At 45.6% G+C, this 71,656-nt stretch overlaps 3 protein-coding genes, 1 long non-coding RNA gene and 1 pseudogene across 5 annotated transcripts; 1 reads left to right on the top strand and 4 right to left on the bottom strand.

Annotated features, from left to right (window-relative positions):
• The first annotated feature begins 39,135 nt into the window (after positions 1-39,135).
• LOC123116998 (uncharacterized) lies at positions 39,136-42,549 on the top strand. 2 transcript variants are annotated; one of them, XR_006457253.1, is made up of 5 exons: positions 39,136-39,447; positions 39,570-39,641; positions 39,970-40,119; positions 40,803-41,529; positions 42,233-42,549. It is a non-coding gene; the product is annotated as an uncharacterized lncRNA (long non-coding RNA). The 2 variants fall into 2 exon arrangements; XR_006457252.1 differs by having other exon boundaries at positions 39,570-39,764.
• Positions 42,550-46,257: 3,708 nt separating this feature from the next.
• LOC123116996 (UDP-glycosyltransferase 83A1) lies at positions 46,258-48,164 on the bottom strand. The gene is made up of 2 exons (XM_044537855.1): positions 47,549-48,164; positions 46,258-47,453 (listed from the first exon to the last, which is right to left on the bottom strand). Exons 1-2 carry the CDS (start codon positions 48,030-48,032, stop codon positions 46,567-46,569), a joined length of 1,371 nt encoding a protein of 456 aa, XP_044393790.1. The 5' UTR covers positions 48,033-48,164; the 3' UTR covers positions 46,258-46,566.
• Positions 48,165-48,949: 785 nt separating this feature from the next.
• Positions 48,950-51,105, bottom strand: LOC123116995 (UDP-glycosyltransferase 83A1). Its single transcript, XM_044537854.1, has 3 exons — positions 50,439-51,105; positions 49,700-50,244; positions 48,950-49,570 (listed from the first exon to the last, which is right to left on the bottom strand). The coding sequence occupies exons 1-3, from the start codon at positions 50,914-50,916 to the stop codon at positions 49,223-49,225; spliced, it is 1,371 nt and encodes a 456-aa protein (XP_044393789.1). The 5' UTR covers positions 50,917-51,105; the 3' UTR covers positions 48,950-49,222.
• A 3,993-nt stretch (positions 51,106-55,098) lies between these two features.
• On the bottom strand, positions 55,099-58,201 carry LOC123116994 (GDSL esterase/lipase At3g48460-like; annotated as a pseudogene).
• Positions 58,202-61,408: 3,207 nt separating this feature from the next.
• On the bottom strand, positions 61,409-64,600 carry LOC123116993 (UDP-glycosyltransferase 83A1-like). The gene is made up of 3 exons (XM_044537853.1): positions 64,117-64,600; positions 61,842-62,383; positions 61,409-61,753 (listed from the first exon to the last, which is right to left on the bottom strand). Exons 1-3 carry the CDS (start codon positions 64,598-64,600, stop codon positions 61,409-61,411), a joined length of 1,371 nt encoding a protein of 456 aa, XP_044393788.1.
• Positions 64,601-71,656: the final 7,056 nt, after the last annotated feature.

Below are 71,656 nucleotides of genomic sequence, written 5' to 3'. Positions count from 1 at the left end.
AATACATCATCCAAAATCATCAATTGTTACCACAATGCCACACCCAAATTTGTTCTTTTCACAGACGAAACGCTGCTCCGTTTTGCATGAAAATTGTCAAGCATGCTTGCGACACTAACACAAACATCTATGAAAATTTCAGATTTTTTTTAAAATTCTACTGTTTTTGAGCCAAAACGCCTCCCCGCATAGTAGACCGTGTTAGGTAAAATCATGAGCGAGTGAATCTCTGTTGTACATTTCATTATAGACCATGCATACATATTATTTGCTCGTACAATTAGGGCGGATCATGTGATAGTTTTCACTATTGGAATTGCCGAGTAGAATTTCTTGGGAACTCAGTAAAGCCAAATAAACTCAGCCATGCGTTTGCCGAGTTCCATCCTTGGTAGAGGGACTGTTGGCCAAATAAGCCGCGGTCATGGGTCGGACACCTCGGGCGCATGTGTGGGTGCGCGCTGGGCCTGTCGGGTCCGCGGTGTAGGTCTGCGTGTGTGCGTGCATGTGGTGCCCGGGGTGCCCGTGTGGGTGGACACCATACGTGTGTGTGTAGGCCATGCTCTTGGCGACCTGGGCGGGGTGACCGCGCAGGTCTGTTGCGGGCTTAACGTGGCAAGCGCGAGCAGGAGTGCGTCGTGGGCGCGCGGAGCGGGCCGGACCAGGCGGGGTCATGGCCGAGCGCTGGCCCGGGTATAAGATCGCCACGGTGATCGTTGTAACATGTGTGGGACGAGTTTGTTGCTTGGGAAAATACCATTCTTGCGGTTGCGTTCGTGCGCCCAAAACTCTCACCGTGTCCACCGTGTTCTTCTTCTTCCTCCCCCTTCTTCTCGGTTCATGCCAAAGCGGGAGAGTGAGGTGCACATATAGAGAGAGTGGTGAGCTAGGGCAAGGCTAGGATTCCAACAATTGGCATCAGAGCCCGGTTTCGGAGGTGAACGCCAGCAGCCATGGCACTCGTACCGCACGATGGCGGTGGTGGCTCGTTCTCGCTGCCGGTCCCACCGCTGACCATGACGAACTACACCTCCTGGGCGATCAAAGTGAAAGCTTTTCTTGGTGCCTAGGGGCTGTGGTGGTGGTCGTTCCGGCGGAGGGCACGACGATCGACGCCGACAAGAGCAAGACGGCGCGGGCGATGCTTCTCGGGGTGCTGTCGGGGGAAGTGTTGCTGCCGGTGTCGACGAAGCCCACCGCGAAGGAGGTATGGGACTCCCTCAAGGTGCGCTTCGTCGTCGCTGATCGGGTGCGGGCGGCCCGGCTCACGTCGCTCCGCGGCGAGTTCGAGCGGCTACGGATGGCGGATGACGACGACTTGGACAGCCTACGCGGGAAGCTTGGTACCATGATGACGCGCTATGCAGGTCTGGGGGTGGTGCTCGACTACGCTGCACTCGTGAAGAAGATGTTGGACACGGTCCCGGACCGCCTCTACCCCGCTATCGCCGGAATTGAACAATTTTGCAATGCAGAAGAGATGGCGTACGAGGAGGCTTTGGGGTGGCTCAAAGCATTCGACGAACGGACCCGGCGTCACAGGCATGACAGGGGTAGGCGCGACAGTGAGGAGCTCATGCTGACTGCGGCGCAGTGGGCAGCTCGGCAGCGTCGGCATGGCGGAGGCGGCCTTGACCACGACGATGACGACGCGGGCAGTACGACACATTGGGCGGCGGAGGCAAGCGGTGCGGACGCTGCTACAGTTGCAGCGAGCGCGGCCATTTCAAGCGCGAGTGCCCCAAGCTGTGAAAGGCGCAGGCGGCGGAGCGCGCGCTCCTGGTGGAGATCGGCGACGACCTCGAGCTTGGAATCCTCTGAGTTGCAGCTTAGGGGGTGAGTGTTGGCCAAATAAGCCGCGGCCACGGGTTAGATGCGTCGGGCGTGTGTGTGGGTGCGCGTTGGGCGCGTCGGGTCTGCGATGTAGGTGTTTGTGTGTGTGCACGTGCGTGTGGTGCACGGGGGTGCCCGTGTGGGTGGACTCCGTACGTGTGTGTGCGTGTGTGTGCGTAGGCCATGCTATTGGCGACCTGGGCGGGGTGATCATGCAGGTCTATTGCGGGCTCAGCATGGCGAGCGCGAGCGGGAGCGTGTCGTGGGCACGCGGAGCAGGCCGGACAAGGCGGAGTAGTGGGTAGACGTGCGGGTCGTGGCCCAGCATTGGCCCGGGTATAAGATCGCCACGGTGATCGTTGTAACATGTGTGGGCGAGTTTGTTGCTTGGGAAAAATACCGTTCGTGCGGTGGCATTCGTGCGCCAGAAACTCTCGCCGTGTCCATCGTGTTCTTCTTCTTCCTCCTCCTTCTAGGTTATTGCCAAGCGGGAGAGTGAGGTGCACAGAGAGAGAGAGAGAGGTGAGCTAGGGCAAGGCTAGGGTTCCAACAGGGACTAACTAAATTTCTACTCCTTAACTGGCAACATTTTAAGGACGTATAATTAGCTTCAGATTCAGATTATAAACAAAATAATGTTGAAAGAAACATCAAATCACCATAATTTTGGAAGGTAGCCTTTTACACGGAAATATCACATATATTTGTTGAAATGAATGATCATTAAACTACATAAGATTTCTGTCCTAAGAATATCTAAGACATGAATCTAAAGAGCAACAGTAACTGAAGAATAACAAGCACCTGAACATCCTCGATGGTGAGACTTCAGTTGAGGTTGGGATGTGCAGCCGGGAACTTCCAGAAGTCAAACATCCAAAACTGATCCGTAGAAGGACATGCATAAGCAAATAAGAGTAATCTAAAAATATAAGGCAAACATATATCCCCAAGCCATCTGCACATGATCCCGCCCGCAGTTCTTCCACTGTCCCTAATCTAATTCCCATCTCCAATAATCAGAGGAATATGAATAATACCATGGACAAAGATTGATTTAATGAAAATGAAGCACGAGCGCAAACATTGATCTATTATCAAAAAATAATATGTACTCCCTCTGTAAAGAAATATAAGAGTGTTCAGACCACTGTGATCTAAACACTCTTATATTTCTTTACAGAGGGAATTACGAATGGGTTAGGTTCACCCATAGGATAGTCAACCATCAACTACCAACTATGTCACAAAAGTTGTGTGTGCATCAACCATCAACTATGAAAATGCATGATTGATCCTAAATTCCACGCCGCATGAGCTCCAACCTGCTTGTGTAGTTGGTTCATACATGCCTCTATATGATTTTTCCATGCATTATCACATAACTTATGTCACTTTGACACTCCCAAAAAAGAAGAAATATTCAAAAAAAGGAAGAGGTGGGCACCTGTTCGTGTGCGTCCTGCCATTAGAGGCAACAATTCTTCTTCTCTTCCTCCATTAGTGGCAATATATATAGTAGGTGGCTCAGATCCGATTGACGTGCTTCTGTTTGTTCCCTCCTTTTCGAAAAGCACACTCGCTTTGGTCAGTCAAACAAAACATATATATCTTTAGGAGAAAAAACAAAAGATAGATCACATCAAATAAATAGGCAACCATATTTAAGTGGCCAAAATATGCAAGTTTTGAAAGAATTGGCAGTAAAAAAAGCCTCTCCCGCTGCTCTATTCTATGACAGCAAGGAAAGAGCAAGCATATGAATATGCATACACACATGCATGATGCATCCATTTCCTTGCGCTACATACGCATTGCCACTGTTGCTCGCCCATGCAGTGGAGGGCGTAGAACAACGGCAAGGAAATCAATCCAACCGCTCTGCTCACCACACAAGACCACATAAACCTCGATGATTGGAACTCGGTGTGTGACAGATGCGACGAGATGCTCCTGCTTAGTTCCAATCATCTAGTCCATATATCTCTGGATGTGTGACAAAAGGGCGCGGGAGGCATGGAAGGAGGCTGACGATGGCGGCATCAATGACGTGGAGAAAGAGTTAGGTAGGGTTTCGCCGCGGCGGGCGGGGTAGAATAGCGAGGCAGCGGTGGATGTTGGTACTGGGAGGAGTCCAGCTGGCGTTGTGGTGGCGACAACGTCGCAAGAGAGAGGAGAGGAGGGAGACGTGAGCGAGCGAGGAGGATGAAGGTGTGTGCGCGCATATTCTAGGCGTTGGACCAAAAAAACTGGACAACAAAAAAAACGATGGAGATGGAACGCGCGGGAGAGAAAGGCTGAGGAAGGTTTGACCTGCCGCCGCCGGAGCCGACAGGCAGCATGTAGTTCGCCACCATAAGGCCTTGATCTGCAGCCCCAAGGCAAAGCTTGTATTGATCCCACAGGCAGTACACTATTGAGTAAACTACATCGACGACCATAAACTAGAAGGAAACACAGTTGGAAACAAGGTCAGATTGTGTCCTCGAATTTACAACCCATTAACTTTGTAGAGACGCACATTGCTCATTGCTGGCCATTGACTGGCCAATTGACGTGATTCACAACAAAAATGGCCATTGACTGGCCGATTGACATAATTCACAACAAATATGAGGGAAATATATCGTATGTATATGTATATCAATCTATTTAGTGCATGGATGCATGACTGATCCATTGACGTGATTCACAACAAATATGAGGGAAATATAAATCTCTGGCGTATGGGAACTAACGACCCTGGAGTTATTTGAGGGAGGGACTACGCCTAGTTATCAGGTACCTTCCTAATCAACCTCCTTGAAATCCTCTCTCTCTCCCAAAACCAAGGCATCCTTCCTTTTTAAGGTTAGTCATAGTGGGGAGTAACTTAGACTAGTAACATGCATATGTTACTAGTTTATATGTTACTACTTTCATAGTGGGGAGTAATATATATGTGGTATCATACAAGCCAACATTTATTAAGATGTAGACTCATTTTGCATTGGGATGTGTTATGTTACAGTAACATATTATGTTACTCCAACCATCTCTCTCCTCATTAAATACATGCCATGTAAGCAAACTTTTCTTGGGGTGTGTTATGTTACTTGCTAAGTTACTCTCACTATGAGCAGCCTAATTGCCATCGCTTCACCTTTTCTTCCATTATTACTTCCTCCCACTGTTCTCGATCCACTGGCTCCCTCGCGCCTCACGCGGATCAACCTCCCATTCAACGTCTCCCCGCGCTCCCCGCTCGATCATCGCTGGCCAAGCCATACGTGATCCCCTCCCCTCTATAAATGGCTGCCCTTTTTCTCTTGCCTCACCTTGATCCTCCTCTGTCGACTTAGCTTCTGCACTTCCTCTTTTCTCCTTAATCCAACACCACATCGACTAAATCCAGCAGCCGGCTATATCAGGCTATATCACACGATATTAGGAGAGAGAGAATAAAGTGACGAGTATTTGTGGTGGTGCTGCTAGTACTCGTCCACAATGTTACCTCTGGGCATTGACGAGTCTGTTAGCTCTTGGCATACTTGTGGTGGTTGTTACTTGTACTCGTCCACTATGTCAAGGTTGTTGGTTGTGGTGGCTCCTGTCTTTCATGATCTAACCTTATTCTAGAAATCTTTGCATGGCCTCACTCAAACTGATAGTTATCTTGTTACCCTTTTGTATTGCAGATGGTTGCACTGGAGATGCGGTCAGCATATCGCCGGACAAGCAACCCCACAAAATACGAAAGGAAATAGGGAGGTACGTCTTGTCGAGTATAATAGGCCATCCAGCATATATGTGTTTTATTTGCAAAAGATTAGTTATAATGAGATGCAAATATTTGAGTATATATATTCACAGGGAAAACCCCTTTGAAATCAAACTTTGCTAATTCAAAGAGAAATGTTACGTAAGAGAACTGTGCCCTTTTAGGACAAGCATAATAATTACATGTCAAACATTACAACTTACATTTCGCTCGTGTGATTCCCCTGGTTTTTGATAGCTACATGTAATTTTCTAGATGATAGTTGCATGTAATTTTCTGTTGTTGCTTCTATTATAAAAGTGGGGTTGCTAAATTCTATGAATGGTTACACTCATTTTTTTGTAGTTAGTGTCTCTGTCCTAGCATAAATATTCATATAATTTTGCAAGTCGGTTTTCACTTCTTTTACAGCAGATTCTTTTGCTTCCAGCTTTTACAATAGAAATTAGTATGATCTTTGTTACTTATAACATTATAAATCAATTAAATAGGATGAGCCTTATCAAATGCACCATAAATAAGGGAAACATACACTCCGCTCAGTGAATGAACTAGGTTAGTTCTTTGCATTGACACCTAGAACACACATTTTATCTTCAGGTTTGTAGCTTGGTGTAAGTAATAACAGAAAATGATTTAATCAATCAAGCCTCGCTGACCTTGAACTTAGTTGCATGAAGCTATGTATGGTAGAATCATAAAAATGAAATTTACATATGTAAACTGCATGTACATCTCCGAATGATAAAGGATGGATCTTTTGTTCCTTGCAGTCGGAAGGCTTTCTTGTTAATTATGATAATGCTCTTCATAGGACAACTGCTTACATCGCTTCATCTGAGAAGTCTAGAACCAAAAACCATCATGAGACAGTCAACAAATAAAGAAATAGGAAACTTGAATCCGTCATGTTCATTAATTTGACAAAATAAAGCACTGACATGAATCTTGAAACTGACCTGAGTATTGACACTAATGTTTCTCATGTAGCACCATCACTAGTCTTACTCGGATTTGATCATTTTAGATTGGCGGGGACTAACTTTTGGTTTGTAACTGGAATCCTAGTTCGTTCATCTCAGGCACTTGCTCGCCTGCGTTTCAATGCACCGGCTTTTCCATACTTTTTTTTACTTCAAGTTGTTCGGTAGTGGACAATGTTGCACAACTTTCATCATTATGTGCACCCCTGATTCTCCACTTGTTGTTGGCATGCTATGCCGATAACAACATATAGTGGAGGAGTGCCTCCATGATCCTGTCACTAGATGCATAGTAATTACATTAATTTTTTATACAAAAATGTATCTATATATTGAATCAGGAATCTGATGTACCAACAATCATCAACACATCTAGTTAACCCACGAAAGTAGCAGTTTGCATATTATGAATAGCAAATGGACAAAATGAAACATGGATTGATTGGCAATGAATGTTGAGTAGATGACTAAGCTACATGTGTGAATTTAAGCTATCTCGTAAAGACCATGTGCTAATTAAACATCAGTTATATGTGTGAATTTTGAGGAGATGATTAAGTTACATGTGTGAATTTGGAGCGCGTAAAGTCACAACCATCAATTGTACGCCCTAGATCAAAGAAAAGCAAGCGTTTTTTTGTGGGGATCATTAAGAAAAGCAAACATTAGTTGTTGGTGTCCTATGGAAAATTAAGAAAAGCTAACCTTGGAAATCTCAAAGAAATAGAAAAAGAGAGAGACATAATTAACTTGCTTAACCCAGCCTTCACATGCATGGTTGTGGAGCGATTCTAGTGTTGTTGTGGCGTTATGCTGCCGAAATTTCTGAAGAAACTTCTCATGACTTGTCAAAATTTTGGGCTTATTTGTAAGAAAACAAAGCTTTTAGGGTGTTGGATGCAAAATGTTAGGGCCTTGGCTGCAAAAATATGTTATTTGTGGGGATGCACAAAGGAAAATGCAATTTGTATGTGTATGAGCCCAGCGCACCAGGAAATCAAATCGAACCAAAGAGGGGAAAAGAATGTACCCAAAGAAGACAACTCCGTGTTCACGAAGTCCACCTCCATTTACGGATCTACTTCTCTCGTTGCTTGAGGTGTTCGGTTGTTGTTGTTGGCCCGTTGGTGATTAGAAGTGCTCCTCCAAGTGGTTTGCGTCTGTTCTCTCTCCCCCTCCATTCGTTGTTCTTTATCTAGATCTCCGCGGACGCGATTCAAAGATTCAGGCATTCCAAAAAAACATGCCAAATCCAAGTCTCTTGATCAGTCACCGCTTCAAGGATTATAGTGGAATCCTTTTTTTGTCCGTGGAATTGGCCATGCCATGCCTTTGGGCAATTCTTCCAACTCCAGTGCATGCAATCTATTGAGCCAAGCATACCTGAAAACCCCCGAGCTTTGTTCATCTCCAATAGCCTTGCGACGTCTTCAGCATTGGAAGTTCTCAAGTATTCCGGGTCAAACACTTGCACAATTCCGACTGCGAAGCGCTTGACACACATGATGACTTGGCTCTCACTCATGGCCAAGTGATCATCAACTAGATCAGCGGGGATACCGTATGCCAACATACGCAAAGCAGTTGTCGCCTTCTGAAAGGTGCTATGCACGAGCTTTCCGGCGGCATTCCTCCTCTGCTGAAAAAACCAGTCATGGCTCGCTAGTTTCTCTGCAATGCGCCTGAAAAAGTCGGTGCTCATCCTAAACCGGCGACGAAAGTATGACTCGGGGTATGTGGGATTCTCCACAAAATAGTGCCTCATCAATCTGTTATGGACATCAATCCTATCCCTCCAAATTTTCTGCCGACCCATAACCGAACCACCGTGCTTCGGTTTTTTATTGATGTGCATAACTAGGATCATTGCAAGATTCTCCTCCTCTTCCATATCAAATTCTTCTTCGAAAGAATCATATGACGAACTCATCTAAAATGTTCGAAACTAGGCTATAAACAACATGCACCAAATTTCATGCAAAAATATGGAAGTTGGAAGCAATACATACCTTGCGGGCCTTTTGTCGAACACCTTGCGGGCGACAAGCGGCGGTGGGTGGCCGGGCGCTGTTCGTCGGAGACTGCCACGCGCGACGGAAGGCGCTGACTAGAGAGAGGGGGGGGGGAGGAAGTCGCGGTCGCACGGGAAGAGACCGGGGAAGCGCCGGAACGGTCGCCGGAAAAATGGGATGGCGCGGGCGGCGGCGGCGCGGCTGGATGGGTAGGTGGAGTTGCGCGCGAGCGCTCGAGAGTCCAGCGCGGGGAAGCGGGCGCAGCAAATAAGCGGCGCGTGATAGCGTTTCCTCCCGCAAATAAGCACCGGGAACGATAGCGCGCGCGCGCTAAAACTACTACTTTTTCCGTGTGGCATGTTTATAGCGCGGCTGTTGGAGATGCTCTTAGTCGAGCGGAAATTATAGACTTTATTGAAGAAATATTACGTGATCGTAAGGCTATTGTTGTGTTAGAAATTTCACAAGCTTGAGCAGGTTTTGATCTGACGACCCTCCCTCTGCGATGCTCCTACGCACCGCGTCCTTCCACGTAGCCGCCCTTGCCTCAGTGGAGGAGGAACGGCGGCTGCGGGCGACGGCAGTCATCGGGGAACGGCAGCGACGGCTGACGACGGGGGTGCGGGGGAGAGAGTGAGTGAGAGGGAGAGTGAGGGGGTCTCGGTCACGCGGGGACGATAAGGTAGGGTTAGTAGTAGTGCGTGTCGAAGAAAAGCGCTACTACTACGGAGCATTGCAGTAGCGCGGTTTCTGGATACGCTCTGCTACTAAGTGGGGCTAGCCATTATGCCTCAGTTTAAATTTAGCAGCAGCACTTTTCGCTAAAACGTGTTGCTACTAAAAGAATAGCAGTAGCGCGTCTTACTGATACGCGCTACTACTAAGTAGCAGTAGCGCCTCGTTTTACCCAGCGCTACTGCAGGGTACTATGAACCTTGTTCCTCTAGCAGGGCACTATAAGCGGAGGACATATCCAGTGCACCGGCGTAATTCATGCACCCAATGTACCAATGCTGGATGAGTCATTGGATAGAAAACCGAGGGAGATGAGCTGGCCAGAAAGATGGATAGTTGGTACAGTTGACAAATAGTCCTTCTATTGTTCAAAAAAAACTAAACCTCACATTCTCACTCTTTCATCAGTAAAGTTGTTTGCTTTTTTGTCCAAATAAAACCTGGTCGTATATTTCGAATTCGAAGTCCGATTTTGGAACTATTTTGACCAACATCTTGGTTTTAATGAGATCCTTGAGCATGCATCAAGTTTTGAGTAGAGTTTAAAAGGCAAAAAAAGTATAGAAAAGATATTCAACATTGATCTTGTTTCAAAGGTCTTGTCAAGACAAATATGGCAATCAAAACCGATTAAAAATCGGACATTTGATTTAAAATATATCACTCGTTTTGTGCTTGAGGGCAAAAAGAAAAGCTGGACTTACATTTTTACCAATAGGAGTGAGAGATGTGGAGTGCGGGTTGATTTTTATAAAGTGAAGGGTTGTCTCAGCAAAAGTGGTATAGTTTGACTTGTGACCAAATCTGGGCCATTCTTTTCTCGTCTGTTGTCCCAGAAGCTACCTGTGCATTAGTTGCACAGATTAGCTCGGTGCATACAATATGTTCTCACTGTATAAGTGAGCATGAGCTCCAGAGTCCAGAGAGCCGTCCTCTGCTGCATCAGCAAAGCCATTCTTGAGGGAGAGCGCCCAGCCCAGCCGCCGAGGGAGAGCGCTTCTTCTTTGTTGGAGCAAGATCCCGAGCCGCAGCCGTCGTCTTCTCCTTGGAGGGAGATCGTCCTTGATGGAACTCTTCGGCAGTGGTAATTCCACACTTCTCCAATGCTTTGCACATCTTGCTGCTTGTTTCTTGTTTTTCCATCGATCCTTTAATTCTGATGAAGAAACACGAATCTAATCTTCGAGGTGTGAATCACTTTTTGTATTACTGCAGGGAGCTTCGTCCCCGTCCGCACACAGTTGATGTGCCTGGCAGAGCCGGTCCAAAGCACTTTTGGGCCCGAGGCGATGTAAAAAAATTGTTTTTCATACTAAAATTTTATACTTATTTTAAATTAAGTGTTCCATATTACAGTTGTAATTAATATTTTTTATTACTTAGTCACATAAAATGTTTTCAAATAACAGTTATATTATTCATTGGTATGCAGTTATAATGTATATCATTGAAATTTTAATTATACAAAATGAAAATTTTATGATGTACCAAAAATTTTCTTTATTGTTAAAAGATCTTTCATATTTATTTTTCTAATATTGCATAAACGATGTAGTGTATACACACTTGCATATATATATATATATGTGTGGTCATATATCTTTTAATACTATATTGAATAGAGATTTCTAAATCATAGACACACTAACAAATATTTTTATATTTTTTTCTATGCCCTAGGCAGTCATTTCATGGAAACTTCTAGGGCATAGAAAATGTGGCTTGCAAGTTGGGTTTTGTAATTCGAAGAACAAAAAATGTTGTAAAAAAATTGTTTTTTCATACTAAACTTTTATACTTATTTTAAACTAAGTGTACCATATTACAGTTGTAATTAATATTTTTTATTACTTAGCCACATAAAATGTTTTCAAATAACATTTATATTATTCATTGGTATGTAGTTATAATGTATATCATTGAAACTTTCAATTATACAAAATAAAATTTTATGATGTACCAAATTTTTTTGCAACAATCATCCAAAAACATTGAAGAAGAAATTTTATGATCAAAGCTTGAACATGGCTTTATAACAAAACTGAGACTGGGTATTGCATTTTTGAATTTTTGAAAGAATCCCTGATTTTTTTAAAGTCATCCAACAATTCCAAAGAGCATCAATGCAAGCATCCAGAATACACTATTTCTGGACATTTCAAACCCAGCCAAAAAAATTAGGATGTTACTCTTATTGCTTAGACAACCATCTAGACATGCACATATTTACCTAACAAAACAGTGATGAATGTAAATGACTACACACCTGGAAACATATGGGATATTGTGACAAAAGTAAACGATCTTTTCAGCCTTTAGAGACCCGTCATGACCCCTGTATGCATGCATGCACATCCTTGTATTGTGCTGCATTCACAAATATATTTATTCAGTTTAACAGTAGAATTAGTTTACCATTCGGAAATATATAAGCTCATTCTGGTTCAGTTCGAGCTCGTCATGAAATACATTTGTGGAGTGTGTGATGCTAACACCAGAAATACACTGAGTAAAACATCTCTGTGCAAAACTGTTAGACCTGACATAGGTTCAGACTTCAGAGTGATCTTTTGCTACCACATTGTTGCCTTACTGGCACTAAATTATATTTTTTGGCTCTAATTACCTGACGTGTCACCATCTGTTGCATTAATAGCATTGGGATTTGCACTAATTACTGCATTATATTGTTATTAAGAAACTTTTTCTTATGGTTCTGTTTGTGTAACCATTTAGAAAGATTGAAGACGAAATTTATGATCAAAGTTTGAACTTGACCTTATTTACATGCAGACTGGGTCTTGTCTTTTTGAACTTGTGAAACAACTTCTGGTTGTTTCTAAAGTGTGAAAGGAATTTTTTGTAAGTCATACCAACAATTCCGAAGAGTGTCAATGCAAGCTTCGAGAATCCGCTATTTCCGGACACTACAAATCCAGCCTTTATTGGGGGGGAAAACTTCAAATCCAGCCAAAAACGAGGACTTTCAGAGATATATTCAGTTTAACAGTAAAATCACGTTACCATTCAGAAATATAGAAGCTTGTTTTGGTTCAGTTCAACCACGTTGTGAAATACATCCGTAGAGGTCCGTAAGGATTAGGAGCGTGTGATGACAACACTCATACACTGAATAAACACCTCCGCGGCAAACTGTTAGAACCTGACATATGTTCAGACTTCAGAGTGACACATGAATACACTCGTGCTTTTTTGTCGCTGACACAACACAAGTCATGAGTTTAGCACTCTGTCTGAATTGTGAGATAAAGAATGATTTTTCCCTTAACTTGATTTAGTTTAATCTCACCTAGGAACATATCGATTATTCTGACTTTTGTCCTGGCAAATAAAATTATTGGAATTGTACTAGCTCTAAACATTTTGGTCAAGAATTTCCCTAACGAATCAAGAGAATTTGCTGAACCAAATTGATGCTTCTTCTATTTAACAAACCTCACTGCCCTGCTCTAGTCTAGTTCTTAATACCCTAGTCACATGGTAGATTGCTCTAGTGCACGCTTACTTCTTCAAATAGTAGCATCTCTCTATTCTTATCCATCACCCGATCAGAGTGGACTGAACCCTTCTAACTTAATTTGACAGAAGGGACCCTTCGGTCGAGGTGACCGAGGACTTCCTTTGGCAGATGGGAGACCCTTTGTCAAGGTTATCGAGGAGAGCTTTGATGCAAGGGCATGGCGATGGAAGCAATGTGACAAGGTAGTAACGTTGTCTCATTTTGTTGTTGTACAGAAGTATTCCTTATGTTGGATAAATATACTATCAAGAATCATTCATGGATGGTTTACCTTTACCTACTTTTCCCATGTGACTAGTAGAACCTAATTGGGTTGTGGAGTCCTTTTGTTTTGTGCAGCATCTGTGTTTATCAAAATGGAGGAGCCTGCTGCTGCCATCCATGATGCAAGAGCTGCAAAAGAGGTGTCGGGTTTGTTCCCCTTTTGTTGCTTACTTCTACCCGTTCTGTTCCATGCACCATACTGGGGTCTAGAGACAATTTTTTTTAATTCTAGGTATAAAGGGATGGATCAAGTATGTGACAATTATATTGATTGTAATCATGCTGCTCTTTAACTGACCTATCCTTGTGTGTATTTTTTTAGATCATCCCAGCATCCGCAAAGGGCACAAAACTCATGGGATGGCTAATGCTATGCTCGGCAAGTGGGAGGAAGCTGCTCATAACCTGAACGCCGCATCAAACATCCACTACGCTGATGATGCCAATGTTGTGCTCAAGAAGGTAGGATATTGCTACAGAGATTGTGTTCTCCATGTATGTTACGCAATGCACATGCTCATGTTGATCCTGATGTTGGTGATCATGTGGGTATAGCCTGAAATCTGGGGGTCGTAGGTGGTGAGTTATGGAAGGTGTGGGTTAGTTTGAATGAATGTCCAGAACACGTAAAAGTTTGATTATGAAAATCTGGGGCATTAGATCATTTCTGATCACTAGAGGCCACTATATGCCTAGAGATGATTGGGCTATTTTTCTGTTAAGACATGAAAGTATTATGCTTGTTCGGATCAAGCTATTTTGTATCCCTGTATTTGCTGGTTTATGGTTACGCGTAGGGTTGTTCAAGGCTGGTTTTATTCTCCATATCAGGTTGCAGATAATACTCAAGCTTTTATCATTCTGTTGTGTTGGAATCTGAAAAGGCTGTAATAAAAGGCACGAACTTGGTATCTTATCATGCAAAATCCATCTGGCACTAGCCCGCGACGATTTCCGCAAATTAAGTTGTGCAAAATAGGAATTAGTAACACAAATGATTGTTGATTTTCATTATTTTCCGTATATGGGATTCCTGATTGTGTGCTCGACTGGTTGATGAACGACATATCATTGTTTGATTTCTATAATCCGGACCCAAAACATTCTATTTCTTACATCCAACCGCAAGGGTTTGATACAAGCGGATACTTGTGTTGTTAAAATTAGAACTCTATGACACTTGATTCATGGTTAAGCATTTTACTTTGATTCTTGGCAACAATCTTTTGGTCAGTTCACATTTCCTCCAGTGTCATTTGTCATGTTGTTCTGCACAATTACTCATCATGGTAGAAAAGGAATTTATCACTTGATAAATTAAAAGATGATAGGCTACATTGGTTGGTTAGTTTACAGTTTCAGTTAATCGAAACGGCTATACAATTTTCCATTAATATGGACAAGTTTATGGTCACTCCTCATGATGCTCTTAGCATAATCATCAGTCAGGGATTTCGGGCTACAATATCTTGTGTTTCCTCTTATCAGATTCTTATTTATTTCATCATTAAAGTGTAGGTTTTTTGTATTACAGTGCTGTAGTTGGCTATTTGCACATGTAATGCTGTGCGTGAAGCTCCACATATTCGGCATTCACGGCCAAGCCATGAGCCGGCTCATCATCATGGAGCCTGATGGTAAGTTTGATCACATTGGTGTCAGTCATGAACTCTCGCTTGCTTAGCTGGTTCTCTTTGTCAGGGTAATTTCAGTTCTACACCATGTTTGATGCTGGTAGTGTCTAATGCTACTACTATTCGTGTTCTTGGTTCCAGACCTCATGGTATGCTCTTCCCGGTGGCTTCCACGATCGACCTCGACTCATGAAGAACATCCAAGGTACTATATAAACCAAATTATGCTGGCTTCACTGAATATTTGTACTAGTATCAGTTAGTCATGATCAATTCATCATTAACACAAATATGAAAGCACGCTAGAAAGATGAACATGCTATCCAATGTCTGTTCTTGTATCAATGTGCATGTATGTGTGGTCTCTTGAGTGACTGCATAGTCATTGGATATTAGACAATATGCATGACACTCCTCAGCTATAGAGATAAATTGATCTGATTTGAGTAATGTAATATTTGAGCTCACTTGTCAGTAGTATCCTCCTCGATTCATTAGGAGTCCACACATGATGGGAATATTACATTAGGCATTGTTGGTTGTCTCCAAGTAGGACTTGAGAGATGTTTTATGGTTAAATGAATCTTTAGTTGATCAACAAGTGACTGAATCAAACCTCATGTACTTCTTTTTTTGCCGGATGATTCCCATGGTAATGGTATATCAAGTGCCTGAACATTTCGAAGGTCGTGAGTTTACTGAATGTACGTAGTAAAAGAACATGCAGTCTTAGAATTAAGAAAAACTCGATCCAGTCCCCTGATAAATGTTTTTTTGAGGCCCTCTCTAGGAGCTTGTCAACAGGAATGGTGCTGCCATTAGCTATTGCGTTCATATGTAGCTTACTCTTCTCTAAACTCAAATACTCAGCAAAATAAATGTTGCTTTGCATAATTGTCCTTTACAGCTCCTTATCATCATTTTGTTACTCCCTTCGGATTGGAAGGAGTACATTATTACTTGTCCATTCATTAATTTTCTTCCTGTCCACCCAGGGACCTGACTTAATGGTGAGGATGGAGCTGGAGAGGTTACTAGAGATCGTTGACCCACAATGGCCATCGCTGGAAGTTTAATCTTTGAGAGGGCGGAGCAATCCCAAACGAGAAGAGTACCGGTGTGAACATAGGTAAGCCGCAGGTGGCTCTCCTTTGCTCCCTCTCATGCTCTGTGTGGTCACTTGAAGTGAATAAAGGTCATATACATTGCTGTGTACCTGAAAGATATTTCAATTGGTGTGGCTTTCTTTTATGAATAAATAACATACATGATTATTTAATCCTCTTGGTTATCAACTTTTATTGTTTTATGCTGACCATCGATCCTATGATTTAGTGTTCGGATTTTCGGTAGTGGTCTTTTGCCCACCACAATGATTGTGATGATCTTTCTTTTCAATGAAATTGGTCTGTTGTAGTACTGTGCTGCTTAGCATCATGTTTGGTCTTTGGTTGTGTTTTATCCATTTTGGTTTTAGTCATAGGTATGCTATATGTGATCCTGAGAGTCCGTACGGTGCAGTTCATAAATTATACTCCCTTCGATCCAAATTAATTTGAACTAAACCACGACACTTATTTTGGATCGGAGGGAGTACTACATAGTAGATTAGCTTTTTTTGTTTTTCATATACTTGCTCTTAGATTTAGCACCACCATGGTTCTGGTTTAGGTTCTCACTGTCAAGAATATGATATTGCACTTAGTTTTATCTCCTGGTTGCTAGAATTAGATGAAGAACTGTGGGTATTGGAATGAACTTGGTTGCTTCTAGGACGGGCATGGGGAAGATCATTTTTTTTATCTTGTGGAGGGCGGGTCGAAAATATTTGAGTGGTTTACTTTGTATGTGTTCCCCTGATAATTGAATATTATTTTATCGTCCTGCCTTTGCTCCTCTAGGAGCTTGTCAACAGAAATTATGCTCCTGTAGCAGTACGTGCAAGCCATTAGCTATATTTGTGTTCAGAGCTCTTGGTGTTGTCCAAATTTAAAATAGCCAGTGAAATTAATGCTGCTTGGCATAAATTGTCCCATATGGGTTGCTCCCTATCATCATTTTGTTACTGTAGTATTGGTCGTTAATCTTGTTTCTGTCCACCCAGGGACCTGACTTCGTGGTGAGGATGATGGAGGAAAAACTTGTGGGGATACTAGAGATGGTGGGCCAATAGCCGCCATCGCTGGAAGTTTGATATTTTGGAGGGCTGAGCGCTCCCAAACGATAAGACTGCTGGCGTGAGCACAACATGGAACCGGTGAGGTCATTCCCTCCTCCTTCCTCCTCGGCCCCCTTCTCTCTACTTTGAGCTCGTGGCCATCGTGCCACAGCTATACCATGCTCTGATTCATGGCCTGCATAGCTATACCATACTCTCATTCGTGGCCAATGAGCCATTCCTGTTTTCGGGTTAGGGTTTTGTACTTCTTGAGCTCATTTAGCTCAATTGGCTACTGTTCAAAGTTAATTGGCTTTGTGCTAAGTGTTAATTGTTGCTTGCTATGGCTTCTGGATACAGCAATTGTACCCCATTATTCTTTTCTAGGTCAATTCTCTAAAAAAATCCCAATTTCTAGCGTTATTGTTCCTCCGATAGGTTTAACAACTAGATGTGATGGTCATGGTTATTTGTGTTGATGCCAGAATTTGGGAATTGCAACTGTTTACCTAGGATTGCTAAATAATCCTTGATAATGTCTACATAGACTAGATGAAGATATTTGGTACTTATACCAAGGAATGAGTAATGTAGGTGTTGTGCAATTTGTTATTTCTTGGACGATGATGAATGGGTTCCAGAACATAGCTGTGTTTTTTAGAATCTGGTTTGGTCATTATTATGATTGCATAAACTGAGTGAGGCATAGTGTTTATCTACCGTGAATCTTTCTCGCTTATATATTGTGTCTCTATGTTGTGTTCATTAGAGAGAGACCTGACTCTATGGTTCTTTTTGAATATCACAGGAGATGATAGTGAACGGGGGGAAACCTGGAAGTCACAGGCTGAGGGTGGGAAGTGCCTCATGCGCTTAGCTCGTTTTGTAATCAACACAAGTGGTGCGTCGGTCCAGGTGAGTCCATGGTCTCCTCTCTCTCCCCCCCCCCCCCCCCCCCCCCCTGTGCCCCTGAGATGGTCCTGCATCGAGCCACTGATTTAGAGTTTGGTTGTGTGGTCATGTTGTTTGTGGTGGTCGCCTCCCTGCTGGTTCGACATGATTCATAATTTGTTTGGGTTGCTCTTGGAGCCAATATTAATGTTGTTCTGAAGATATGGTTTATTTATTGGTTCCTTTTAGCATATCATCATTCTTTTGTTGCAAAAAAGTTGCACTAAAAATCTGTGCATACAAGCATTTGATTTTGTTAGTTTGTCTCTACAATTGGGTTTTGAGTATACTAGCAGCAACATAGTGCAACAGATTTTACTAACAGTCTACAAGGATATGTATGTCACCCTGCTGTTAGTAGCATTTCCCGCTTTTGAGTATCATTACCGTTTCTGTAACATGGCATTGTTATGTACTCCCTCCGTCCCATAATATAAGAGCGTTTATACACCACACTAGTGTCAAGAACGCTTTTATATTATGTGACAGGGAGCTTTTTTTTTTTTTTTAGAAAAGAGGGATGACCCCCGGCCTCTGCATCCGGGAGATGCATACGGCCATATTATTGATTATTCTCGAGAACCTTACAAAGTATTACAACAATAAGTCTGAATCCACCATCTTGGCAACACATGCCACTACTCCTACCCAAAATGATGAAGGGGTGCTAGCTAGGCCACTACCCGAATCACTCACCTAAGCCTAACATCAAAAGCCGGAAACCGAAACATATTCGGAATCCCCAGCCGAGCCACATACTGGGTCTGGGGCACAATCCGGTCAGACGCACTCGTGTGTCGTCGCCACCATCTTCCGCAGGTCCATCTTCAGATCATATCGAGGTTTCTACCTTATCTGGCCACTCAGCCATCGGCGTCACCATGACGCCAGACAGCAACCTCCTCCTGCGCGAGTCCATCTCCGCGCATCGGGCGGCGAACCTCCACAGCGCCATGCCGCCGATCCTCGCCGCCATCAATGAGTGAGATGAAGTACCGCTCCACCACGGCAAGTACATTAGTGCTAAGCGAAACGGCTCACAACCGCAAGTCATCGGACGAAGGCGAAGATCCATGGAGAAGGCCAAAAGGGGCATAGCCAAAGCAGTGGTCAGGGATTGGACCGAGAACACGGCAGCCGCCACTGATAAGAACAGGCTACCTCACACCGTCACCACGCCACCAGCAGCTCCACCCCACACGAGCAATCCCCGGAAGACGCCTTCAAGAAGGATCACGGCACCGGATGCCGCCATCGACCATGCAAGGGGAGGGCAGGTCTTCACCTGTGCTCGAGGGAGAAGTGGGAGGGGAGAACCACACCAAAGCCTCCAGGAAGGACCACGGCGCCGAAGACGTCGCCTTTGGTGAGGCCGCCGCGCCGGCCAGGGGTTTCCCCCGGAATCACGCCCAACCACCAGATCCGTCCGTCCAGATCCCCCAAGACGGCGACGAAGCCACCAGGGGCTGGAGCAGGGCGCAGATCGGAGCAGATCATGGGCAGGAACGGAGCTTCTCCAGGAGCGCAGGACGACCCACGCGGGGGCGCCGCCTCTCCATCGCCCGCCACCCCCCCGCCGACCGCACGGCCAGGGAGGCAGCCCGCCAGCACCTACCGGCGCAGCCCGCCGCACCGGCCACGCCGGACACCGCCCATCGGAGCCGCCGTCCCGGACGCCGTGGCCCTCCGCGAAGGCGAAGCCACCAGATCCCCGCTGCCACCTTCATTGGTGTCGTGCGGCCGGGCCGGCGAGCACCTCAGGCGGCGGCGGAGGGAGGGGATAGGGAGGGGGAGGCGCGGAGGGGATTAGGGTTTCGCCCCCGGGTCGCCTCAGGCGAGGCGACGCGAGGGGAGGGGCGGCGGAGGGGAGAGGGGCGGCGGAGAAAATATCAATGTGACAGGGAGTACATTGTAAACTACTTTTTTCTTTTCAAGAAGAATCGTTATCTTGATTTGTAATTAATAAGGGCCAAAAGTTTGTACCGTTTCTGTAACCTTGCATTGTTATGTGCATTGTAAACTATACTTTTCTTTTCAAGAAGAATTGTGATCTTGATCTGTAATTAATAAGCACCAGAAGTCTAGGAATTTCATTATGATTTTAATTGACCAGAATTCAGAATGCTTTCCACACTATGGTATTTCTTGGATAATGAATAATATTGATCTCTAACTTTAACGTTCATATTGAGCACCTAAGTTTTCACATCAAATGGGTTTATTTTTCTGAACCTACATGCTCATATATGCAGGCGAGCCGGCCTCATGTCCGGCACCCCAAGTCTGCATTGCCCAGCATGTGGGGAGGTATGTGTCATTTACTACGGTGGTGTTGCTGCTTTGGTGGCATTGACGGCATCGAGCTGGGAGCCGGCGAGGTAGACTCCAGCATTGACCAGGGCCATCATGGGCTCCACCTGAGCCTTCTTGCCGGCGTACTGCTGATCGTCTCAGTCGAGCTCTGTCTCTACTTCGAGAGCATCCTCGACACCAGCGGCAAGAAGAAATTGAAACTCACATCCGGCGTCCATGGCTGCGAGCCTGGCTGACGTCGGCCAGGAGGTGGACCTGCACGACGCCGACAACTTTGGAGACCAGCGGTGTTGCTGGCTCTCATTCTTCTTCCACTCCGGCGTAGGTGGTAAGCCACTGGTTCCCTCCTCTCCGCTCTCGCTCTTGTGCTCTGTGTGTCCACAGCCATCGTGCCATGGTGAATTTTGTGCTGGCCATTGTGGCATTGTGTGTCCACTGCTTATATAACACTTGAGTCCTTGTTTCACCTTTCAAAGTTAAACAATAATTTTGTTGTCAACGTGAGTTGAACCAGCAATCTTCACAGAAACAAGCTTCATTACCAGACTCTTGTAGCTTTAAAATATAGGATGAAAGTGTTCTCATTGCGCGTTCTCGACCGTACTTAATACTTACTATTTTTGACAGGAAATATCAGGGAAGTTACTTAAAGATGCCAGTTGTAACTCAGATGTTCAAAACAGAACAATTCTTTTATCTTTTTGGGGATATTCGTAGAATTATGCACGTCTATCTCACTATCTGCTCATTACATTGACTTGGTTGTCCGTCACGCTATAAACCACTCTATTGCTCATATTAGAATGCTTCTTTCTCTTAAGGGATATTAGCATAATAAAATTATAGCTAGAAATATTTTCCTGGTTGCCTGAACGGCATGGATGGCTGCGTTTGTTTTTTCTCTGGGTGATGGGTGTTGGATTGTATGAAGCGTCTCCAACTCCCATACATGGGAGCCCACGTATTTGTATTGACCATTGCTTGTGTTACAAGGATGCCTCGGTTGTTATAGAGATCAACCGTGAGGAGATTTACAAGGGGGAGATAAGCAGAGATAAGATACAGAGTTAAGTAAACAGCACAATATCTATCTCCTAACCTCTGGCGCACTCCTCGGGTATATGCGCCAACTACAGCCAATGTCACATGTTTAACACCCTCCCATAATCATAACTTTACTAAGTTAAGATTACGCTTGAACTCCTCAAATGGTCTTGTAGCCAATGCTTTTGTGAAGCCATCTGCAACTTGATCTTTGGAATGCACAAACCGTATGTTCAATTCTTTGTTGGCAACTCTTTCTCTGACAAAGTGATAATCAATCTCAATGTGCTTAGTTCATGCATGAAAAATAGGATTAGCTGACAGATAGGTGGCACCAAGATTATCACATCAAAGACACAGAGTTTGGATATGTTTTATTCCAAGTTCCTTAAGCATAGCCTTTACCCAAATAACCTCGGCTGTAGCATTTGCTAAAGCCTTGTACTCTGCCTCAGTACTGGATCTTGAAACTGTGGCATGTTTCTGTGCACACCAAGATATCAAGTTTGGTCCAAAAAATACTGCAAAGCCACATGTTGATCGTCGATCATCCAAACATCCTGCCCAGTCAGAGTCAGAGAAGGCACTAACAAGAGTGGAGGCAGATTTATTAAAGGTTAGACCAACACTCAAGGTACCATGTATATATCTGAGTATACGTTTTGCCGCTGTCCAGTGTGATGAGGTAGGTGCATGAAGGAACTGACATACTTTGTTGACAGCAAAGGAAATATCAGGCCTGGTGAGTGTCAAGTACTGCAGAGCACCTACCAAACTCCTGTATTTAGTGCCATCTTCTTGACTCAAGACTTCACCTTCTGCAAGAGATAATTTTTCTGTGCTAGACAATGGTGTTGGTGACGATTTACAACCCTTCAATCCAACTCTGCTCAAAAGATCAGTTGCATATTTTTCCTGAGAAAGATGAATACTGCCCTCCCTCAATTTCTTTACCTCAATACCAAGAAAGAAATGCAAATCCCCTAAATCTTTGAGGGCAAACTCTGAATTCAAGTCTTTAACAAGTATGGACGTATTTGACTTATTATAGATGAACAATGATGTATAAGATTTAGATGGAGTGAAACCAAGTGCTTGAAGTTTTAAGTTCAAACGAGAATACCATGCCCGTGGAGCCTGCTTCAGTCCATACAAGGATTTGTCAAGTCCGCACACATGAAAGGGTTTATTTTTGTCCTCAAAACCAGGGGGTTGTTTCATATATACCTCCTCTTCCAGAACACCATGAAGAAACGCATTATGCACATCTAATTGCCTGAGACTCCATCCTCTAGAGACAGCAATAGATAAAACGAGACAAATAGTAGCAGCTTTGACAACAGGACTGAAGGTGTCCTCATAATCAATGACATACCTTTGCTTGAATCCTTTGGCAACAAGTCTGGCTATGTAGCGATCGATCGTACCATCTGCCTTTTTCTTTATCTGAAACACCCATTTGCAATCAATCAAATTTTTACCGTAATGAGCAGGGACCAAGTGCCATGTTTTATTTCTCTTAAGGGCCTGAAACTCTTCTTCCATAGCCTGCTTCCACCTTGAATCGGTGCATGCTTCACGAAAGGTGGTTGGTTCTCCTATTGAGCAAGCTAAACCAAATTTAACTTTATAATTAACCGGCTGGATTACCCCTTCTCAAAGACGTGTATGAGGAGGAGAAGCAAGCTGCTGAGTCGTTGCAGAAGACCCAGCCGCAGAGGATCCAGGCTGCTGCTCTGGAGCAGAAGATCCCGGTGATACCGAGGGGATCCTGTCGCATGCAGGGTCAACCAGATCAGGTGTGGCCGAGGGTGCAGCTGAAGACGATGGGCTCGGTGCAGAAGATCCGAGCGATCCAAACGGATCAGGTTGGGAACCCGTGTCCCCAGCCGCCGATGGACGCGGGCCCCGCCTGACAAAGACCCGCGGCTCGATGGAAAACCACGTGGGCGCGTCCCCGTGCGATGATTGGCCCGTCACAGGCGCACCGGGGGGAGACGGAGCGGGCCGCTACCGCGTGTCGGGCGCGGGTTGATGCAGCGCGTCAGGTGCGGATCCAGGCGCCAATCCACTGCCCCTGTCCGCCTGGCAGGGCGGCGGATCCGAGGATGATCGCGCCAGGTCTGGCGGGACCGATCCCGAGGGGGATTCGGCAGCAGAGCTGCCACCACCCAGGGGACACATAAAATATGGCCCATGTGTGACGTTTTATTGATGATTTTCTATCAGATTTTTTTCTGCTGCTGCATTGCCTTGCCCTGTAACATGATTCTCAGATGCATGGTTAGAAAGATTAGTCACATGATCATTCAAATTATCATCCCCACTATCTATACCGGAGAGATGAGAAGGAAGAAGAAGAATCTCCTTGCGCAAGAGAGCACCAGCATTAGGATGAAGGTGCGCAAAAGGAAAAATGGTCTCATCAAAGACAACATCACGAGATATATAGACTCTACCAGAGGATACATCAAGATACTTGACACCTTTGTGTTGTGCACTGTAGCCCAGAAAAACACACTGCTTAGATCGAAACATGAGTTTTCTAGTGTTATAAGGACGAAGATTAGGCCAATAGGCACAACCGAACACACGGAAGGAATGATAATTAGGACGGGTATGAAGAAGGCGTTGCATGGGTGTCTCATTGTTGATAACATGGCTAGGCAGCATGTTGATGAGATGAACGGCAGTGAGGAACGCCTCATCCCAAAACTTGAGAGGCATGGAGGCGCCCGCAAGAAGGGCAAGCCCAACGTTAACAATGTGACGATGCTTGAGTTCGGCAGAACCGTTTTGTTGGTGTGCATGCGGGGCATGAGACGTGATGAGAAATACCAAGGGTCTGAAAGAACGCATTGAGTCTCTCATATTCGCCGCCCCAGTCAGACTGGACGGCAAGGATTTTGCTATCAAATTGTCGTTCAACAAGTGCTTGAAAATTCTTAAAAACTTGGAAAACGTCGGAGCGTTTTTTAAGGAGATAGATCCAAGTGAATTTGTTGAAATCATCAATGAAACTAACGTACATAGTAGGTGTGTCTACCGACAGAAGAGGGGACCGGACCCCATCCATCGGAAAAAATGAATTGCAAAGCTTTGGTAGAAACACTAGTGGAAACAGGGTAGGGTAATTGATGAGATTTTGCTTGCTGACAAGAATCACAAATAGTTTCATGACTACGCTCACCAACACACGGGAGCTGATTATTTCTAAGCACTTGTTGAACAATAAAAAACGAAGGGTGTCCTAAGCGTGCATGCCACCGTTCCGACGATAGTTTGATGACATCGCACACTTGTTTATTGAAGCTTCTAAACCGTGGGATCAACGGATATAGCCCATGCACACATCTACCTCGATAGAGAACCCTTCTCGTGACCTGATCCTTAATCAAAAAGAAATAGGGGTGAAATTCTAAGAACACATGATTGTCAAGAGCAATGCGATGAACAGAAAGAAGGTTCTTAGAGGTGTCAGGAACATGCAAGATATTTCTAAGATGGATATCACGATGAGGGGTTTTGATAATTGAATGACCAACATGATCTATATCCATACCTTCTCCATTGGCATTGTGGATCTGATCATGACCATTGTATTTCTCGTGCATCGTCGCCTTCTCGAGTTCATGGGTGATGTGGTTTGTGGCACCGGAGTCCGCATACCAATTTGTGTCAACACCATAGGAGTTGTCCACAGCAGCTACAACTTTCTTGCGTTGGGAGTTGTCGTCGGCATAGCGCCAGTCACAATCCTTAGCAATGTGGTTATTTTTTTACAAATCTGACACTTACTTTCATAACCACCATACCCCTGAAAAATGCGCCCCCTATTGTTGTTGGAGAAGGGGCGCTGCCGAGGATTGTTGCCCCCACCGGAGTTGTGGTAGTGGCCACCGCCGCCGCCGGAGTTCTGGTAGTGGCCGCCGCCGCCACCACCACCGCTGCTGTTGTATTGGCCGCCGCCGCCACCACCATTGTGGTAGCCGCCGCTGCCACCCTGATTGCTGCCACCACAAGATCCACCGCCGCCGTTCTTGGGGGGGTAGCGGGAGCCCTTGGAGAAGCCGCCACGCCCCCGAGTGGCAGTGTTTGCAGAGGACTTGAAGGCACCTGCACCGGTGCCCTGGAACATCTCCATTCGCTGATCGAAGTTGGCCACCATACCAAACAGATCGTCAACGGAGACAGGATCGGTTCGAACATCGAGAGCAGAGATGAGGGGCTGATAGTCCATATCGAGCCCGGCTATGATGAAGGAGATGAGCTCTTGCTCAGTGATGGGTTTGCCGGCTGCTGCTAGTTCGTCGGAGAGAGATCGCATATGACTGAAGAAGGTGGCTGCAGATTGGGTGCCCTTTTGGGCGTTGGAGAGGGCAATGCGGCAGTTGTTTTCATGAGATCGTGATTGGGCTGCAAACATGTTTGCGAGAGCCAACCATATGGCAGAAGAGGTTTCTAAGGAAGCAACCTGAACCAAGACCTCCTTGGAGAGATTTCGGAGCAAGTAGGCGACTATCTATTGATCTTGGATTAACCAAGGGTTGTGGGCAGGGTTGGGACCGATCTGGTCTTTCCCGTCGGAGGTTTTGGTGGTGATGGTCTTGGATGGCTCGGGATTGTTTTGTCGACATACCCATATAGTCCCGCCCCCATGATTTGGGAGCGAGCTTGGGCTCGCCAAAGGATGTAGCTCCTTTCTGAATCTTCACGCTTGATAGCTCCTTTCTGAGAACACTTTTTTAAAATAATTACCGTATTACAAGTTTATTATTTTTCCTGGAAACTTGGTCACATATAATGACACAATGGGAAGGTTTTCCAATTTTTTGATTTTTTTTGAATTTTTTATGCCCGTTTCAAAATGCGGTCAAAACGGCGGGCTTGACCGTTCCTAGCTAGTGGTTGAATCTTGGAAATTTTTTGGTGTTTGTATGATTAAATAGATACTTATGTACCTATAAATGATTTTTGGAAAAAATAAAGAGCAAACTATGAGGCAGCTACAGTTCAAATTTGACCCGTTTCCAACTAAATCGACGACAATTTGTCTTTTTCACCAAAGGTAGATCAAAACTTTTTTCACCCAACCATTTTGTCAATTGTGCATTATATATGGCCTAGTATTTTATAAAAAAGATTTGGTCGAATTTTGCAACAATTATTTGGTAGTTCCTTCACAAAAAACCTCCTTTTGGGCACTCAAAAAATGAAAAATGAATTTTCCGTGCAAAGAAAATGAAAACTTCCTTAGGCAACATTGTTTGGAATTCCAAGATGCACCCTTGTGCACAATATGAGATCATTTGAACAAACCATGCCATGAATGTGGCCATAAGATTGATCATTTGGCTTGAAAGCCCTGAATCTTCATGCTTGATAGCTCCTTTCTGAGAACACTTTTTTAAAATAATTACCGTATTACAAGTTTATTATTTTTACTGGAAACTTTATCACATATAATGACACAATGCGAAGGTTTTTCAATTTTTTGATTTTTTTTGAATTTTTTATGCCCGTTTCAAAATGCGGTCAAAACGGCGGGCTTGACCGTTCCTTGCTAGTGGTTGAATCTTGGAATTTTTTTGGTATTTTTATGATTAAATAGATACTTCTGTACCTATAAATGATTTTTGAAAAAAATAAAGAGCAAACTATGAGGCAGCTACAGTTCAAATTTGACCCGTTTCCAGCTGAATCGACGGTAATTTGTCTTTTTCACCAGAGGTAGATCAAAACTTTTTTCACCTAACCATTTTGTCAATTGTGCAATATGTATGGCCTAGTATTTTATAAAAATGGTTTGGTCCAATTTTGCAACAATTATTTGGTAGTTCCTTCACAAAAAAACTTCCTTTTGGGCACTTGGAAAATGAAAAATGAAATTTCCGTGCAAAGAAAATGAAAACTTCCTTAGGCAATTGACATGGCATCCAATATGCACCCTAATGCAAAGTATGATATATTTTGAACAAATTATGCCATTCTAAAATGCACCCTCGTGCAAAAAAATACAAGAGAAACAAATAGAAAAACACAATTACATAAGCTTTGTTCTTATTGGTTGAAATGTTTGTGCCATGGATCGGTGACATGGCATCCATCCATCCATCCATCCATCCATCCATGTAAAGAAAAAAATAGAAAGAAAGAAAAAGAACCCCCATCCTCGGGGCAGCCCAACCACCCAAACCCTATCCTCTCGCCAGATCCATCGTCGCCGCCCCCTTCTCCCCCCTCATCCCCTCCAACCACACAAACCCTATCCCCTCCCCAGATCCAATCTCGCCGCCGGCCTCACTCTCCCCCCTCATCCTCTCCCACTCGCGCACAATCCCCCCACGGTGGCTCCTCCCCATTCCCCCCGCGGCTCCGACCATGGCCGCCGTCCTCGCGTCGCCACCACCCGCCCCTCCCCCCACTCTCCTCGATCCAAATCGCCATGCTCTGCTCCTCCCTCCCTCCCCTCCGACAAGATCCCCACGCTCTGCTCCTTCCTCCCTCTCTCCCCCTCCGGCAAGATCCAGCGCGCGGCCTCCCTCTCCTCCGGAAAGCTCCACCGCCACCGCCCCCACCCAACGCCGCCACCTCCACCCAACGCCGACCTCGTATCCACCACCCACACTCCCCCCTCGCCATGACCGCTTGGATGGATGGATGGGGAACCGGGACTGACGCGCTGTTGTCCACCAGTTCCTCGAGGGAGGCCAGCCGACCATGGAGGCCCGACCCCAACCGACGCATGGACGGACGGATGGATGGATGGCTGGGGTGAAACCCTAGCCCCACACCCACCCATCCCCATCCCCATCCCCGTGGAGCTCTTCTCTGTTCCTCGGCGGGGACCCGAGCTTGCTGATGTGGTGGCCCTCGACTCCGGCGAAGCCAAAGGTATGTACGCCCCCCTCCTTCCCCTCGTCTTTTCTTCTTCTTCTTCTTCTGGATTTGCCCATCTGATTTGCGCAGTTTGTTTGTGCAGGCCATCACCATCACCATGGAACAAGTCAAGGAGGAGGCCATCGCCATGGAAGGAAGGTCATGGTAAGAGGTGTGTGTGTGTGTGTGTTCCAGCCATGGTCAGGTCCAGATTTCGTGCTACTGTATTTACAGAGTAGTTAAGGATGTTTAGGTTGATGGTCAGATTAGCCCCTTTCAAATTTCATATATTAATCAATGGAGCACTAGCAGCCAACCTTGGAGATGGGCGTGCAAGTGTCTGACCTCCAACCCTGAATGTGTTCTTTCCATATTTCTACAGCACTAGTACCAAACTGCCATTACAAACATGTCATATATATGAGTTGCTTATGTTCAGTAAATTTCATGAATGTATGAGTGTTTGTCCATCAAAATCAGGAGGTGTAGTATATATCTACCAGGGATAGTTATCATTGTTGCTTACAGGTTACCATAGTGTTGCAGTTCATAGTAAATGCATTTCTAGTAGAAGTCATAATATATCAAGGACGGATAAGAGATCATCTACTTTCAGAAGGTTTTACTTGGTTGGTTGATTAGTTTTTTTCTGTAGAATAGACTCCGGGCTGTGTATAATGGGCATTTCGGGCTGTGTATAATGGGCATTTCTAATTCACGTGTATCATTGATTGTATTATTTTCCTGTTGAGTGACTTTTAACTATAGAAGAGAAATCATCTATTTCTTTGCAGTTTCGTTTGACTTATCCTTTGGTTTTAACTATACATCAGAGTGTACCATTGATTGTATTATGCTGCTGCTGATGTGCTATTTATAGCTACAGTTTGACACTATTAGTTAGGCTTGCTGGACATGTCATGGTACACGCCTTTGTCTTTTTTAGCATCAACAAATGTTTATCTATTGTGAAGTACTATTAATTAGGCTAAAAAGATTTTTGTTTTCTGGCGCCTATGGGTTCTTGGCCTTTGTTTATCTGTTATGCTGTGTGCTGTGCAAATATCAATAAACCACACTAACCTACTGCTGCTATTTTCAGGTACGCCATCACAAAAGCCTTCTGTGTTGCTTTTGTCATGACATTCTTCTTGGTATTTGCCGTTGTGCTAGTCGGGGGTGCTGCTGCTACATTTGGCGGAGCTACCGCTGCCGCCCCAAAGGGCAACCTTCATCAGACACTACCTCATAACAGTGCCTCAAAGTTCTGTGCCCCATCTCCCCTCTTTCTAAATTACCGAACAAACTATGCCAAACAAAACTCATATGCTTATGCTGCGCTTACTTTTAATCTTGTGAACATGCTAATTTAGAGGATGTACTGTAGTTCCACTCATTTATTCTGTGTGATGAGCTTACTTTTGTACTGTAGCCACCTTCTTGTTTACTTTGCTGAATCCTGTCTTGTGTACTAATCATGAGTTACTAGCATTTGGCTTCTCTGTGCTAATTAAACCTGATAAGTATGTATACTTCTTTGAGATACAAATTCCACATTGCATGTTTATGTGCTAATTAAACCTGATAAGTATGTATACTTCTTTGAGATACAAATTCCACATTGCATGTTTATGAGGTTCAATTTCTACAGATGTTGCCAAATGAATGTGTCAACATATCTCTCATTAGGGGTTGTTTTAAACCGCAAATGATCTACTGTATCAATTTTTTGTTGTTCAAAGATTGAAATCCTGGTTCATTTTCAAAGATCGAAATGTTGTTGATCCTGTTCTTCTATGCTTAAATGGTAAAAATGTCGCATTTTGCTTGTTCTAACCATTTTTCTTGATAACTTGTAGATGCTGGCCTTCATTCATGTTTTGTCGTGAGGTCCAGGATGAACAAGTTGGGTGAAGCATTGGAGCTAGTTATACTGTGATAGTTATGTTACCTGATGTGAACATTTTTTTATTGTAAACTTGATGTGAACCATATTTTTCTGTAATAATGTGTTACCAGGATGAACCATCCTTGCTGTGTTACCAGGGTGAACAAGTTTGATTGTAATAATGTGCCAAGTTTGGCTCCTTCTGATTGTATTCGTGATGTGTACCATATTTTTCCTGATTAGTCATGCTCTGTTTGAAGCATTTTGTTTTCTCTTTGTTCGGATTTAAATATTGTTATTTATTTACAGGAAAATTGAGATCTGAAGAATATAACACTGACAATTGGGACCCACTTGTTAGAACCTGACAACTGGGTCCCATCTCACTAGTGGGCTCATATTTTGGAAAAAATAAAATAAAAAAGGCCATGGCCTAGAAAATAAAAAGGTTGAATTCTTGGGCCAGGCCCATGTAGCTAATAAAAGCACAGGAAAAAATTATAGAAAGACCGAATTGTTGGGCTAGGCCCATGTAGAAAACCGAATTGGACCGGGCTGAATCTTGTGCCACATCAGCTTGCCACGCTGGATGCCTATGTGGACTGGGGAGGCTGCTAGTGACCAAAATGCCACAGTAGGAATATTTTGGTCGTAAACGTCCACGACCTTCTCACAGAGAAGGTCGCTATAGTCAGTTTACGACCCTCAGCTTTTGACCTTCTGTTTTTGGTCACAAAAAGGTCGCAAATGAAAAACTATGACCTTTCAGTGACCAATAGTGGAGGTCACAAGATAGCATATTTCTTGTAGTGGATGGTCAGGGATGTTGCCTTCTTGAGTGGGTTCCATGTTGCCTCCTTTGAGTGGGTTCCAGAACATAACTATTGTTTGAATTCTGGATATATCTAGTATTTTAATTCTAGTTTGGTCATGCTGTTCTGGAGTAGCTCCTATTTACCAAGTGTATGTGTCAAGGTTTTAGAGTCAACGGGTCATTCTGGGCTAGCGACTCTTGACTAGTCGTGACTAGTAGACTCGTGGTCGACTAGTCGACGTGAGTTACCAGGTGAGCAGCAGACCAGCAGCAGTCGCCGACAACCAGGGGAGGAGCTGCAGACCAGCTTGTGGCGGTGCCGGTCGGCAGGATTGTGGGGAGGTGGCGGCGGTCAAGGGAGAGGGTCTCCTAAGCCAGGATAGGTTTGGGTTGGGGGAACCTGGGTGATCTAGGTTTCACGGGGGGATTGGGCAAGCAAATAGAAAAAAAAGAATGACAGACAGGGCCAACTTTTAGTAGTTTGACTCAAAAACCTGGACTAGTCGAGACTAGTCGATTGAGTCGTTGGACTCAGCCAATTAGTCGAGTCAACCTTGCAGTTACGACTCGTAGACTAGTCGAGGTTGACAACTAGTCGCGACTTAGTCGTTCGACTCGAAAACCATGTGTGTCGTTGCATAGTAGTTTGTCCACCCTGAACATACGTTTTGCATTTTTTGGAGCCATGGACCTTACCTCGCTCATTTTTTGTCAGCATGCACCTCTGTCTTGTGTTGTGTTCATTAGAGAGACGTGACTTGATTTTTTCAATATTACAGGAGATCATTGCCGAAGGGCGGGTTTCCTGCGACGGTCGTGCTTCATTTATTTACAGTAGATCAAAGAGAGGTCATTTCCTGCTGACAAAGTGACTCTTACTATAGACCGGCTATCTCCAAGTTGAAATCGAGGTTTGGCATGGTCCATTGTACACACCTTTGGCTCAATTACAACATGCTTCACGCCTTTTTTAATCTTTGTTGTTAATGTTCTGAGACTTAGAGATGGGATTAATTCATGATTAAGAAATGCTTAGAATCAAGAAAATGGATGCCAATGATGATATTTATTGTTACCATGGCGTTTGCATATATTTCTTGCTTTGGTTTCCTCACTGTAAATCGTCATGGTTCCATTTATGCGTATATAAACTGGTTCTGAAATTTACATGGCTTTGGGTTTCAATCAATATAAGTTGTTATGAGTTATGACATCTTAGCAGCCTTATAATATTACTATTGTTTTTCCTTTTTAGTGTTTGGTTGCCCTAGCCACAAATTGCTGTTTTGTTTTGTAATCACTGATCACAATTACTCCCTCAGTTCCTAAATATAAGTCTTTCTAGAGATTTCACTATGGACTACACTAGAGGCAAACGCGCGCCTTGCCGCGCCGTTTTTCTCATTGTTGTTGTGAAAATGGTTTTATAGGCAATCAATCTAAACAATGTATTGTTTTAAGGGGCGAAACATCACATATAAAAGTATATTTACCAAAACAAAAGTAGGCAATCAGCCAAGCTCTGGGACATTTTGTACTATAGAGAAGTCCGTTGGATTATAGTTACATATTTTTTACTAAACATTACTTCCCTTCCCCAGCATATTAATTGTTCCTGGGAGCACACATTGGGATGAAACATATTGCAAGGCCATTATTTTCCGCATCTCTTCCAGTGTCAACCAATCCACCAATCAGGCATGCCATCCAAAAAGAGGAGCTCCAACCATGTCTTACCAAGACACAATATCAGTTATCTCCAAACAGAAGATAGGTGCTCCTACAAAGGAAGAAATGCTAATCATTTCAATATGTTTTCTGTCCATCTCTTACATAGTACAGAGGATATCATAGGACAATTACAGCCATACTGCCATAAATCAATCAATCCATCATTTATTTGACACAAAGTTCCTCTGTAGGTCGAGCTACATGGAACCTCTTATCTTCAGCCCTCCAACATTGTTTTGAGATCCGTACTCTTCAACTAACTTACAACAAGAAGATTTCTCTTTTTTGTTTCTCTCAAATGAAACAACGCATAGACCACAAACTTTGTAGATCAAACAAACTTTACAAGTTCAATGTGTGAAAAAACTTTCAGAATTTTTGGACCAACAAAAATATACAAAATGAAGATTTTTTTCATTAAAAAACAATAATTTTTAGCATTTAAAATGCATGAAAAAATCTGAAAGTTTTTTCCCACATAGTAATTAGAATGTTTTGTTGTCTTGCAAAGTTTGAAACTTATACGTTGTTTTGTTTGAGAGAAACAAAAATGACAAATGTGCCTGCACGGATCAAGATGCGAAAATGGAAGGCTAAGATAAGTGGTACCACGTAGCTCGAGCTACACAAAATCTTCTTTGACACAAAGTTCCTTTGTTTGAAGGACAAATACCATACATAAGCACACTATCTTACTGCAATCATCAAGATATTTCTCTCACCTTAGCTTTTTATAAATGTCAATTTTGCTATAATTAATACACTACTAAGCTTCTATTGCAGGCCTGGAGTGATAATCCTCTTCTTCATCTTCAATCAAAAGTCTGCTGATAAACAAGTGTATAATCAAAATTTCACTTGACAAAAACAATAAAAGCAGCATAACAATGATGCATGCATATCTGAAAAGAAGCTTTCAACTTAATGTTGTTTTGTCAGATAAGAGACTATAGTTGCCATGATAAAAAATAAAAAATGTCAGGTATTGTTGATGCAACTTGCTAACAAGTGGCGATAATACTTGCAACCTTGTGGGCACAATGAAAAACATAGAGCTAACTTATAATAATGGACCAACAGATCATAACAGAAGAGTGGAACTATCATTTAAAATGTGTGCGAGACATGGCAGTACTGGAGATCACAGAGCATAGCTAGATCCAAAATCTTGGATTTCCACAGCCGTTGATACTAATATATTCTTGTAATTTGAACTGGCTAGAAGTCAAAATGGGAAAGAAGAATAAATCATTGTTTAATTTGAAAGATACTCTGGCTATTTGAAATGATAATGACTTAACTATTGCCATTTGAAGAATCTACAGGTGCGTGACCATTGCAGAAGCAGTCATTATTAGCATCCATTATTCCAAAGCTCTTTAGCTCATAAGCTTTTTAAAATCTGTGTTCATACATGTACATCATCACAGCTTCAGTACAGGTTGTCATGATTGAAATTAGGAAGAGGAAGATCAAATTTTGTTCGTCAAAATGATAACATTGCAGCATGGTACTACCGAGTATTTATTCCTGCAGTAAAAGCTATATAAATCATAGAAAGTTGAATTTTCTGAACACCATTCTTTTGGACAGACGTACGCCACAACAAAATATATTTGACCTTAAAGGAGGTATCAGCCGATAGTTCCCAAGCTTCTCTCATTTATCATTAGTTCCTTCTGCCATCAAAGAATCAACATTCATAGTAAATTGGAACATGCAAATCATCACTACTGCTTCAGAAATGTATAGTAATATTGCAGAAATGCTCATATGTAACAATGGACATTAACTAAATTAAACTATATCCAGCTAGCTGTTACTTAACAGAACGTGGATCCAGATGGATCAATCCTTACCTTAGCTCCAGTAATGCTTTTGCTAACCAACTCAAAAAAACATAGAATGTGGATCCAGATTTTTTTTTTGTTTTTCACTGTCCATGCAACACCTCCCCTCTGCGAAAAGTGGCGGTCAAAGCCCGTGTAAGCGACGACTGGTTCATCAGGAACCGACGATATGGCAATAGGCGACACGCGCAAAGCAGCTCCACCTAGGAGGTGGGATACGACATTTCTCCATCTGACAGGCAGGGGCATTGCAGTCAGAAAAAATGCAACATCATTGTGGGATCGCTGTTTCCCCGGAGCTTAGTAACTGAAGAGATGACAATGTTACCTTAAAACACTATATATTTTATTATTGAAGCCTAGTACCTCATTTCTGCCATGTGAACTCAAGCACAACTTCTGAAGTTGAAGCTAGACAGTGATTCAGAGAAGGACATGTTTTCATTACTCCATCTGCATTCTTATTCATTCAAAATGGTGAGACTCCATGTCTCTTTCAGTTTTGCTTGGTAAACAATCTCTTATTTTAGGAATGTACCTATGCTATTAGAATACGAAACCCACTAAAAGCTTACCAGAGTTGCATAAACCTGAATGGTAATACCAAAATACTTTGAATGAGTGCTCAGTTCTTCAGTCTCTTATTCAGGGCAAGCAACATCAGCTATGAAATTAGAGGACTGACTGACTAAAAGCTTTTATCAGAGTTGCATAAATCTAACGGAATACCAAAATACTTGCATGCCCAGTTCTTCCATTAAAGCCATCTGTTATGCAAAAGTCAAAAAGAAATTGCATACATGAAAGATGTAGTTCTTTAGCAAATAAAAATGTAGGATGAAGTTACCAATTCATGTTCCAAATAGCTCATTGGACCAAAAACATACCCCAGTTACAGATTTAGCTAGCAATTTATGTCGTAGACAGCTCAGCAGTCTTGTGCAATTCATGCTCCTAATTATGTTTGAAATCTTTCAATGAACATACCTCTTGCTGTCTTGCAAGCTAAAATCCACCATCTGGAAGATTGATGATATTTTGTCTCACCAAGAAAGGAAATCAAACTCCTACTCATTGCATTATATTCACAAGGTGGAGAGCATTTTGGTTTATCGCAAGAGCGACATAGAGTTAGATGTACAAAATTCAAAAACTAAATGAACAATAGCCAGTTTGTTGTAGTGGAACATAGAGTTTGGTGTACAATTGACCGGTTTTTAAGTGCACCAAAAGAAGGCCAAATAAAGACGACATGAAGCAGAAGTTTGCATGTCTTAGCCTGAACCACTACCAACACGTGAACATAAAACTATGGTACTGGCAGAACAGAGATGACGGTTTTGCTGATGCTAGCCATTCCGTCAAACACTTCTGTGCCCCACGAGGAGGTGGGCATCCTACACATTGATCGCCCGATTGGGTGGCTAGTTGCTTACTACCATCGAGATGCGCTAGGCTAGGTAGCAACGGATGCTAGGAGTGCACCACCAGCTGCCCTCTCACTCTAGGCTGTTAGAAGTATAATTATGATTATGTTTAAGTTAGAGATTAGGAGTTAGAGATAGAATAGGATTAAATCGTGTACGACTTGTCCTCTACTCCAAGTCTCTCTCTCTCATATTGTACTTTATATATACCCCACACTTGGGTCAGATCAATACAACAGAAACAACACAATATTCATCCATCCTATATTTTCTACATGGTATTAGAGCGGTTAGTCTCACAACGCCGATCCTAGGTTCTTCCACCACTTCCGCAGCGCGCCGCCCCCGGGGAGATTAATCTCCTCTCCCCGGGGGCGCGGCATCTGATCATCAAAGATAGATCGGTTCATTAGATTAGATTCAATTTTCGAATTCCCAATCTCCATCCAGTAGATTACCTTTTTAGTCACCAAATAAATCTCATAGCCCTTATATTCCAGTAAAAATCAGTGCAAGTTCATGGCGGCGATCATGGTGGGCTCAACCAGGCGCTGCTGCATGCGGCCGGCTTCACGTTGGAACTCCACGGGCGCAGGCCAGGAGGGCCAGCCCCGACAGAAGGCTTTGATCAAGCAGCACCGGCGGCTTCGTTCGATCCGATCTCCAACGCCAGCTACACCTCCAGTCTTGCACCGATCGCAGCAAACGAGTCCATCAACATGCGGCAATGACCGGCCTTAGATCCGATCTACATCAACCTCCAAACGCACTGCTGAGTACAGCGGATGCGAGCGTCCGGCCAGAGGGCCATAGGCGGTGCGGACACTGACGCGGCAATCTGCGCGCGTTTCCACTCTCCAGCTTCATCGACCGGCGCACTCTCCAGCATCAGCTTCTCACGCACGCGCCATCAAAAAGCAGCAGTCCACGCACGGGTCCAGGTATGGGCATGCATATGTATCCAGTCATGTACCTATCTCCCGTAGTTTCCAGCCATCTGCCCAAGCGACTGCGTCATGCATCAGCCGGTCTGGGCTCGTCCGCGCACGGGACTATGCACCAGCAGAACACATCTACCCCGAGCCGGACTGCAACTACATCAATATCTACACCGAGCGATCGACTCCTCCACCGAGCCGAACTGCATAACCTACACCGAGCTGTACGACTACATCGTCAGAAAAATAAAATCTTCATCAAGTACATCTACAAGAAGCGACACCAACATGCATCGTCCACACGCCAGGCCAGTGTGGAAAGAGATGCAATTCTTCATCGACTTCTTCGGCACGACACGACATCGACACACCGTCGTTGCAAGGGACGCCTTCAAGCGACATCATCGTCGACACGCTGCTGCTACGCCAACGCCGATACTTCATCGTCAATGTCTTCATCAACGTGGTCTTCACCAACATCTTCATCAACACACCGCCGCCGCCGCCCCGTCCATAAGATGGACACCTAGCGTCCTCTGACGGACTTTTCTGCAAGACGCGACCTCGACGACGGCAATGACCGCGTCACGACGACGGCATCTTCCGCGTCATCCATGACGGCACGACTGCATCGACACGGCGTCACTACAATGACGACCCTACACGGCCACACGGTTCTGGCAAAACCGATGTGTGCTCGATGGGCTTCCTCCGGTCTTGGCAAAATTGGTGGACTCATCGCCGATGGCACCCTCTGACATCCGCAATGTGCATCATCCACGTCTGCAGCTCCGTCATAGCACATTTTTTTTGCGCCCCCGGCTTTGTGCGGCTTCATCATCCACGACGACCACACCATCGACCATGACTACCTCGACCATGACTACCTCGACCATGCCTACATCATCATGATCGGCTACCTTGACATTAATGGCTACGTCTACAGCAACTCATCGGCAACAACTCCAGTCAACAACGTCCGCCTCGTCACTTGCGTCCACGACACTCCCGCTGTGACTGCGGGAGGGAATAGAAGAGAAGGCAGGAAGGCACCAGAAGGGGACGCAGTCACCGTTTTAACTGCCGACCCATCAGAGACGCAGTTGATAATGGCGCAACGGAGAAGACGACAAAAGAGCAAGACTTCAAATTCAGTCGTAATCGTCCGCTTCACTCCCGCTATGACTGAGAGGGAATGTTAGAAGTATAATTATGTTTAAGTTAGAGATTAGGAGTTAGAGATAGAATAGGATTAAATCATGTACGACTTGTCCTCTACTCCAAGTCTCTCTCCCTCATATTGTACTCTATATATACCCCACACTTGGGTCAGATCAATACAACAGAAACAACACAATATTCATACATCCTATATTTTCTACATAGGCCAGATTGCCGCCAGCATCGCGGCTGCGTCGACCACCAGGAAGTCGACGCCATAGCTTGGTCCGTGTGCCTGGCAAGGATCATCGACGGCACCACGAATGTCTCGGAGGAGCCCTTGTCCAGAAGCACGCAAGCGTAGCGGGTTCCTATGGCTGAGCGGCGGCGGCGAGAGTGAGGCTCGTGGCAACCTCTTGTCCACCAATAGACGGCGACGACGGCCGTGAGCCGAGCGGTAACGGCGAGGGTTCGGCTCGTGGCAACCTCTTGTCTCCCAATAGACGGCGACGACGGTGATGCTCTTCGCAGCCTCCCGTGAGCCGAGCGGTAACGGCGAGGGTACGGCTCGTGGCAGCCTCCCGTATGCCAAGCGATGACAGCTAGGACGAGGCTCCTGGCGCCTCCTGTGCGCCGAGCGGCGGCGGCAAGGGTGGGGACCTTGGCGGCCTCCCCTGCGCCAAGCGGCGACGGCGAGGATGGGTTCTTGGCGGCCTCCTGTGGCATTGCGAGTAGCAGCCTCATGGGGAGGAGCAGCGCGCCGTGGAAGTCCCATGAGGGTCTGCTCGCGGGCCAAGATCCGGCGGCGTGAGTAGTTATCGATCCGGTGCCATCTCGTCCGCGCCATCGTAGACGGAGAAGCTGTACGGGCCCTGGAACCCTTTGCTGGACCTCATCCACACCAGGAGGTGCGCCGCCGATGCCTCTAAGGTTGCGGCGCATCCGTCCCGCACAGGCTAACTCAAAACAAAGGGAAGGAAGACTGGAAGAATACAGGAAAATGCCAGACATGGGAAAGAATCAATGGAAGGAAGAAGACAGCAAAAATCACATCAGGCGAGATTCAGACCGGCGAGGCACTCAGGCCCTGAGGGGGGGCAGGGGGGGCGGCCGCCCCGGGCCCCCACAATTCAGGGGCCCCTCCGCAGGTGTATGTGTACGTAGGTAGCGCGTAAACTATATGGGCCGTGAGGTAGCCAGGCATGAGGAGCTGGCAAACATAGCGAACTTCTTCCTATTCCATCGTCTAGCAATCCCCAGATCCCACGCCGACTTTTTCGCGATAATAAGCACGCCATTACGCTCCTTCTCTCTTATAATTTCCTTCCTAATAGATCGCCAGTTAGCCGTCTCGCCGATGACGATCTCTGTTCCCGGGCGCCCCGATCGCAAGATGCAGTCAGTAGTCAATACGCGATGCCGCTTTCTCTCCCGTCTTCAGACGCTGACATACGCACACACATCGCCGAGCGCTAGTCGCTAGAGCCGATGCGATCCACATCTCATCGCTGAACGATCCAAACCATCCAAGGTATATTATACTATTCCCTAATCCCTATATGTTCAGTACTAAATTAACCAATTTTCCCTTTGCATACATCGTGCATGGCTGGTCCCCATCAGCCTTTGATGCCATTATTTATTTATTTCCAGCATGGTTAACAAAGATAGTACAATATGTGGACGAGTTGATACATCAGAGGCGCTCTTGATAAAATTATCAAGGTAATATGCTTCGTAGATTCCAAATGGTGAATTGGTGATTTTGTGGAGGAAGAGAACCAAATTGATGGGAATTCTGAATCTTAACAACAGGAAAATGTTGACATCAATATAGATGATAAAAATGTAAGTTAGTCTGATAGTACAATTATTTCAACAGGTGCACATGCACAATCTGCTAGTGTTGATGAACATCCAGTTTTGCCTTTTCGGTTGTGAATTAAAGATTATAAATTCAATTCGTCGTGTGGTGTACTATGTGATTTTCTAGCATGTTAGGGAAGTCATTTTTTATCCTAATGCCTCTATTGCTTATCAATCTTATTTACAGGCATATAATTGTGGCACCGGTTGAAAGAAGCTTTGCAAAGATACAAATATTGAAGAACTATTTGAGACAATGACTCCACCGACTTTAAATGGTTTGGCAATGTTATGCACTGAGAAAAAGTTGTTGGATTAGATTGACATCGACTCCATCGTAAGTAACTTTGCATCAAGGATTGATTTTTTAAAGGTAACATGTATAATTATTTAATATGCATACTATTTTAATGCATTTAAGTATTGTATATTTGTAAACATTACATATATGCATATATCCATTATTATTACTATATTATTGACGCTAAGGGCCCACAGTTCTGGTTCCACCCCGGGCCCCCAAAATCTCAGGACCGGCCCTGCCGACCGCCGTCGCCGCCCAGGGTGAGCTGAAGGGACGCGTGTTCCCTAAAGTGGCACCTGGTTTTTCAAAGGCGGTTGAAAATGAGTCAACATAGGCTGACAAAGTGGTCCCATGCATGCACCCTTCAACGCCCCGATTCACCCTAGAGCTGCATTTCGAGGGAGCTTAGTAACTTTACTGATACGGATGTATATAGACGTAGTTTAGAGTGTAGATTTTGTCATTTTACTCCATATGTAGTCTCTTATTGGAATCTCTAAAAAGACTTATATTTAGGAACGGAGAGAGTATTATGCTGTTCTCTGGTTGGGTTGTCTACCATTTTTTTGTTACAGTTCAACAATCTGCATATTATGGTTCACTAATCACAACTATGATGTTGTTCTCCATCCCAAAATAAGTGTCTCAACTTACATGTAAGGAGTATATTATGTCAGTGAGTAGAATCTTCGCTGAACTTCTTTCCCACTTGCCAGGTAGTGCGGGTGCCAGCAGCGGGTTCCAAAGGGGCACCAAAATTATCCTAATGAACTTAAATATTGATACAACCTTGTCACGTGAAGTAAAACAGGTAATACAAAGGGAGCAGCCCTGTACCTTTGGTAAGAAATTAAATTTCTGCATCATTATTGGTAAGGCGTGTAGTTCCTTGAAATGGCTTTGTAAAAACTCTGTTTTTTGTGATAGATGTGTTGTCTATTGAAAATGCTTCTAAAACGGTGATCTATGTTAGTTTTGCAATAGTATATCTATTTTCGAGACATTTACTCTAGAATTTTGTAAAATTGGACTTTGATTTGTATCAGTTGCGGCACCTTTCTGTGTTATGAGGTGACTGTGTAACATATGTGACACAGTGTGCAAGCAGGGAACAACTACGAATTAGTTTCAACTTAGCTTCCACCTGTTTTCTCTTTTCAGCATAGGTTGTTACAGGAGCTGCATTTGTTGGGCTTAATTAAGTAATTCTACAATTCTTGATGTTATGCAGATATTGTTGCGTGTTTTGTCGAGTTCACCTTTCAAAGACTACTGTGTCTGGTGGTCCCTTTCAGATTCAAAAGTGCAACTGTGTTTATGAAGAAGATTGAACGAAAGAAAGTGTTATTCAACCTGAATAGAACATGCAATTTTGGTTTGTAGCGAATGAGAATTGTCTCCCTGTTACCCTGGGAGGAAGTCCTACGCATCTTCTTGGTTCAGGTGAGTCCTTGATCTCTCTCTCTCTCTCTCTCTTGCTCTGAGATAGTCTGGCTGTCGAGCCATGGGCCACCGCCGTGCCGGCCATTGAGCCATTGATTTAGTGTTGAGATCTGTGGTGGTGGTATTCCTACTGCCGCGTCCATTCAACTATGATGATCTTTCATGTCAATGAAATTGGTCTCTTGTAATTCAGTGTGTTGGGCCTTTTTCTTCTGTTCCATGCTACTGTTGCTAAAGGGTTAGGCTCAAATTGCGTGTTTTTAGTGTCCAAAGCAACTTGTAAAGTAGAGAGAATGGGGTTCTGTTATGATCTTCTCTTTGTAGGATCACAGGTGTATTTTTTGGTTCTGGCGAAAAGTTATATTAAGAGGTCCTATAATCTTTCCTGCACCCCCCTGATACGTTGCTTTTTGGAACTGCTTGTGCACTCCTGATAATTTTGTTTTCCGTACAAAGCTATGCCACCAGTCCATGAAAGATGATGCCCCAGCGGTACTGCCAACACTGGGGTGTTTACAATGGATTTGTATCTTGGTTTCCGTTCCTTTTTGGTTTTGAGCGAAACATGTTGTCGTCTCCTGGTGGTATCAGCCAACACTTGTGTGAGATTGTATATTGTCTTTTTAGGATAACCAACTATAAACCAGTGAGTTTGTGAAGTTTATCTGGTTTCTTAATCTATGCATTGCATTTTGATGTGCAGGACTTGAGAGAGAAGGTGAAGAGAAAGGAAAAAGATCTGGTAATCTTTCCCTTCTACATGGGATGTCGGTTGAATGGTTGAAGGCAGGGGGAACTCACTCGTCGTATCAAAGCCACTGGATGGACTAAGAGATCTGTAGAGATAGGCATTTTCATGTTTCTTTTCCTTTTCCATTTGGTGGGTCTTGGTCATGGGAGTTTGTAAAATTTGGATCGAATGGCGATATTGGTCTTGTGTCAGCTTGTGCTACATACATACCACCATTGTAAAATTTGTATTGTATTGTGTGGCAGGGAGTAGGTAGTTTTGGCAATATCAAGAACTAGGAAACAAATTGGATTGGTTGGCTGTCATTTTGGCTCAAATGGTTATTTTTATTTCTCCATGAAGAAATGAATGTTCGTTCGTTCTTTTATTCAGTACTGTATTGTGCATGAAAACTCATGAGTCCGCACCTATCTAGTATGTGTATTTATGTTGATGAAATCGGCTGGCTGATGATTTTTGAGACATCATTCGGTTGGCAAGTTGTGATGCCAAAAAATGATGATGATTTTTTTGTGTTGATGAAATCGGCTGGCTAATAAGTGATCTTTGATACAACTGGACCATGGAACTTATAATAAATGTTGATGATTTTTGGTAAGTGCTTTCAAGTTTACCACTATTAAAGAAACTGTTGGCATCTATATATGTTTACCTTCACCTGCTGTTTGTGTGTGTGATTGTCAGCAGGATAATTTGGCTGGCCAGTAGACCGTTTTGTTGTTGTCCTACTTGACATGGTAGTGGAGGTCTGTTTTCGTCGCCGGTTGTTATCCTGCTTGACATGGTAGTGGAGGTCTGTTTTTGTCGCCGTGCACAGCAACTTGAGAAGGAAGCTCTAGACAATCTGTGTTTCCTTGTTTCCTTAATTATAATGTGATCTAGCTAGCTAGGTTGTTCTAGTCATATCCATTTTCTGATTTGGAGCATAGCGTTGAATCTGTGTACTTACTATCTAACTGTTATATACAAGTGATCTTCGCTCTCTTCTCTAATATATATGTATATAAATCTATTACTCTGAGTCTAGGAAAATGTCTGCTCGGCATCTACCATGGCCATAGTAAGTTCCTGGTACAAAGAAATCATTCTTTGGGGGGGGGGGGGGGGGGGGGGGCAAGCAAGTTAGTTTTTGCGGCAACATCAGCTCAACATTCTTGCTGGAGCTTGTTCCCAAGCTATGCATGCAAATCAAAATAATAACAAATCCAAACCTGATGAGCATCTAATGCATCTTAGTAACATCAGTACAAGCGAAGCGATGCAAGGTTTGTATGATCCCACAGGCAGTACACGATTGAGAAAACTACATCGATGACCATAAACTAGAAGGAAACACAGTTGCAAACTGAAAGTAAGATCGTGTCCTCAAATTAATAACCCATTAACTTTGTAGAGAGCAAATTGCTCATTGCTGGCGATTGACTGGCCCATTGACGTGATTCACGACAAATCCGGCAAAAATCCGAACGACTTGTCAAAATTTTGGCCTTGTTTGTAAGGAAATGGAAAGTTTAGGGGGTTGGCTGCAAGTTGTTAGGGACTTGGTTGCAAGATTCTGTTATTTTAGTCTGCAAACTTGGTTGCAAGACCTTCATAAAAATCTTAAACCTGACATTTAGATGACAAATCGGTTGATATTGCCGAATATGAATTCCTTCCTCAGTGTTGAGCAAGAGTATAATTTTCCCAAAGTTTTAAGGGTAATGTCAAAGTTTTAAGGGTAATGTCATTTTCGAAATACGAGAGGTGAATGAAAGGTTTTTGTGTTCATGCCCATGGACATGATGTAGATCCTATCATGGAAGCTTCTTGTAATAATAATTATTTCTTGATATAATATCCTTTGGTATCAGTGAATTGATCCTTTGCAATCATGGTTCCGACCATATGCAATCGTGGTCTGGTCGCCGCCTTCAAGGGCATTCTTCTCTCATATATGGTGGAGACTCTCCCTCACCGATTTTTGGACAGTCATGTATGGAGTCCCGACAGAGTTAAAGTCAACTCAAAATGTCGTTTAATTCTCTTTCTAGCAAATCCGGGGCACTCGATATTTCCTACATATTCTAGTACAAGTCATGCTTAAATTCACGGAAAAAATCTGGCATGACCTTTACTAAAATAGGACATATCGAGAGCCTGAAATTTACCGGAACAGAAATGAATCAACACTCCGGCAAAACATAGGTCACTCGGAAATGAATGAACACTTCACACATGAGCATAAACTGGTGCTCATTGCATTTCAATGGTTCCCCCAGCCTTCACAGGCATGGTTGTGGAGCGATTCTAGTGCTGTTGCGGCGTTATGCTGCCGAAAATTCTGACGAAAATTCTCACGACTTATTGAATTTTTGGTCTTATTTGTAAGAAAACAAAGCTTTTAGGGTGTTGGGTGCAAAACGTTAGGGCCTTGGCTGCAAAATATGTTGTTTGCGGGGATGCAAAAAGGAAAATGAAATTTGTATGTGTGTGAGCCCAGTGCACCGGGGAATCAAATCGAACCAAAGAGGGGAAAAGAATCTTAAAACTGACATTTAGGTGACAAAGCGATTGATATTGCTGAATATGAATTCCTTCCTTAGTGTTGAGCATGAGTATAATTTCACAAAGTTTTAAGGGTAATGTCAAAGTTTTCTGTATGTGGACTGTTGAACAAATATAACAACTCCAATAAAAATTGATAAAATCAGCCAAAAAATCATCCAGGTCGGAGATCTTGTGTTCCATATGAAACACCACATTTCGAATTTACTCCTCCGAGAATGGAGCGGTTCAAAACTCATTTTCGCCAGTAAGATATGTGGGATGTCATCAAGTGTTGGCTCATCTAGGAAAAGAATACTCTCAACTGCAGGTCCAAACTGATCTTTGTGATACTTAGTAATGAACACTTTGAGCGGGATGCCCCCCTCGGTTTGTCCCTCATTCTAGTTGAGCATGAAGATACATTTCTTGACATCCCTCGATTTGACCCTCATTCTAGTCAAGCATGAAGATACATTTCTTGACATCCCTCGATTGGGCTCTCATTCTAGTCAAGCATGAAGATGCATTTCTTTCTATGTCTGCCATTGGTCAATCGACACCACGCCAGCACATGCACAACAAAGCAGCAACAAACGAGGCGCGTTGAGCCGCAGGACAACCCTAACACCAAATAAGGTTGTTGCTAGGGTTGCCAATCTGCATCCAGAACTCCATTGAGATCCATGCGCCGGATCCAACCGCCACTGCTCGTGGAAACCCCGGAGTCACCATCATTGGATTTGACTGCCTGCGCACCGGCCGACCTCCGCGCCACCCCAACATAGCTAGAACCGGGTTCTCGAGACACGGGCCCAGATCGGTCCCACAAGGTAGCGACCACCGCACCCCCCTCCTCATGTCCCTTCACGAGCCTCCACGAATGCTAAGCACCACCACCGCCTCGAGAACGGTCGCCAGTGCGAGCCAGCTACCGGCAATGAGCACCCACGGCTGCACCATGGTAAAGCACTGGCCCATGACACCGCGAAAAGAGAAGGCCCCGCCTGCGCCGTCCGCATGGGGGATTTGCCTAGCCGCATCCTTCGGGCGGCGATGAGAGAGAGAGAGAGAGAGAGAGAGAGAGAGAGAGAGAGAGAGAGAGAGAGAGAGAGAGAGAGAGGGGCCGGCGGCGACCGCGGTTTTGGTCTCCACCGTGTCACTCTAGAAGGAGTGACGTGAGGGCGAGACGTGTTTTAACCAGGTCAAATTTAAGTAAGTAGGAATCGACCAGGTGTTTGCCTAGGTGAATTGAAGACCAGGCATAGTGAGCTCTTGCATATTCAAGCTGTCGATAATAGGAAATTGTATGGACAGTCAAACCAACTATTGTTTTGGGTTATCATGACAGATAATTTCCCTAGTTATAAGAGAGTGCCTAGATCACGATTACATGGAAATTTCTGCAGACGATTTCAACCAACTGTTGGATCTCAATCTTATGGCTCAATTGCGATTTAGGCATATTTGCATTCAGGCTTTCTAAGTCTCAGTCGAATGAGACTTAACGAAGTCTTAGTCGATGCTATATTCATAAGATCTTACATTAAGATCCATGCAAAAAAAAAAATCCTATAGTTTGTTTCTTTCTCTCTCTTGCATATTATGTCACACGACTAAGACTTGTTTAAATCTCGGTCGACTGAGAACAAGCCACACTCATTTGCATTTGCTTCAACTTTAGCACAGCCGTTGAATTAAACCTCGCTCGAGCGAAAAATCTAGGGACTTTATTGAAGAAATATTACGTTATTTGAAGACTATTGTTGTGTTAGCAATTTCACAAGCTTGAGCAGGTTCTCATCTGACGAGCCTCCCTCTGCGATGCTCGTAGACGCTGCGTCCTTCCACGTAGTCGCCCTTGCCTTTATCCCATCGTCACCCAGCAGCAGCTTGACCTTGTTCTTGATCTCGTCCTTGGTGACGACCCCTCTCTCGTCGGCGTGGACCTTGACGCCGGTGCCCCACACGTTGCAGATGTAGCTCTGGTTGGCGAACTGGTCGGCGAAGTAGGGCCAGCAGAGGAACGACACGCCGTGCAGCATGCCTTCCATGGTGGAGTTCCACCCGCAGTGCGACACGAAGCAGGCGACGGCGGGGTGCGAGAGCACGCGCTGCTGCGGTGCCCAGCCCACGACCAGCCCCTTGCCCTCTACGCGGCGCCTGAACTCGTCGAACCAGTCTTCTCCGATTCCGGCGGTGATGTTCGGTCGCACCGCCCAAAGGAAAGGCCGGCCCGTGAGGTCCAGCCCGTCGGCGAGCTCCTGGATCTGCGCCGCGTCGAAGACGGTGAAGCTCCCGAACGCCACGTAGATGACGGAGCCGCGGGCCTGCGCGTCGAGCCAGGGGAGGCACACCGGGTCCTCCGGCCAGAGTTGGCCAGCAGACCTCGACGCCGCCGGCGCTTCCAGGGGGCCGACGGGCAGCGCGTTGGGGACGAGATCCAGCGCCTCCGACTCGATCCCCTCGAAGGTGTTGCAGATGACGATGGCGGCCAGCGGTATCACGGGGTTGGTCTTGAGCAAGATCTGAATCATCAACCTGCGTCTCTCCGGCAAGCTGCTCACACGGACCCATGGTAGCTCGGCAGCCTCGATCGGCGGCATCTTGGGGCTCAGCTGGATCGTCTCGTTCCTCTTCACGTTCCCTGCATCATTTCATACAAGCACTCGATCTCTGAGTCACATAATTAACAACGACGCAGAGCACAGTGGTCTACTTGATTTGGTTTCTTCTTCTTACCAGACTCGTCGAGGACGCCATCGTCGATCAGCTTGGGCACGTGCAGCCGGAGCGCGAACACGGCGGCCGAGAAAGTCGAGAACAGGGCGACGCGGACGCCCGCTGTGGCGGCCAGCTCCATCGCCCAGCACATGGACGCATCGGCGATCAGCCACTTGATCTTCTTGGACCTGATCATCTCCTCGAGGGGGCCGAGCATGGCCGCCGGCAAGCCGCTGCCCAGCAAGGCGATGTCAGTGCGGTCGCCATCAGGGCCCATGCCGTCCGGGAGCGAGACCATGTGGATGCCGTCCGGGTCAACGGCTCCTCTCTCGGCGGCCATGGCCTTGAGGGCGCGGTCGTGGTTGTAGTGCGTGTTCACGAAGTCCACCTCGAGGCCGTGGCCGACGAGCCGGTGGGAGAGCTCCATGAGGGGCATGACATGGCCCTGCGCAGGGAAGGGAAGCACCATGACAGGAGGCCGAGGGCTAGGATGGGCAGCCATGGATGCGAGACCTACTGGCTACTACCCAGCTTGAAAGGTTGTACTACTTTTTATTCCAAAAGGAGGATCACGACCACCGAGCTTTTTCTAGTACTAGTTCGCATGTGCAACTTTGAATGGCGCTGTCGTGCAATGGCGCTGTCGCTGCACGACAGCTTGGGATCGATATGGAAGTTTTGTAATTCGCCACTGCTTTATAGATAGAGATAGTGAACTGAAATTGCCGATGGAAGGTGACAACAACTTTCGTCATTTTATTTTATTTTATTTATTTTGAGAATAACTTTTGTCATATTTGGATCACGTGGTGGATGGGCATAATTGTCAGTTCAAGTTAGCATAAGATCAAAAACAGTCGCCATTAGTACCTCTAATTCAAAACAACTAGAGCTAGACTAGAGAACTAGAGGGAGGGGGGGGCGTGTCGCTCGGGATCTAATGGACGGGTACGACCGTATCCAACAGTGCGCGAGGCGAGTGGCGCCAGGTTTGGGCTGAATGACCGGCACATAGCATTGATCTTACGAAAATTTGCACGTATGTACACAATTTGCCAATGTTTATTGTCAATTTCTTTCAATTTTAGTGTTTTCTTTTTTGACGGGTTTTAGTTTTAGTGTTTAGCGCCCAAGGAGGTTTGAGGAGGAGCCAAAGGGAGGGGGCGCCAAGATGCGAGCTAGGCGCCCATGCGAGGGGAGAGAGGAGGCAAGGGAGGGGACTAGCGAGCCCACAGTGGGCGGAGCAAAGCCGGGGCGGCGAGGAGGGGACGTGGGAAGGGGGCAGTGGAAAGGGGAGGGTGGGGGGGGGGGGGGGGAGAGCCATATTGGTAGGCAGTTCGAAAACAAACTATTGGCGCTGTCGTCATTATTCATTTCATATCTTCAAATAGATTTCTTTTTTATAGAACATCAGGTCCTCAAAATCGATACAAAATGTAGCTATGCAGTCCAAAGATTACACAATTTTTTGGCAAAAACAACATATAACGAGTAAAAATCATGCCACAAAAAAATATACTCCCTCCATCCTGTCAAAAATGCTCTTATATTATAGGACAGAGGGAGTATTTGTCTACACAACTCTAAATTAACTATACTCCTTAACACTAGCTTCCCACGATTTAAACTCCCTTGGATTAACAAATCGTAGCTAGCGACCATCACATGACGAAAGAAAAAAAAAAGTGCACCTCATTCGCTTAGAAGATCGACAAATCTCTTGAAATTCTCGTACGAGGAGCCGCCCTCGCTGAGGCACTTGCGAGCTGCATCCCTGAGCATACCTGCCCTCTCTGCAATTCCCTCGTCACCGATAACCAATCCCAATTTGACGGCCACCTCCTCCTTTGTCCCGACGCCATCTTCACCGGGCGTCACGGCCAGTCCGGTCCTCCAGATATCGCAGATGTAGCTCCGGTTCGCGAACTGGTCAACGAAGTACGGCCAGCACAGGATGGGCACGCCATTTCTGACCCCCTCCATCGTCGAGTTCCAACCGCAGTGCGACACGAAGCACGCCACCGCGCGGTGTGCGAGGACCTGCACGTCGAAAACGAAATTTAAAAAGTTCGCCATCACGATCTAACGCTTACAATATGCACTGAGGTCTGAGGCGCACAGATTAAACATAGCATGAGAGCTAGGTAAGTTGATGATAATGTATGATACCTGCTGCTGGGGACACCAACTAACGATCATGCCTCTGCCGTTGACGGCGACGCGGTTCGTAAACTCGTCGAACCACTCCTTGCTCAGGCCGTTGGTCGTGAAGTCCGGGCGCACGACCCACAAGAACGGCCGGCCGGTGAGCTCCAGCCCCTCGGCGAGCTCACGGAACTGCCGCGGGTCAAAGATGGTGAAGCTGCCGAAGGCCACGTACACGACGGATTTGTCGGTGTGGGCGTCAAGCCACTTCAGGCACCCCGTGTCCTCCGGCAAGAACTGCCCGACGGGCTTCCGGAACCCCTGGTCGGCGAACAGCGGGCCGATGGGCACTATGCTGGGGAACAGCTCGAACGCCGCGGTCTCGGCGTCGAGGAACGAGTTGCACACGATGATCTCGGCGAGCCTGGTCGCCTGGGTGTTCCTGGACACCAGCCGGAAGGATACCTCCTGCCCCTCGGCGGCGCCGTCGATGCTCCACGGCATGTGCGACGTGTACATCGGCGGCATGTTGGGGGCGATCTCGAATGCACCTCGACGTTTCGGGAAGCCTGCATTTATTCATAGAAATTATTCAGTCCAGTGCTTCTTCTCTTGAGAGAAAAATGGCAATCCTCTGTTCAGATTTTAGGTGTGTTAACAAAACAGTAATCTCACACAGGCAGTGCAAGATGCCAAGATGGAATGATACACAAGCTTTGCCTATTCCCGAAAAAAAATGCCAAGATGGATGGATCTTTGGTACCCTTGTCATCGAAGAAGCCGTCCTCTATCAGCTGGGGAAGCCGGAGCAACGTGCCAAGGCCCGCCGCGGACGCCGGGAAGATGCAGGCGACGCGGACGCCGAGCTTCTTGGCAACCTCGAAGCACAGCCCCATGTTGGCGTCGCCGAGGAGCCACCTCACCTTCGTCTCCCTGATGAGCTGCTCGACATAGCCTGGTAAGCACCGCGAGATCCCGTCGAGAAACTTGCACAGGTCCCTCCGGTCGTCGCCGTCGGCCAGGCCGTCCGGTATGGAGACCAGGCGGATCCCGTCCAGCGCCTCGCCGTCGTCGGCGTTCCGCCGAAGAGCATCGAGAAGAAGCTTGCGGATGGGCTCGGTGCAGACGAAGGTGACCTGGAAGCCGTGGTCGACGAGGCGGTGCGACAGCTCCATGAGCGGGGTGACGTGGCCCTGCGCCGGGAACGGCAGCACCATGACATGAGGCGCCGCGCCGGCCATGCCGGTGCCGATCGATGGGATGGATTCGCGTCCGGAGCCTCGCGAATAGCTGTTGTGTGGCGGTCGAACTGGAACTTGAAGGCAAATAGTACCGGCGTCGAGATCACAATCGAGAGAGAGAGTTCAGATGTGGGCTGATGATTGGAGGATGGTGTTATTCCTAGTACTCCCGTGAGGCCGTGAGTGGGAGTGAGCGACTGACTGACAGACGACGACCAGTGCACCAACCAACCTCTTGCACTCTTGCACATAAAGTACAGTACTACTCCTAGTAGAAAATAAAGAAAAAAAATGTGGAGAATAACTAGGGATAAGCGCACGCAGTATTCTTTAAACCGCGAGAATCAGATGAAGATCAAAACCATTAGCAATAGGGCACTCCATGTCTCCCTCGCAAAAAAAAAAAAAGCGCAATAGGACAGCTAAGGAAACTACCCTTGGGAAACATAATATAGGTATCGATCGGTGTACACCTCGGCCATGGAACCTAACGTTAAACAAGCAAGAGAGTGAAGGAGAAAGCGAGAAGGAAGACATTGTTTTGGGCATTTTTTCTTACTTTAGTCATATGTAAGTTGCCTGAAAATTAATTTTGGGTTAGTAGATCTTTTTACAATTGATATCTGCTTTGAGATTCGTGATTTTCTTTCACGCGCTGTTTTGTGAGCTGGTTTTTACTGACCACGTATTTGCGTCAGTTGATTTGCTATTGGTCTGAAGCCCATTACATGTACCGCCCAACCCATCCCTTTTTCCCCTTTTTAAGTTTTTATTTGCTTCTTCTTTTGTTTTTTGCTTTTCTTTATTAGTTGGTTTTTACTGTACGCAAACTGGTCGGGCCACAACTCACTATATATATGAAAATGCATGCCCCCACCCCCTCCTCATGTGGGCCTATAATCATGCAGGCCATTAGTAGGACTGACACCATGGAACCACTGCAGAGGTTGTTTGAAGTGGCGGTAGACAGAGGTATTTTGGCACCTTTGGCCACGAGAGGAATGAAACAAAGGCTGTCAATATATGCGGATGATGTGGTCTTGTTCGTCAAGCCGAGGTTGGTGGACTTGCAAGCTTGTAGGGCAATCTTGGCCTTGTTTGGCGAAGCCTCCAGATTACACATTAACATGACAAAATCGGCAGCTCTGCCGATTAGGTGCACAGAGGAGGAGATTGAGTTGGCCGTGAATGAGCTCGGGTGCCCGGTTGGTTCCTTTCCGATCAAGTATCTTGGTCTGCCGCTTGCATTGAGGAAACAGTCCGCGGCGCAGCTGCAATACCTTGTGGACAGCATGGCGAGCCGCTTGCCTAAATGGAAGGCCGCATTAATGCCAAAGAGTGGAAGACTGATGCTTGTCTTGTCAGTGTTATGTGCAATGCCGATACATGCGATGATGGCTTTGGATTTACCTATAAAAACGATTAAGGCCATGAACAAAGTTTGCAGAGGATTCCTTTGGTGCAACAAGGAGAAGGCCAACGGTGGCAATTGTTCCGTTGCCTGGGAAACAGTCTGTGCACCCAAGTGGGCGGGTTGCCTGGGCATCCCCAACTTGCGCTGGATGAATCTGGCGATGCAAGCGCGATGGCCGTGGCTGCAACGTGTTGATGGGAGCAGGCCATGGAGCGAATTCAGTATTCAGGTGCCGGACGAGTCACTACAACTATGCCAAGCTGCTTTGAGAGTCAACGCAAGGAGTGGGGAATCCACTCTGTTCTGGGAAGACAGATGGTTGGACGGATTGAGAATGCAAGAGTTGGCCCCGGACATATACAGTAGGATCCCAATGCGGGTTCGGCAGTCTATGATGGTTGGGCAGGTGGTAGCCGATGGGCAGTGGGCGTTGGACATCGGCCCAGATATGGATGCAGCAGCTCTACATCAGTTTCTCCAGATTTGGCAGTGGGTCATGGCATGGGAACAAATTCCCGGTGAGCAGGATGAGTTCTTGTGGTCCTGGGATGCGAGTGGGAAGTTCTCGGTGCGCTCAGCGTATGCAGCCAGGTTTTGGGGTCGGGAAGTGGTACCCATTGCAAGGTTAACCTGGAAATGCAGGGCGCCGTCGCAATGCCGCTTCTTTGCATGGTTAGCCCTGAAAAACAGGTGCTGGACTTCTGATAGGCTTGCGAGGAGAGGCTTACCGCACCAATCAGCATGTCCGTTCTGTGATCAGGAACCGGAGACTGTAAACCATGTGCTGCTCACGTGCGCTTTTGCCAGGACAGTGTGGGCAGTGGTGGGAGAGGCCCTGGGTAAAACTGGTTGGGGGCCGAGCAGCGACGATGAGCTTGGGGCCTGGATGTGTGCCAAGAAAGGAAACGGCTACCTAGGCAACAAGGACATACATACCATGTTATTGCTGGTCTTGTGGGAGCTATGGAAACATCGCAATGCAATTGTCTTTGACGGCGCGGCACCCTCAGTGGAGAGGCTCATTGACAAGATCAAAGCTGAAAGCGCGTTGTGCGTAATGGCGGGGCTGTTCAAAGGGAGGTTGGACGAGTTCCTAAGTGGATTACATAGGTGGTGGATTGGGGAGGGGTAGGATGTGTGGACGTGGGTGGAGTGTGTACGTGTTGTAAGGCCGTACATGCGTGTAATGTAACTGTGGAGGCATACTTTGTCTTTCTTCTTTAATATATGATATGCACACTCGTGCATATTCGAGAAAAAAAAATTAGTAGGACTGAACGAAAACTGGCCCCCAAGTAGTTTCGGGCCTTTAACATGCTAAGTATGAGCCTTAGTTCAGCCAGAAAATACCATAGACTTCTAAAAAGTAGATTATGACCTATGTCGAAGAAGTGAACACTTCCATGATAATAAATTATGCATTGTCATGGAACACTTCCGCGAGAACACATATATGACTATCTTGATTCTATCAGAAATTCGTCACGGATGTACGTGTGTGATATAAAATTTGACCCACTGCGACAAACACATATCAGCACATAAGTGCCTTTTTTGTAGTGGGGATATGCCAAGCCTTATTAACTATGAAGATATTGGCACAATCGTCAAGCCTTGTATGCACACATGCCGCATTCAAGATTTTCTTAAGGCGTGCCAAAATAGTGAAGACCTGGCCTCACACCATCAGCTGAAGGAGGATCTCATTGAGCATCATTGGCAGATTGTTGGGAGATAGGGTGTTTAATTTGGTTTACTTGAACGATTTATTTGATAAGATTATTTGTTGCATTTGGATTGTTTGGTAAATTGAATTATTTTCCAGATTAATGGTTTGTAATAATGTTTGTTGAATTATTGAATTACTTTATCTAAATGGCTCACTAGTGTAGAAAGAAGAAAACAGGGGGGAAATGGAGACTGCATTATGACAATTATGTGTTTGCGCACATCTTCTCAGGCTCCAAATGCATATAAACCGCGCTTCAATATGCGTTAGGGAGGCTGCCCATAGGGCGACTTTGCTAGAGTTGCTCTTATTTTGATTTTAGGTCCCGGACTTTCATGTAAACAACAAGAAGGCTTGTATCCTTTTGACTACCGGCTATTCAAGGTAAGGGCGCGTCGGTGACCAAGTTGTTGGTGAGGTCGGACGACTGCATCATTGGCGAGGGAGCCTCGTCGGCGACTACCATATAAACTAACACCTAATTATAGTTAGTTTCTGCCTGATTTTCTCTCTCTTTAAGCCAAAGATTTGAGGTTTTTATCCTTTCTCCGGAGGAATGGTCATATGGATTTATCACAGTATTGACGTTGTTTTTTATAATTATGATGCTATTTTTACGTGAGGTGCATTCATTTAGGTGATGACAGCCGAACGTCAGGTACGAGCACATGGCAAATCGACCGTTTTCAATGGCAAGTTTAATGATGCGAGGATGACAACTTCATGTTTCAGTTTATTTTTGACAAAAATTTGTCGTGTGTGTCAACTAACTTGCCATCCTTTACGTCAATGGCGTGGTGAGTCCGTCAGTGACTATTCATGCAGTTCGTCTCTGTCTTGTTGGAAGAGCAAAAATTTGACATTTCCACGTTAACCTGATACTCTGTTTAACTCTGTTCATCACCACAGCGTCAACTACACCTGTCTGATAAATTGCACTGGATTCAGTCGAGGTATCAGGGATCACAATTCAACCGAATTACAATAATGGCTATCAGATTGGTGCTAATTAAGCTGATGATGACGATGACGTTGGCGCTCACTTGGTGTGGCCTTTCTTCCTGGCGGCGAGCAGGGAGCCGAAGGTCGGCCGACAGTACGCCCCGGTGGCGTCGTGGAAGAACATGCCGGCGACGACCTTGTACATGGCCTCGGTCATGTGCACCCCGTCCCAGTTGACGTACCTGGCGGGCTGGGCGCAGGCGGTGGCGACCTCCGGCGAGCCGCAGGTGGAGATGATCTCGAAGTTGTAGGTGCCGCCGCCTGTGCCGCAGCAGGCCTTGAAGGGCTCCGCGAAGCCGTACCTGGTCGGGCTGCGCACCACGGCGAGGTGCGCGGCGTGATAGTCGGTGTAGGCGATGATGGCGTCCGGGTGGCTACGCCGGAGCCGGTGGAGCCCCGCCTGGAGGTGGTGGTTGTGGTCGAGGTTCTGCTGGTTAATGGACGCCACGCAGCTGAGGTTGTCCCGGTCCCACGGCTGTGACAGCGTCATCGCCAACGGCAAGCACCCCGTCAGCGGCATCCCCTGCACCACGACATACTTGGCCCCTCTCTTCAGCAGCCCCTGCATTTATTTCCATGTTTCTTTATTAGCCGCCTACTAGAAATCATTCTGGTGGTTGAGACAAATTTGCACTTAATTTGTCCATAAAATAAGTGTTTGTTTTCTCAAAACTCAAGTTTCACAAATTTGAAGCTTATAGAGAAAATTACCTATACTTATAGTACAGAATACATTTCAGGATGAATCTGATGGTATTTATTTGGTATTCTAGATGTTGATAGTATACTTATTTTTTTATACTACATTTGATCTAAACCTACAAAGTTTGACTTCAAAAAGAAATCTAAACACACTATATTATGGGACTCGTGGAGCATTTCTCATGCGACTAAACCATTTCTAGGGCACCACCATAACTTTTAAATAAAACACAACATTTTGTTTGAATAAGAAAAAAAGAAAAAAAAATGGTCGGATGGTTATAAAACTTTGTATCCAATATTTGGGAGGCTCATCCCCACTCTTTCCATAGCGGATTGGTTTCTCTCCCTTCATCGGCATTGGTGTGCTGGTGTGGTGCCTTCTAGCTCGTTGGAGTGTCGGTGCGTTTGGTGGTGTGTTTGTCTCGGGTTCCATCGCTTTGGCAGACGGTGGGGGACTTTGTTCCCTTTGTATCTGATTTTTGCCCATTTCCCCTAATTAACCGGTAACTCTTTTCTTCAACATGGAAATGCAGGAACCCACTGCCCACCTTTCGAGTTGTTACTTGGAAAAAAATGTGTAAATACAAAAGAGATGAAAAAAAAACACTTTGTCCTAGGTCGCCGACTCGAGGGAGTAACCACGAGTCATTTGCTCTTTGTCACATCCACCGAAAAACCCTTAATTACTATAGTACACTGACGAAATGTTAGGTGGGTGGTACTTTTGTGTGAGGGGTGGGTGCACGAGGCATATATTGTGGCCTGCTTAGCCTTGGCTTCCCCCGCTTTACAATCAGACTAATTATGCCTGATGCCTAAAAGTCATTTATTAGTCAAACATTTTTTAGTGTATAGTTGTTTTAATCCTTGTCTTTTTTACTTTACTTGTTCCTGATTTAGTTTATCTTACCATTTGCATGACTCGATAGAAGACATCACGAGTAGACTATCCACTAAACTCTGGTTTGGGTGCGACCACAACTGGAGACCGTGACACCTCTAGTTAGGATAAACCGGGAATGTCTAACCTTAGCTCCTCGGATTCAATAATTATCTGGAAATGCTTTCGTGAAAAGTTGTGATCCGTGCCCTTACGGTCATCAAGTTCTCTTTGTACCCATATACTTAATTCACTTTTTTTAATAAATGGTGGATTTTATTGACTTGAAATAAAACATCAAGGGGATACCACCTACGTTGTTCAGGCAATTGATTGGTTAGAGATGATGAATGTTCATCCATGTTATGTGCTTCGTGTCCATTATCCCGTGGACATTGTGGATCTAACGAACACCTTAATCATCAATTAATATGAGTATGAGCTCGACTGTAATGCCAACATATAATACTCCTATAATAGTGACGATAAATAACCGCTAGTAAGGAGGCTAAAATAACCGGTAGTTAGGAGGCCGGTTAAAGAATATCCGACACCCGCTGAACACAGTAGAGAGCCGACTCCTTGGAGGTCAAGTTAGTGAGTAGCTAGATACTCTATTAACGACACAGAAGTAAGAGCATGGAAGCTCTGAGCACTGACAGTGCTAATTCCTAGCTGCATTTTATTTTCACCAGTCACTTGTCGAGAACAGTCCTGATATTGGGAGTGTGTCTATCAGTGAGACCTAGCGAGCATCCAAGCTAGTTGCTTTCGGTACCTTCCGTCGACATGCATGCATGCATCTGCATGCTCATTGTGTCCTTGATTAATGCATGCATTTGTGAAGGAGTAGTAACATAGAAGAAACACAAAACTAGAGCAACTGAGGCTGAGCAACATAGTATATATACCTGGAGGAAGGTGGTTATCCTATCGATGGCCATGTTCCGGATGCGCTCTGACGGGAGGGCGTCAGGGGCCATGAAACTGTATCCGTAGTCGTTGGCGCCGATCTCGCCCACCCAGAACAGCGCATCGCCGACGCCCCTGCCATCGCCGCCGGCACTACGCGTCCTGAGGTGCGCGTCGAACCAGCCCAGCTGCGTCATGATGGACTGCGGCGTGATGTTGGCGCTGAGGTTCTGGCTGGCGAAGAACTCGTACTCGATGGCCGTCGCGCCGGCCACCGCGAAGTTGATGCCGGAGTAGCTAGCTCTGGTAGCGGTGGCGTTGCGGGAGAGGGTGGAGAGGTAGGGCGGCAGGAAGGAGGGGAGGGCGAGGACGTCGGTGGCGAGGAAGTCGACGACGAGGCGGCCGTCAGAGTAGCGGTTGGTGGGGCGGTGGAAGAAGGTGGCGCCGTACGGCGGGTGGGACACGCCGAAAAGGAGTAGGGCCCCGTCGTGGAGTGCGTGTTGCCCGTGTCCGTCAACGAGTCGCCGAACGCGTACAGCGTCCGGAACGGCCGCACCGGCGAGGATGGTGTCGCGGCCGCGACGGAGACGACGGTCACGGTGAAGAGGAGGAGGAGGCCGCGGGCGGTGGCGGACACGTCCATGGCGAGCTGGATGGCGCTGAACTAGCTTGCTGCAGTCTGTGCCGCCAGCGTTTGTTTCTCTGTTGCGTTTCGGTTCGGCGTGTCCGTCGTGTCCGTGCGGCAGTTTTTATAGTTGGGTTCATGCCCGCTGGCACAACTGGCTGGGCTGGACCGGGCTAATAAGTCAGAGAGGCCCCCGCTCGAGCCTCCTGCCACAGCGATTGACCTGCAGGTGCCGGCAAGTCAATCTGTGCTGTCTATGCTCCCATTCGGTTGGGAAAATAAGTTCTGTGGAACACAAAAGTTGTAATTAGTAGGTAAGTGGTACTAGAGACCATAATAAGGTTTGGTCTGAGGTAGGAGGAGGGAAGCACATGGATCAGAGAGTGTAGATTTGTTGTTTACAATTTTTTTTTTGAGACACGTTGTTTACAAATGTGTTAGTTCAATCATGGCTGGACCAACCCTTCTCATTGGTTTATGTGGCCAACAATAATACACACATAACAGGCTAACCAGAATTTTCAGGCGCTGCACTTACACCTCTGTCCATCTCCTAAATGACGGGCACGGCTATGCATCGCGCTTACTGCTAAATACATATATTATGAAAACCAATTGGTTAATTCTTAAAGTGTTCATCACAAAAAAAAATGTAAATGCAGTGTCTGCTAAACTTTTTTTAAAGTATTTCGACCATTTCAAAAATGTATGAACATTTTAAGAAATCACGTGTTTAAAAGAAAATGTATGTTACATTTTATAAAAATGTTATACAATGTAAACAAATGTTCCATGCTATTCATAAAAAATGCATGTTACATTTAGAAAAATGACCATGCGTTTCAAAAAAAATGTTTTTGATTTTCAAAAATGTTTATCCAATGTAAAAAATGTCCGCATAGTTCAAGGGAAAAATTCTCATCATACAAAAAAAGTGTCAACATACATTTGAAAAAATATTTAACACGTATCCAAAAAATGTTTAAAACATGTATTTATAAAATTTTAAATCATGTATTTAAATGTACTAATCATATATTAAAAATATTTTAAATGTATACAAAAATGTACAATGCGTATGAAAAAATAGGCATCAAAACATATATTTGCAAAAAGCTAAAAATGTGTACAAAATATTGTTCCTGATGTATACAAAAAATATAAAATTCATATGAAAATGTAGATATGTGTTGAAAAATATGGTGAAAAGTAAAAAAATAAATCAAGAAAATCAAGAAAGAAACGTACAAAACCGGAGAAAAATAAAACAAAACCCCGATACAAAACTGCTCCTCAACTCGTCCCTTACTGGGCCGGCCCACATGCAGCGAGCGTATGGCCCTTGCGGACACATTAGGAATCAGCACGAGCAACGTATTGCCTCAAGAAAAGAAAAAGCACGAGCAACGTATAGCTGTTGCGTGAAATGACTACAAACAGTATATACTCCTATTAATTTGGTTTGTATTCTTTAGCTGGATTCAACCTACTCAAATTTGGTTTGGTCCCTGTTCCATTAAATGGTTCTTCATTTTTGCATTCCACACCATTTCTGCCATGCCCAAGCCATTTAACCAAATGCACCTGGTTAAGGCAAATGAGTTTATGTGCCTATTTCTTTATGTTGCAAGTATTTACATTGCAGTGCCTATGCACACAACGGTTATTTTGGAGACTGGTTGCTTGTGCGTGCATAACTACTTGGAAGGGGAGGATGATGTCGATCGCTGGAAGGCGCGTCCTGGTACAAAGAACCTATTGGTGGCACAACCGCACAGGCGCTCCCGGACAACACATGGATCACCGATCTGGCTCACGTTAATACCACCTACCTACTACAAGATGTGCTCTGTCTCCACTGAGTTCTTCAGCAGAACCAAGTGGCGCTCCAAGAAGATGTTGTGGATCAGATTAGATGGGATTTTGAGAGCTCGAGGGAGTACAGTTCCTGCTCGGCATATCGTATGCAGTTCCTGGGACCGAAGAACGAGCAATTCAGAGAAGTGATCTGGGAGACCTGAGCTCCGGCAAAGCTAAAGACCTTCGTGTGGCTGTTACATCAAGATCACTTGTGGTGCATTGATCGGCTGCAACGCGTAGAGGCTGGGAGAATGGTTACTTCTACCAACTTTGCCTGCGCAACCCGGAGCGCTCGGAGCACCTATTCTGGCATTTCAATTTTTCTGTGACATTTGTGACAAAATGGCGCTCTGGTAGGGCTGCAACACGCTTGGCCAGAACACTTGGGCACACAGCAAGAGCTCCTTGGAGATGATGACGGCCATCATCGCCGTAACACAACCCAATCCGTCAGGAGATATGGCAAGAGAGAAATCGTTGCATCTTCAATGGAAAGGAGGCAAATGAACGGGGTGGTACAAGCAATCAAACAGAATTTCAACCTCGGAGACAAGCGGGAGTCAAATGTATTCCATGAGATTATAGGCATGCGGTTGCACCCTCGGGCATGTTTATTCATTTTTCTTTTCCTTTCCTTGATCCTTGGAGCCACACCTTGTCACCTTTTACCACTGCTCCCTACTTATTATCAATGAAATACCAGCAATGGCTGGAACTTTATAAAAAAATGGTGTTAGTGGTGTTAGAGCATCTTCAACAGGCGTCCAAAAACTGCTCCGCGCGCTAAAAACCATCATTTTTGGCACCGGAGACGCTCCATCAGATGCTGCAAAATAATGCGCGCGCAAAAAACTGCTAGTTGGGAGTGTACCATCCTGAGTCACAGTGGGTGTTATTCAAGAATATTTCTTGAAATGGTGTGTTTTAAAAGATTACACTATTATATATATTTTGGAACATAGTAGAATCCCAGACGCTTACATATATTCTATATGCATATACATTTACCTCTATGAATGCACGTGCATACATCCTCCCACTACTCATTTCACAACCTATTTGTGATACATAGCACATTCCTTTCATGCTGATTTTGTTCTTCATAACCTACTTTGTATTGCAAATTTCGTACAGTAAGCAGGTTAAAATCGTTTGGATTTTTTTCTTACAGATTAAGATGTGTCATGTGTACGCTAGGGCATCACGTGCATACTTGGTGAGCAATCATAATCTTTGCAAATTCAATATTTTTTGGTTCGCTAGGGAAACACGCCAGAAAAGCGTGCACAATATATAATAAAATAAAAAGAGAAACACAAAAAATGTTTCGTCGTCTGTCTCAGACAGTATATGGTGAAATGCAGCTCACTCGTTTAGGAGGGTAACAAATCTCTGGAAATTCAAATACGAGGACCCGCCCTCGCCAATGCTCCTACGAGCTGCATCCCTGAGCACTCCTACCCTCTCCGAGATTCCCTCGTCGCCGATGACCTGCTCAAGTTTGCTCTTCACCTCCTCCTTCGTCACCACTCCATCTCCGAGCGTCACGGCCAAGCCGGTCCTCCAGATGTCGCAGATGTAGCTCCGATTCGTGAATTGGTCGGCGAAGTAGGGCCAGCACAGGATGGGCACGCCGTTCCTCACCCCCTCCATCGTCGAGTTCCACCCGCAGTGCGACACGAAGCACGCCACCGCGGGATGCGCCAGAACCTGCATGTTGACATGGATCAGGACCTGGAGATTGCCTGAAGCTTGCAACGAACGCCGACAGACGCACAGTTCTTGACAATGTACGCACCTGCTGCTGGGGGCACCAGCTGACGATCATGCCCTTGCCGGCGACGCGGCTCTGGAACTCGTCGAACCACGCCTTGCCGAGGCCGTCGGAGGTGAAGTCCGGGCGCACTACCCACAGGAACGGCCGGCCGGTGAGCTCCAGCCCCTCAGCGAGCTCTCTGAACTGCCGTGGGTCGAAGATGGTGAAGCTGCCGAACGCCACGTACACGACGGAGCCTTCGGACTGCGCGTCGAGCCACTCCAAGCAGCTGACGTCTTCCGGCCAGAACTGCCCAACGGGCTTGCGGAGCTCCTGATCGGCGAACAGCGGGCCGATGGGCAGTATCTCCGGGAACATCCCGAACGCCGCTGTCTCGGCGTCGAGGAACGAGTTGCACACGACGATCTCGGCGAGGCTGGTCGCCTGGGCGTTGTCGGTGACCACCAGCTTGAAGACCAGCTGCTGCCCCTCGGGTGGGCCGTCGATGCACCACGGCATGCGTGACATGCAGATCGGCGGCATCTTGGGGGCGATCTCATATATCCCCTCTCGCTTTGCCATGCCTGCAATTTACTTATTTATTTTTACTAGCAAGATGCTCATGCGTTGTGCGGAACGTGAAGATGCATTTGTATGAGTAGTTTATCTTGTGGGAGAAAAAGGATAAACGAAGGAAGACCTTATCTGCAAATGTAGAGAGGAGTGTGGGTAAATTGTCATAATTTTCTTCCTATCCGTTAGATATAGATCGAACGACCTATATTGCAGGATGGCAGGCACACCATCATTATCAACTCTGTTTTTTATAAGAGTATATTTTTATCATGTGTGCTTCAAGGGAAAAAGTCACAAAGCTGAATGATCGGCGGCAGCGGAGTTGCTGCAGAATTTTTTAATTCAGCAAGATTCTAGCTTATCTTTTTTTTTTGCGAAAATTCTAGCTTATCTGTTAACAAACACACAATGCATGGTTCAAACTTGAGTGGGCGAATGAGATGAGGCCTTTCGATACAGATGTCGGAAATCAAACAATAAAGCTTCCCATATCTACATAAAAAGAATCTCATTTGGGCAGTCACCAAATGTTGTTCGAAATGGAACTATGCTCAAAATTTAATTCGAAATGAGATAACATGTAATTTGTGGTTATATTAGTTCGATATGCCATACCAAAAAAAAATATCCGACTCAACGTGAATTTGCCTCTTGGACTTCACTGAAAATTTGGTGGAATATTTATCTAGCATAACTTCAAAATTAAGGTTTTTCATAAAAGAAACTACATATTAATTGAACAACTAAAAATATATTTTTATAAATAAGATATCGGCTTGACTTAGCAAGTGTGCAAGGCTTGATGCATGGATAATCTTCAAATGTTAGGACATAAAATTGTTTCTAAATCTATAGATGTTCTGCACGACGGAGGTTGAACTACACATCTCGAAGTAGCGACCCTTTCCCTAAACCGATTCCAACGACAATGTTGTATTTGTTGGCTCTCTTAAGATCTTGGGAGCTGGTGTATCGATCAAGGAAAAGAGTTGGTTGGATCATAGTGCGGTGACTTGGACATCTTCTTTCAATTTGTTAACCCAAATGATCCGGTTTCTTGAATCCTCTGGACAGGTGGAGAAATAATGTAAGTTTGTGTTTGCATGGGGTTATGCTCCAACTAATGTTCGTTTAGCGATTTGTAGCTACTACGGCCTTCAAAGCATGGTGTGGCGAGATCGTTTGCAGGTGTCCCTTTTCTTTATCGTCGGTTCAGTGTGATTTTCAATTTCCGACGAGCGGCATACAATCAAAGAAAGAAGATGACGTGTATGATTTTGGAAGTAATTTTTTACTGGTTGTTTAGTGTCTAGTTGTCTTTTCATTGAACAGAATGCTATTTTTCATTATGATTTTCAGATTTAAGATGCTCTTCGAGTGTCTATTCTAAAGGAAAAAAATGTAAATCTTTTACAGTATCTTTTTAATTTTAATGTACACCTTCGTCTTAAAACATTTGTGGTTTTAGATTTTGCCTAAACCAAACTTATTTAAGTTTGACCAGTATATGAGAAAACCTATAATAACTTCTGCGACAAAGAATTAGTTACATATTTGTGATGTGAGCAAATTTTTCAATAAACTTGGTCGAATTTATGAAAGTTTGACTTGAGACAAATCTAGAACTTTTAACCTTTTGAAACAGAGGAGTATGTACATAGTGTTAAACAATCGAGACTAGTATTATTTTATGATAATTAAACGATGGAAAGTAGGCAGTAGAAGGGTGGATATTTAGTACCCTTGTCATCGATGAAGCCATCCTCTATCATCTTGGGAATGCTGGACCACATCCCGAGACTCGCGGCGGCCGCCGGCCAGACGGCAGCCACCCGGACGCCGAGGTTCTTGGCGCCCTGGTAGCAGAACCCCAGGTTGACGTCGGCGAGTAGCCATTTCACCTCCTTCTGCCCGGACGCAGCCGTCTCCCTGATGAGGTCCTCCACGTAGCCCGGCACGTACCGCGTGATGGCGCCCACGAACTTGGAGAGGTCCCTGCGGTCGTCGCCGTCAGCCATGCCGTCCGGTATGGAGAGCAGGCGGATGCCGCACAGCGCGTCGCCGCTGGTGCCGGTGTCTAGCAGGAGCCCGTGGATGAGCTCTGTGCAGACGAAGGTGACCTGGAAGCCGTGGTCGACGAGGCGGTGCGACAGCTCCATGAACGGCGTGACGTGGCCCTGCGCCGGGAACGGCAGCACCATGACGTGAGGCGCGGCGCCGGCCATGCTGGTCGATCACTGATGTGAGGTGCGTGCGTGTGTGTCAGTGTGTGTGTGTGTGTGAGAGAGAGAGTACGTAGACAGAGAAACGGAGGTACTGATAAGCGCGCGACGTTTTGGCATTTGCGGCCGTCGGCGCATTAAAGCGATCTCGTCGTTTTCGGTCTGCCCCGGTGAGATCCGCCAGGCCGGCTGCCGGCTGTCGCCGGCGCTCGCGATGATGGACACGAGGAATGATTCAGCGAGGAGTTTCAGCTTCTTGGGCCTTTGGAGTCCAGTGAAATTTCAGTTTCCAACGGGCTGCGTTGTCTCGTTTTCCAGTTCCGGCCCACGCAGCTGCTCAGTTACCAGTACCGAAGCCTGTTGGGAATGAGAAGGGGGTCCCAATTAGTCCACCACCGAAGCAAGATACAAAACGGTCCAAACTCATGGGCCAGTTGGGGAAGCCAGCAAGTTCAAATGACAAAGAGGGGTTGGCTGATACGGTGAAGAAGAACCCCAATGGGGTAAAGAGCTCGGATGCGAGAGCGGCGGCCTCCGTGACGGAGGACCGCCGAACGCAATGAATCTTCTTTGCTGGAACTGCCGGGGGATTGGCAACGCCCCGACAGTTCAAGAGCTTCGCGAACTCGCGAAGAAGTTTGCCCCTAAAGTGCTTTGTATAGTTGAAACCCAAATAAGTGGGGAGAGAGCTGAAAACTTAAAAAGTTCTTTAGGTTATGATTGTTCTTTTGCTGTTGATGCCTCCGGTAGGAGTGGAGGCTTAGCTATGTTTTGGAATAATGAAATAAACATCGATATTTTGGGTTACTCCAAGTACCACATAGATGGAAAGGTGACAGGTCTAGGAGATCAACCGTGGAGGCTCTCCTGTTTCTATGGAGAAGCCCAGACCCATCTTCGCTATCACACATGGAATACGATGAAAAATTTGTCAGCTCTCCAAGATATGCCGTGGGTGTGTATCGGGGACTTCAATGAAGTTCTGAAGCATGATGAACATGATGGTATTGGGTCGAGAAGTCAGACACAGATTCAGGGCTTCAAAGATGCGGTAGATGTTTGCGGTCTACTCGACCTTGGCTACAAGGGCATCAAGTGGACTTATGAGAAAAAAGTAACAGGCGGATCATATACGCGAGTCAGGCTTGATAGAGCTTTGGGTTCGGTGGACTGGTGTGGTCTGTACCCACAGGCGGCTGTCCATCATGTCATATCAGCGACATCTGATCATTCTGCCATATTACTGCAGCTAACCCAACCAAGCGGAGGACCGAAGACGAAGCAGTTCAGGTATGAGGTGATGTGGGACACCCACCCTGAATTGAAACCCACGGTGGATGCAGCTTGGGAGCCCAACGGCCTTAATCAAACGGTGGGTGAAGTTCGCACAAAACTCGAGGCCCTAGCAAGTAACCTTGGCGTATGGTCAAGATCAACTTTCGGTAGTGTGAGAGGAGAGATACAAAGCCTCAAGAAAGAGCTAGATCGCCTTCGGAGTGACATAACAAGGGTCGGACCTTCTCATGCGGAGATCAAAATTAACGACCGGCTAGTCGAGCTCTATTTGCGTGAAGAGTTGATGTGGAGACAGAGGTCTCGTGTCCAGTGGCTAGCTGAGGGGGACCGTAACTCTCGTTTTTTCCACATGCGCGCCTCCATGCGGAGAAGGAAGAATCTGATAAAGGCCTTGCAGAAACCAGATGGAGAATTGACCACGGAGTTAACGGAGATGCAGCAGATGGCTTTGGACTTTTATAAACAGCTGTACACTTCGGAGGGAGTGGAGGGGGTGCAGGACGTTCTTCAGCATGTGCCTACGAAGGTTACGGCGGAAATGAATGCAGCATTGTTGGCTCCGTATGAAGCGAAGGAGGTTAAGACCGCTCTTTTCCAAATGTTTCCTACAAAAGCTCCCGGTCCAGATGGGTTTCCGGCACACTTTTTCCAGAGACACTGGGATGTATGTGGAGAAGCAGTCACGAGAGCAGTACTGGCCATTATTAGGGGCGAGGAGAGCCCTGCATGTCTGAATGACACCCTTCTGGTCCTTATTCCTAAGGTATCCAATCCAAACTTATTATCTCAGTTCCGGCCCATAAGCTTATGTAACGTGTTTTACAAGATCGCCTCGAAAGTTCTAGCAAATCGCCTCAAGCTAATTCTTCCGGAGATAATTTCGGAGGAGCAGTCGGCCTTTGTGCCAGGAAGACTCGTTACTGACAACATAATCTCGGCTTATGAATGCTTGCATTTTATGAAGAGAAACAGGTCAAAGAATAACAGTTTTGCAGCACTGAAACTTGACATGATGAAGGCATACGATCGAGTGGAGTGGTCCTACCTACGATCGATTATGGAGAAGTTGGGTTTTGCGGCACCATGGGTTTCAGTTGTGATGAATATGGTGAGCTCAGTTTCTTTTTCAGTTATGTTCAATGGTGTGAAGTCAGAAGCTTTTCATCCTACGAGGGGGATTCGTCAGGGAGATCCAATCTCTCCATACCTCTTCTTGTTAGCAGCAGAGGGCCTATCGTGCCTCTTAAAATCCCAAAATCAATCATCCCAGCTCAGCGGCATTAAGGTGGCACCGTCGGCTCCGGCGGTGAATCACCTTTTATTCGCGGATGATAGCCTGCTATTTTTCAGGGCGAGTGTTGATGGAGCGGAAGCAGTATCAAACCTGTTGAATACATATTGTTTGGCATCAGGTCAACGGATCAACAAAGATAAATCTACAATCTTTTTTAGCAAGGGAAGCCCAGAGATAGTACGTGCTGCGGTCAAAGGCCATTTGCAGGTCCCTAATGAATCATTGAGCGACAGATATTTGGGTTTGCCAACAGACGTGGGCCACTCAAAAAAGGGTACTTTCAAATATTTGAGTGACAGAGTTTGGGACAAGGTAAAAGGTTGGATGAGCAAATGCCTATCAGCAGGTGGAAAAGATGTGCTAATTAAATCAGTGGCCCAGGCCATCCCGGTGTTCTCGATGTCATGTTTCAAACTCCCAAGAGGTTTATGTGATCATATAAAATCCATAATCAGGAAGTTTTGGTGGGGGTGCAAACAGGGACAACGTAAGCCGGCTTGGGTTTCCTGGGATGTGATGACACGTCCTAAACATCTAGGCAGGCTAGGATTCAGGGATCTTGAGATTTTCAATCTAGCCCTGTTGGCTCGCCAAGCCTGGCGACTACTACAAGAACCAATGAGTTTGAGCGCAAGAATTTTGAAGGCCGCATATTATCCAAACAATTCGGTTCTTGATGCGGAGTTGGGACCAAGGCCGTCTCAGATTTGGCGGGCTATATTGGAAGGACGGGATCTGTTGAGGCAGGGGCTCATTCGTCGGATTGGTAATGGGCAATCAACGGAGATTTGGACGGATAACTAGATTCCGAAGGAGATGACGCCACGGCCTATTTTCTCGTTGGTTCCTCACCCTCCCAGGCACGTTTCGGAGCTGCTCTCCCCGGCGACAGCCTCATGGAATGAGGGTTTGGTCCGGTCCGTGTTTTTGCCTATAGATGCTGAGGCCATATTGAAGATTCCGGTATGCACCCGCAACGTTGAGGACTTTTGGGCGTGGTATCCGGATAAGAAAGGCAAATTTAGTGTTAGTTCGGCTTATAAGTTTTTGCTCAAGACAAAATTACAGAGGGAGGAGTGGTTAAATGGAAGTAGCGGAACATCTCACACCGATAAGGACGAAAAAGCTTGGACTTCCTTGTGGAAATTTAAAATCCCGTCGAAGGTGAGGATCTTTCTTTGGAGGTTAGTGAAGGAAATATGCCCTAGAGGCAATAATAAAGTTATTATTTATTTCCTTATAATCATCATAAATGTTTATTATTCATGCTAGAATTGTATTTACCGGAAACATAATACATGTGTGAATACATAGACAAACAAAGTGTCACTAGTATGCCTCTACTTGACTAGCTCGTTAATCAAAGATGGTTATGTTTCCTAACCATGAACAATGAGTTGTTATTTGATTAACGAGGTCACATCATTAGTAGAATGATCTGATTGACATGACCCATTCCATTAGCTTAGCACCCGATCGTTTAGTATGTTGCTATTGCTTTCTTCATGACTTATACATGTTCCTATGACTATGAGATTATGCAACTCCCGTTTACCGGAGGAACACTTTGGGTACTACCAAACGTCACAACGTAACTGGGTGATTATAAAGGAGTACTACAGGTGTCTCCAATGGTCGATGTTGGGTTGGCGTATTTCGAGATTAGGATTTGTCACTCCGATTGTCGGAGAGGTATCTCTGGGCCCTCTCGGTAATACACATCACATAAGCCTTGCAAGCATTACAACTAATATGTTAGTTGTGAGATGATGTATTACGGAACGAGTAAAGAGACTTGCCAGTAACGAGATTGAACTAGGTATTGGATACCGACGATCGAATCTCGGGCAAGTAACATACCGATGACAAAGGGAACAACGTATGTTGTTATGCGGTCTGACCGATAAAGATCTTCGTAGAATATGTAGGAGCCAATATGGGCATCCAGGTCCCGCTATTGGTTATTGACCGGAGACGTGTCTCGGTCATGTCTACATTGTTCTCGAACCCGTAGGGTCCGCACGCTTAAGGTTACGATGACAGTTATATTATGAGTTTATGCATTTTGATGTACCGAAGGTTGTTCGGAGTCCCGGATGTGATCACGGACATGACGAGGAGTCTCGAAATGGTCGAGACGTAAAGATTGATATATTGGAAGCCTATATTTGGATATCGGAAGTGTTCCGGGTGAAATCGGGATTTTACCGGAATACCGGGAGGGTTACCGGAACCCCCCGGGAACCATATGGGCCATCATGGGCCTTAGTGGAAAGGAGAAAGGGGCAGCCCAAGGGGGCTGCGCGCCTCCCCCCTTCCCCTAGTCCTATTAGGACTAGGAGAGGTGGCCGGCCACCCCTCTCCCTCTTTCCCCCTTGGGAATCCTAGTTGGAATAGGATTGGGGGGGGAGTCCTACTCCCGGTAGGAGTAGGACTCCTCCTGCGCCTCTCCCTCTTGGCCGGCGCCCCCTCCCCCCTTGGCTCCTTTATATACGGAGGCAGGGGCACCTCTAAACACACAAGTTGACACAAGTTGATCCACGTGATCGATTCCTTAGCCGTGTGCGGTGCCCCCTGCCACCATATTCCTCGATAATACTGTAGCGGAGTTTAGGCGAAGCCCTGCTGCTGTAGTTCATCAAGATCGTCACCACGCCGTCGTGCTGACGAAACTCTTCCCCGACACTTTGCTGGATCGGAGTCCGGGGATCGTCATCGAGCTGAACGTGTGCTCGAACTCGGAGGTGCCGTAGTTTCGGTGCTTGATCGGTTGGATCGAGAAGACGTACGACTACTTCCTCTACGTCGTGTCATCGCTTCCGCAGTCGGTCTGCGTTGGGTACGTAGACAATACTCTCCCCTCGTTGCTATGCATCACATGATCTTGCGTGTGCGTAGGAAATTTTTTGAAATTACTACGAAACCCAACAGTGGCATCCGAGCCAGGTTATTGATGTTGATGTTATATGCACGAGTAGAACACAAGTGAGTTGTGGACGATACAAGTCATACTGCCTACCAGCATGTCATATTTTGGTTCGGCGGTATTGTTGGACGAGACGACCCAGACCAACCTTACGCGTACGCTTACGCGAGACCGGTTCCCTCGACGTGCTTTGCACAGAGATGGCTTGCGGGCGACTGTCTCTCCAACTTTAGTTGAACCAAGTATGGCTACGCCCGGTCCTTGCGAAGGTTAAAACGGAGTCTATTTGACAAACTATCGTTGTGGTTTTGATGCGTAGGTGAGATTGGTTCTTACTTAAGCCCGTAGCAGCCACGTAAAACAAGCAACAACAAAGTAGAGGACGTCTAACTTGTTTTTGCAGGGCATGTTGTGATGTGATATGGTCAAAGCATGATGCTGAATTTTATTGTATGAGATGATCATGTTTTGTAACCGAGTTATCGGCAACTGGCAGGAGCCATATGGTTGTCGCTTTATTGTATGCAATGCAATCGCGATGTAATGCTTTACTTTATTACTAAACGGTAGTGATAGTCGTGGAAGCATAAGATTGGCGAGACGACAACGATGCTACGATGGAGATCAAGGTGTCGCGCCGGTGACGATGGTGATCATGACGGTGCTTCGGAGATGGAGATCACAAGCACAAGATGATGATGACCATATCATATCACTTATATTGATTGCATGTGATGTTTATCTTTTTATGCATCTTATCTTGCTTTGATTGACGGTAGCATTATAAGATGATCTCTCACTAAATTATCAAGAAGTGTTCTCCCTGAGTATGCACCGTTGCCAAAGTTCGTCGTGCCCAGACACCACGTGATGATCGGGTGTGATAAGCTCTACGTCCATCTACAACGGGTGCAAGCCAGTTTTGCACACGCAGAATACTCAGGTTAAACTTGACGAGCCTAGCATATGCAGATATGGCCTCGGAACACGGAGACCGAAAGGTCGAGCGTGAATCATATAGTAGATATGATCAACATAACGATGTTCACCATTGAAAACTACTCCATCTCACGTGATGATCGGTCATGGTTTAGTTGATTTGGATCACGTAATCACTTAGAGGATTAGAGGGATGTCTATCTAAGTGGGAGTTCTTAAATAATATGATTAATTGAACTTAAATTTATCATGAACTTAGTACCTGATAGTATCTTGCTTGTTTATGTTGATTGTAGATAGATGGCTCGTGCTGTTGTTCCGTTGAATTTTAATGCGTTCCTTGAGAAAGCAAAGTTGAAAGATGATGGTAGCAATTACACGGACTGGGTCCGTAACTTGAGGATTATCCTCATTGCTGCACAGAAAAATTACGTCCTGGAAGCACCGCTGGGTGCCAGGCCTGCTGCTGGAGCAACACCAGATGTTATGAACGTCTGGCAGAGCAAAGCTGATGACTACTCGATAGTTCAGTGTGCCATGCTTTACGGCTTAGAATCGGGACTTCAACGACGTTTTGAACGTCATGGAGCATATGAGTTCCAGG

The sequence above is a fragment of the Triticum aestivum genome, chromosome 5B (genome assembly GCF_018294505.1).
Source record: "Triticum aestivum cultivar Chinese Spring chromosome 5B, IWGSC CS RefSeq v2.1, whole genome shotgun sequence".
NCBI classification, from domain to species: domain Eukaryota; kingdom Viridiplantae; phylum Streptophyta; class Magnoliopsida; order Poales; family Poaceae; genus Triticum; species Triticum aestivum.
This window is presented reverse-complemented; position numbering and strand designations above follow the sequence as displayed.

Bases quoted from the DNA above. Each gene is read 5' to 3' on its own strand.
- LOC123116996 (XM_044537855.1), bottom strand. From the start codon at position 48,032: ATGGCTGCCCATCCTAGCCCTCGGCCTCCTGTCATGGTGCTTCCCTTC. The intron at 47,454-47,548 runs GTAAGAAGAAGA...GAAATGATGCAG, and splicing joins TGGCGTCCTCGACGAGTCTG to GGAACGTGAAGAGGAACGAG.
- LOC123116995 (XM_044537854.1), bottom strand. From the start codon at position 50,916: ATGGCCGGCGCGGCGCCTCATGTCATGGTGCTGCCGTTCCCGGCGCAG. The intron at 50,245-50,438 runs GTACCAAAGATC...GAATAAATGCAG, and splicing joins CGGCTTCTTCGATGACAAGG to GCTTCCCGAAACGTCGAGGT. The intron at 49,571-49,699 runs GTATCATACATT...TTCGACGTGCAG, and splicing joins GTTGGTGTCCCCAGCAGCAG to GTCCTCGCACACCGCGCGGT.
- LOC123116993 (XM_044537853.1), bottom strand. From the start codon at position 64,600: ATGGCCGGCGCCGCGCCTCACGTCATGGTGCTGCCGTTCCCGGCGCAG. The intron at 62,384-64,116 runs GTACTAAATATC...AGTAAATTGCAG, and splicing joins TGGCTTCATCGATGACAAGG to GCATGGCAAAGCGAGAGGGG. The intron at 61,754-61,841 runs GTGCGTACATTG...GTCAACATGCAG, and splicing joins GCTGGTGCCCCCAGCAGCAG to GTTCTGGCGCATCCCGCGGT.